Raw genomic sequence first — 71,069 nt, forward strand, 5'->3', positions numbered from 1 at the left:
CGTCTCACTACAAAGAACTCCAATCCACTTTGACCCGACCCAAATCGGAAATGGACCCCACTGATAATTGTACCACAAAATAGCCACTTAAAATGCCATTTTAATGCTATTTTTCCAACAATCCCCCACATGAATTGAAAATTGATTTTCGGGGTTTGAAATCGGAAACAACTGTGTTCAAACGGTCGATCCCTGCATAGGATAGGTAGGGAGTCACTATACCCTTTGAACCTTCCCTTGTGAAGAAATGTTTACTCTACTGGCTGTTCGGTAGAGCGCGATGTCTTTGAACCGACTGCCGTTTGTGTAGACCATGACATATCTCACATAGGAACCTCCCAACCATGCTCTGTTCTCATGAGTGTGCCCATTTTGGTCGTGGGTCACCGTTCCTGGTTCTGCGAGAGTTTCTAAAGAATTGTGTGCAACAATTCTCCTTTGAAGCGACCCTCACTTCTCTCTTACATAGGTGATTCTTTCTCGAGTATCCCTCATACTCAAGAATCATTAAAGCATCAATATGCTAGCCTCGTACGGGAGTCACTGTTTCTAACGAGGAGTGGTAGGGAGTCCGAAACCTCCACAGTGACACGCTCCGTTCCATAATTTAGTTGTCCCATTGAACATAGGTGCCAGCTAGGTTGGGTATCCACTATAGAACTCTTAGTCCAAGGGCTTTAAACCCATTCCTCGTTCCAATTTCTCCACAACCATTTGCTTACCCTCGGGTTAGCGAGTTAGCGGCCGCTACGTTATCTTTTGACATCACGCAGTCAATAGATATAACCCCCGTTGTGAGAAATTGTTTAATGGTATTATGTCAATGACTTATAAGTCTAGACTTACCATTCTACATCTAACTCTGTACTTAACCAATTTTGGCTTGACCATCGCAATGCACACAAATTGGAGGTACGAGTTTACCACTAAAAACATTCCCGAAAAATGGCATAGCCATTCGGCCTACTCGTTCGCGACACGAGTCTAAGACTCTCAGCTTAGATCCCGTCGGATCTTAGCTATCACAAATCGTTTCGAGAATTTCCATATGACCAACTGCACTGGCCTATGTAAACACGTAGCCTATAATGGACTTAGCGTCTTTTGATATCCGTGCTATACTATCCAAGTACAGTTGGATATCCCACGTAGTACAGTCCAAAGTCATGAGCATACCTTAAGTATCTCACAACTTTCACTATTGCCTTCTAGTGCGCATCACTAGGGTTACTCGGATGTCTACCAAGTTCGTTAACCGCAAAGGCAATATCTGGCCTAGTACAACCCATTTGATACAATTAAACTACCAAATAATCTGAATGTGTTCTTCACGAGAAGTACAATCTCCGTGATTATTGGCTAGTTGTACGTTAGTATCTAACGGTGTCCAAGCCACTTGATTATCATCCTTTACAAGGATTCAATCAAACTTAATGAGATTGGCTTAACATGAGACCATACGGTTTCTTCACGATTTTAATCTCAAAGATTAAATCTGCCAAACTCACACCTCTCATGTCAAATCTCAAATTTAACATGTCCCTGGTAGAATTGATCATTCGATCATTGCTACCCACGTTGAGTTTATCGTGTATAAAAAAATAGTGATATCACCGTCTATCGTACGCAATACGTAGACCCACTAGTCACCTTTATTTATACTAAACTCGTTGGTCATCATTGCATGATCAAAACCTCACATGCCAAACACTAAGGCAATTGTTCCGAATCATACCATGACCTTACCAATTACACACTTTCTTTTCACATCGTGGAACCACAGACCCTCAGGTCGTTCCATGTCTACTAAGAAAGCGAGACATCCATTTTGATGAACTTCCAAGTCTCGCTAAACGGCTATGGCAATTATCATCCTAATGGATTTCATTCTCATCACAAGAGAATACATATTGAAGTGATCGTGGCACTCGCGTTGCATGTAACCTACAATTACAAGCCCGACCATTTTACTTCAATATAACCAACCGGTTTTATCTTCCGACTAGTGATCCACTTAGGATCCCGAGGTTTTACAACCTGGAGGAAGAACAACCAGTTCCAAGTATGATTCTTTAAGATAGAATCTACTTCACTATCGATAGCCTACCTCGGGTTGGTCCACCTGTAGAAGTCAACGCTTCTACATACGTTCGAGGCTCATTTTCTAACAACCATGTCAGAAAATCCAATTTATTTTCTAGTAAACAAGTTAGATTGTGCGCATCACACTCTAACATGTACGTCAGAAAATCTGGACCAAAGGATTTTTCAATCCTAGCTCTCTTGCTACGTCTAGCTTTGAGCTCGGGTTCTCTTTCACACCCTCCAACCATAGCTACGCCGAAAAATCCTTTCAACGTGCTAGGTCCTTTATTGATCCTTCACAAAAAAACATCTTCCAAGAACGATGAATTTCTTGAATCAATCTTTCGTGCTCTTATGTACATCCAAACTCTTGGACTCGTGTACTAAGAACCAATACGCGCCTTTGGCAAGGCACCCCCACATTTCAGGCACTAGTAGGAAAACCTCCTACGTACCCACAATTCGTAAGAATTTCATGCGGGTAACCTTATTTAAAAGGTACTTACTTGTCCAAAGTATTGCCTCACCCCACATACTTTGAGGTAGACCCGAACTTATCAACGTCTTGATATTTATGTTCAGCAACAACGTTCGATTGAGGTGAATACCGTGTCGTACGCTCGAGTACGATACCAACGCTTTCGCTAGAAATCACCAATAGGTGTTTCATATTCACTACATCGATCGTTCGTAACCGCATTAATCCACGATTAATTTAGTTTTCTCTTTTATTCTTATAAAGAATAAACATGTGTTACATGCTAACACATCTCGTAGGTGCTAACAGATTAGCCCTCACGAATCCATTCGGTCTTTGACCGAGAGGCCACAAACCCGAATCAATGCTTCCGAAACTGAAGCACAAATCAGTGCTTAGTAATGAAGCACGAAACATGTTACACAAAGCACGAATCATTGCTGTCAAACTAACGCACCGATTCCAAAGCAATCTCTATTGCTTTAAATTATAAACCCACAGCAACATTCGGTTGCTTAATTTCAGTGCTACTTAGCACTAGGATTATTAGTTAATTACACAATTAACCAAACCTCCTTTCTTGCTAATCACATAACACTTTTACAACGCTAAAGTTAATTAGTCACATACGAAAGGTTTAAGCTAAATAGATTAGCATTAAGACCAATCATAATCTAGCACCTTTATTGCTATTACCAAAGCACCAAATGCTTAAGTTTTCAACACCTAAAGGTGCAGCTACCAAGTAGCCGAAAGTGCCTGATTAAGCACTCTACCTAGTGCTTAATAGCACTATAACAGTGTTTTAATTTGCACTTCAAAGTGCCAAATTAAATTGCACTTTCCATTAGTGCTACAAAAGCACTATTCACCAAAACACAATTCGTCTCAAATTAAATATACTAGTATAATTTGGAATTTTTGATCAAGTTAATTATCACACAATTAACGAGAGCAAATCAACCAAATTTTCCGACTAGTTGAATCAAAGCTTATATAATCGTTCTCAGAATATTAATTAAAATATTCAACAATTGAGCTGTGACGCTCACGATTATATAGCTATCCCAATTTTTGACAAATTGATCCTTGAAATCCTTATCGTTCTACATGAACCAGGACCGCAGTCATTTTACGGAATTTCAAACATGTAACACGCTTGTTACATTTTGTTCCGGCTGTTAAGCCATTTTAGCATTTTCCACATAATGTTATGTGATGCACTACGCACCCATGTTGAATCATTTTATACATTTGACATTATTCTAAGAAATAATTCGTATGTACCAAGATTGAACTTAATGGAACAGTTATATTTTTTTATTCAAATAAAAATATTGCAAGGATACTACAATATTTATTCCACAAATAAATAAATAGGAAAATTACATTGGAAACAAATTTCCTTTTTCCTATCTCGTAGTAATCCTTTAACCCGTGTGCCTTGTTCCATTCTCAACCGTCCACTCCACAAAGGGTGGTCCATAGTGTACATCGGGGGTACCTTGGTTGTGACCTCACTCGTCCATCCATCCACATGTTTTAAACATAGCGAAGTTGTCCTCAACCTTTTCACCAGGATGACGGTTCGCTTTGTAGTGGCATTTCTCATAATCTTCTTGAAAGCTAAGCTTCCGCTTAAGTTTCCTTTGATTACGGTTGAAGTCATTGGTCACATTGCAATAGTCCTCAGACCATGTAGTGATCACAGCATCATAGGATCCTTCGTGGCTTTTAGCCGATCCACTAGGTACCAATTGTGTGCCATTAGCCACAGGTCTACCGGTTCGTGAACCAAAGTTCTCCGGACCACTATCGTGTGATTTAGCAACTCCCATGAAAACATCATTTCCAATGTTGTTGCCATCAACTGGCATTACAGAATGCGCAACGTCGTTGCCGTTCCGACCATTTGAATGTGCACCACGAGCAACATTCACGGATCCAATACTCTTGGAATCCATCGATTTGTTCATTATCAAAAAATAAATAAGATTTTAAGATTGTTGGTGATAATGAACCAATAATCGATTTAATATCATATAATAATATTTATATATATACACACGAAGTATATAAAATATTATTCGATATATATATCCGAAATATAAATATACACACAAATAAATAAATAAATAAATAAATAAATAAATATATATATATATATATATATATATATATATATATATATATATATATATATATATATATATATATATAAATCAGACCACCATGGTTATATGCATGAATATCTACAGAAAAGATATATACATATCAACCAAATGGAATTTATAATCAACAGATTATAATTCCAACCAAACTAAATTAGAAGAGGAGGATTTTTGCTTAGAAGCATAATCCAAAACCGAAACAAGGAAAGATAATCTGTTGATTATAAATTCCATTTGGTTGATATGTATATATCTTTTCTGTAGATATTCATGCATATAACCATGGTGGTCTGATTTATATATATATATATATATATATATATATATATATATATATATATATATATATATATATAAATCAGACCACCATGGTTATATGCATGAATATCTACAGAAAAGATATATACATATCAACCAAATGGAATTTATAATCAACAGATTATAATTCCAACCAAACTAAATTAGAAGAGGAGGATTTTTGCTTAGAAGCATAATCCAAAACCGAAACAAGGAAAGATGGCTCGTGTTTGGGTAAGGGATTTTAGCATGAGTCAAGAGACCACCATTTCCTTAAAACCTTATTTGCCACCTCCCAAAAGTGCTAGGAGCACCATGGCCTAGGTTTCCCAGGATAAAACGCGCTACGGTTCGACGTTTGAGCACCCAAACGAACGAACCCGGCGAACTAGAGCAAAGGCTTGAACACAGCTAGGCAAAGAAAGGAGTAGAAGCAGAAGGTTTTGAAACTTGAAAACAAATTTTGTGTAGAGCTCTTGTACTTGTTCTTAGTGTGTAAAAGCTTCTGCCTTCTACCCCTTCTTATATAGGAAAGAAGTACTTAATAGCATTGATCATGACCATTAAACTTGGCTTTGTAACACCTGAAACCGCAAGGCATCCCATGGGATTTAAATTCAAAATTTAAATTGGAATTAATTGAAAAATTAATTCTGTAACTGTAGAATTGAATCCCATATTTGTCTGTTGGCCTTCAGGCATGGTTCGGCCCAGACGCCGAACCGTTTCGGCCCCAGACCGAAACCTGATGCTTGCTTAGTTTCGGCCATACTGGGCGGAACTTGTCACGTCTTGGCCTTACAGGCCGAGACTTTTTTCGATGGCCTCGATTCGGCCTTGTCACGTCTCGGCCTTACAGGCCGAGACTTGTTTCGGTGCAATCGTTATGCTGTGCATCCGTATGCACCATGCATGGTGCATACGGATGCCAAAACGACGTCGTTTTATTAAAAAACGCGCGTCTCCCCTTTAAAAAAAATTCAGGTTCGATTCCCAGCAACAACATTATATTGTTCATTCATTCTGGAATTTTAGTTCATAGATTATGGAATTATAGTTCATTGATTATGTAATTATAGTTCATCGATTATGGAATTGTAGTTCATCGATTCTGAAATTTTAGTTTATAGATTATGGAATTTTAGTTCATTCATTCTGGAATTTTTAGTTCATAGATTAGATTATGGAATTATAGTTCATCGATTATGGAATTATAGTCCATTGATTATGGAATTTTAGTTCATATGTTGTTGTTGGGAATCGAACCTGATTTTTTTTTTAAGGGGAGACGCGCGTTTTATTAAAACGACGTCGTTTTTGCATCCGTATGCACCATGCATGGTGCATACGGATGCACGGCATAATTTGTCGTTTCGGTGGCCTCGATTCGGCCTCACAGGCCGAACCCAAGTGGCTATTCTGTTGGAAAATTGATACCGAAAGTTGGCATAACTTAGCCCGCAATGCCAGCCAATTTCTGGACGACATTCGTGCCCGTAAGTGTCGGCGCACACGAGCTCGGGCTTGAATCAAGCCTTTCCGAAGTCATCTCTAGTTGGAATTTGATTTGCACCCCCCCCCCCCCCCCTCCGCGCGAGAGAGCCTCTATGCTATACAGTTCTACAAGATCTTAAAAAGCTCTTGTATAAAAGGGGGGTCAAATCCTCTTTCCAAACCAATGTGGGACAAAGCTCACTTTTCCCTTCATTTTTCCAACTCAATGGGTCTACTTTGAGAATTAATATCTCATTCACCCATTATCCGTTTTGAGCGTACAATATATCAATCTCTTCGTCTCACTACGAAGAACCTGAATCCACTTTGACCCGACCCAAATCGGAAGTGGACCCCACTGATAATTGTACCACAAAATAGACACTTAAAATGTCATTTTAATGCTATTCTTCCAACAATTAAAACCAAAAGTCTATTACTCGAATTGGTTGTCGTTGGAGCACCACATTGAAACCAGAAGTTCCATAATCGTATCAAGCCTGATATCGTATTTACAATGAAATTACTAGCAACATTTAGAGCTCCTTCTACCATGAAATATTGGAAAGGTATTTAACACATCATTCGGTATCTCCAGGGACGGAGCCAGAAAATTAATTGAGTGGGGGCGAAATTTAAATGGCGATAGAAATACAAAATATCAAACCGGCATAATAAGGTTAAAATAAAAAATACTTTATAAATTAAAATATAATGTTTTATAGATTACACGATAGTTAGAGTCGGAGCAAAAAATATACTTGTGTGGAGTGAAAATGTGAAAATATTTATGACAAAATATGAAACATAATTCATTAGATAAAATTTTTGAATAACACTATATTCATAAATACTTTTAAATTTTATTTTTTTTAGTTAGATCAACTTTTTCTAAATTAATTTGAATACAATGAAGTAGATCAACTAGTAAATTAATTCGAATAAATTTATATGAAGTATAATATAAACTTGTGTACTACATTAATTAAATGATTCATAAAAGTAGACTAAAAAAATATTTAATTTATCATGGAAAGGAATGAAAGAGATAAAATAAAGAAGTGTCGTTAATGAGTTTTGAACCCATGACCATATATTTTTTATTAAAATCAAATTTGGATTTCAACCAATTAAACTACTCAAACAATCAGTACATTAAACATAAATATAAAATTTATATAACATTTAATGCTATATATGTATATATATACATACACATATATAAAGGGGTGGGGTGGGGGGAGTGGGGGCAGTTGCCCCTAGGCTAGCTCCGTCCATGGGTATCTCCGAGATATAAATACTTGACATTTATGTGAGAGACCAAGATATGATTTTGGATAGGCTACTTAGGTACTAGCTATTTTGTTTGATCCCGGCGCCAAGTCCCAAACTAGTTATGCTGTGCTATCAATTACCCCAATGTTCTAAATGATGACAATAACTTGTGTTGCAATATGATAAATGGGTATGTTTATAAATATTTGACAAAGTATATGTAGTGTCAAAACTCAACTCACATGAACTCCAAAAGAGTTACAAGATTATTATACAAAATATTTACTTTAGTGACAATCTAGCATATTTGTTCACAGAGTCCCTTCCTATACTTATTTTTAGAAAGATGTCTTTACCTGTAGGATTTGAAGATTGTTATCTTTAGGGGAAGTGACATTTACATGAATCAATCTTGAAGATTGGGTCAAGACCAAGTGCTATACTCTTTTTTCCTTTGATTGAGTTTTGATGTTATTTTTTTAATTAAAAGTTTTTTAACGAGGCAGTGAAACACATGAATACACATATATCATGTACTCTTTCTCACTAGATTTTTTTCCACTGGGTTTTTCTAATGAAGTATGAGTATGATATAGTAATGTCCAAGGGGGGTGTCGTAAATAATTAGATGTGGACATAACTAGAGGCATTATACTATGATAATAAATCTTCATCTTTATTAGTATTATAATCATATTAAAACTCTGTATATCTTCTTCCAACCCTAAGGGACCCCCACACCCCGACCCGAAAAAAAAAAAAAAAAGATGAATTATTCTCCCTAAACTCTGTATATCTTGTATATATTACTGAATGGTGATTAATAAAAGATGAATTATTCTCCCTATATTTATATTTTATGTCTTTCTCTGTCTCATTACTTTACTGCAATAAAAACCATATAACTATTGCAGTAAACTACGGATGCTAAAACTTAATATGGATGCTGCGCTAAATGTTGAGGAAAATGCTATGGGCTTTGGATGGGTATTACGTGATGATGTTGGAAATTTTTTGGTTGCCAAGAATATAAGAATGCCCGGGTTATGTGCGGTTAGGGAAGCAGAGGTGCTATCTATTCGGGAGGCATTGAGTTGGCTAAGGGGTACAGGCCTGGGTGCGGTGGATGTGGAAACAGATTGTCAGGTTTTTTTAATGCAATTTCTTCAGCTTCTTTTATTTCAGTTTTTGGTTATTTAGTAGATGATGTAAAGAATTTGGCATATGAAATTGATGATGTGAAATTCTGTCATGTTAAGCGATCTGCGAATTGTGCTGCCCACACTGTTGCTAGGGAGGCCTTTTCTGTATCAGGTTGCGGTGAGTGGTTAGATGAACCACCTGCCTATCTTGTTAACATTCTTCATTCCGATTTAATGAATTAAGTTATTCTTTTCAAAAAAAAAAAAAAAAAACCATATAACTATTCACGTGAGGGTTCATCCAATTTCACAATAGATTTATTATTAGTTAGTATGCTAAATAAAGAACCTATATTACACAAATAATGAATCTTCAAAAACATTAACATTCAATATATTAAAACTGAAACTTTAGCATATTAAAAATATACCTTATGTCAGTAGTCCATCTTACAAAGTGGACCATGGTTCATGGTATAATGATTGAATTTTCAAGGGTGTTTATTTCAATCATGAATTTTGTAGAGGCTTAAAGGCTTTTAAAATAATATATTTTAAACAACTTCCTGTAGAATCTTTCTAGATTTTTTGTAAACTTTCTACGAGTCTATAAAAGTTGTATATCACAAACTCTTATAATCTTTTATTGACTTTTATGAACTTTTTTTTATATATTTTATTACATGAACTTTTATAGTCTATCGTATAGTTGTAAAGATCTTAAATAAATTTATGTAATCTAATTGAAAAAAAATATATTAAATTTGATTGTCAAAGAAAATAGAGTATACTATATATTTAAAGACACTATCAATTTTAGGGGGAAATTAAAACATATATTTTGTAAGGATAATTATCCTTGGTAAACATTGCTTTCATTGGTTTCTATTAATACTTATTATTATACTTTAATTTTCTTTAAAATATTTTATGATATATCGTATATTTTGGTAGATATTATAGAAATTCATATATTGTAATTGAATAAAAACTCAAATTTAGTTGCCACAAATTAAAAACATTGTATTATAAGTTTAAAGGCAATAGCAGTTTTCACTAAATGATATAATATTACAAAAAAAAAAAAAAAATTACTCAAAACATAATAGTCAATTGAATATTTACATATTAGTGTGCTTTGTTGGGAAGATATAAACAAAAATTAATAAAAAAAAATTGGGAAAAGGTATAAATAGACCATTGAATTATTTGGGGATAATAATTAAGCCACTAAACTCGAATAAGCTCCAAATTGATTCATGAACATGCAAAAAATGTGCAATTAGTATTTTTAGCAGGTTATCAACAAGGTTGTGATGATTAGGATGCCATGTGTATTTTTATTTTTTATTTTATTATTATTATTATTACCTTACTAAGCATTTGACCCCAAAAAAAAACTATAAAAAAAAAAAAAAAAAAAAAAAAAAAAAAAAAAAAAAAAAAAAACCTAAGCATTATGACGAAATAATACCAGAGGTAACTGAGTTAAATTATTATTAAAAAAACTCTCTACCCTGGTATCTAGGGTTTCTCTCAAATTCCTACCCTGAATTCTAGGGTTTCAACGCAATTTCAACGTAGATTTCACGTCCGGTTGGCTGTTTACGATCGGATTGGAGAGCGGAACTCGTTGCATGTTAGCATGGACATCCAAGATATCGTCGATAGCGCGGCCGACATCACGCTAGAGGAGGATCTCGGCGTCCGCTTTGAAGATGAACCAACTGGCGGCATCGATCATACTCCGGTGCAGCAAACCTGGTCCATTGTTGGCCGACTGCTAACTGATCGGAATTACAAGAGCGAGATGATGAAGCGGGTGCTAGTCTCCGCATGGCGGCAGTTGATGGGAATTGAGGTGGTGGATGTGCAGCCGAACCTGTTTCTGTTTACATTCTTTGATGAAGCGGACAGACGGCGAGTGTTGGAAGAGGGTCCCTGGGCTTATGAGAATGCTACGCTAATCTGCCAGCCGTTGATTGGTGATGAACATCCTACGCAGGTGATTCTAAACTCTATTGATTTATGGGTGCAAGTTTTCGACTTGCCAATTGGGTATCGAACGGAGAAGGTATTGGAGAAAGTTGGGGATTTCGTAGGTGTTTACCTGCGGATTGATGAGTGTAATTTTACTAGGCCATGGTCTACGTTTTATAGGGTGAGGGTGAGGCATGATGTTGCTATGCCGTTGAAACGCCGTATGAAGATGATTCTCCGGGACGGTACTTGGGCATGGGTGAATTTTAAATACGAACGCTTACATATGTTCTGTTATTTTTGTGGTAAGCTGGGACATACGGATAAGTTTTGTATTGAGGCAAGGCGTTCTCCTTTGAAACCTGAGCAGTATTTATGGCCCGACGTTGAAGATATGTGGTACTGGGAAAGGGATTTAAGGGGATGCTACTCATTTAAAAACGGCTATCAAAGGTTGAGCTTTATAAATTCGCAAGCTTCTCCTGTGTGGAATAATATCTGGAATTTACAGGTTCCCCCCAAGTGGAAGGTGTTTTTGTGGCGAGCCCTCTTGAATATTTTACCCTCGCTTGATAACTTGATAAATAGGAGGGTGGATCTAATTAATATTTGTCCATCAAGTGGTTTATATGAGGAGTGTCTTTTGCATATATTTTGCTCGTGCCCTTTTGCTGTCAATGTTTGGCATATGTCTCAAATTCAAATCCCCCCTTTTGCCAACAGGAGTTTCTTGCAATGGACAGAAGAGTGGTTCGATGGTACCACTGGGGTTAATGCAAATGTGCAAGGCCGTATTTGCGGAATTCTTCATGCTATTTGGACTGCGAGGAACTCGGCGGTGTGGGATGGTTGTTTGCCGACTCCGTGCTCCCTTCTTCGACGTTTCTCGGCCGCGTGGGTCACTTGGACTGATTGTGAGCAGCGCCGGCAGCAAGCATGTAGCCGACTCACCATCCAGCAAGCAACGCCTTCTGCTCAAACACCTCAGGCAGCCACGGCATTTCGATGTTATGTCGATGCCGGCTTTCACGGAACGCATCATGCAGCGGCTTTTGGTTTTGTAGTGTTGGATGGCGACTCCTCTTTTGTGGCGGCGGCTAATGGCCCGTTGGTGTGTCAGTATGATCATCCCTTAGTGGAAGCTATGGCGTTGTGCGAAGCCCTCTCTTGGTTGAAAGACAATGGGTACTCAGGTGGAAGTTTTTACACGGACTCATCAGTTTTGGCCTCGGGATTAAAGTGTGCTAGTTCGTTTCGCAATTATTTTGGTTTTATTTTATTGTCTTGCAATCGTTTAATTAATGCTATGCCTGGAACTCTAGTTTGTTTTGTTAACAGGGAGGCCTATCATGTGGCTCATTCCTTATCTAAACATGTATCTGCAGTAGCAGGTCGTTCAGTATGGAGGGATTTTCCTCCTGCTTTTATTCAGCCCTTGGTGGCTAATACAATCTGATTCTTTTGGCTTTCAAAAAAAAAAAGTTAAACTATTATTTTTTAAAGAAAAATAACAAAAAAAAAAAAAAAAAAAAAAAAAAAAAAAAAAAAAAAACTAAACATTGTGGGTCTGTCTGATGCATGGTCTTGCACACAAAGCAGCCATATCCTTATGCACCGTAGTGCTTCTGTAAACGAACGAGTTGGAAATTGATTCATCTATTAGATCAACTTCCCTGCTTTCAATCCATAATTGACATGCCTGAAACAGTTCCAAAAAAAAAAACTTGAATGAATAAGAATTGAAGAAAATAAATTTCATATTTGTGAAATACTGTAATATATTGTCTAAAATCATGCTTAGTTTTTTTTTCTTGGGTCAAATGCTTAGTAGGATAATAATAATAAAAAAAATAAAAAAAAAATAAAAAATACACATGACATTCTAATCATCAGAAATTTGTTGGTAACCTAATAAAAATGCCAATTGCACTTATTTTGCAGGTTCATTGATCAATTTGGAGCTTATTCGAGTTCGATAGCTTAATTGTTATCTCCCAAATAGTTCAATGGCCTATTTGTACCTTTTCCCTAAAAAATTCTATTGAATTTAGAGAAAGAAAAAAATTGTAAAGTTTATGATAGAGAAAAAGTTTGTAGAGTTTATCGATGAAGAAAATGTATGATAATGAATACATGCACAATAATTTGTTGAATTTAGGTATAAGGATGTAGAGTTTAATTAAGGAGCAAAAATATAAAGAGAGTTTAGAGAGAGAGAGAGAGAGAGAGAGAGAGAGAGTATTCTGAATTGGTTGAAAGAACGTTTAGAAATTTGGAGCTTGAGAGAGATTTCAACTATTTATATTTGAGAGGAAAAAAGTTTACAAAAGTCATAATATAAAAGAGTATATAAAAAGTCATAACTTTTTCAATCGATTAACACCAAACTTTTAAATACTCTTTAAAAATCTTAATTGAATACTACCCAACATTTAAAAATCTCCTAAAAGTTTGAATTTAATACCTCTAAATTTTAAATTTCATCAAAGTGTTTAAATGTTTATAAAAGTCGGGATTGAATAACCCTCTTAAGATTATGAATAGCAGCTAATGACCACAATTCTAATTTGCAAAAATTTTATTCAGATACCATAATAAACCCTTTCTATCAAGATCCAAGAATTCAAAAATCAAATTATCACGCTCCAACAGATATATTTGATTATCTATATAAAGGCATGAAGACTTGAAGATCAGAACAAGAGTCGAGCTAAGAAATCAACAAGTGAAATCAAAGAAATCTTTGAGTCAAAATATTTTATTGAAATATCTAGAAGAGACTAAGACTATATAAGTCTTAGAGAGTTGGAGAAAATCAAAATTACATTTATTTGTAATTGAGGGAGTGTAGTTGTGTGCGAAACACTCTTAGTTGCTAAGTGTAGCTATGTGCAAGACACTTAGTTTGTGTAGGAGTATAGCTGTTTGCGATATACTCGGGGTTGAGTGTAGTTGTGTGCAAGACACCCGGAAAGTGCTTGTGTAGCACTTGTTCACTATTGTATCTGTGTGGCTGATAGTGAATTCCTCCTTGAGTGAAAGGAGTAGGGTGGAGTAGGAAGATTACATCACTTCCGAACAACTATAAATTCTCTCTCTCTCATTTACTTACTGCACTTACATATACTGCTTTGCATGCTTATCATTTGAACTAACACAGTTACTATTCACTGCTCAATTTTATCCATTTGGGTTTAATACTTCTCACGTGTGCATGTACCTCAAATTTTCCATACATCATCTCTAAGTAATTAAAGTGTTTCTAACGTATTGCATGTGTAGTACACATTACTGAGCACTTCACATTGAGCATAACACTTCTCCGTACAATTATTTCGCTTTACACTCTAAGTTGAAAATTTGATTATTTATTATTACTTGGAGTTGAAATTACAAAGTGTTTTAAAATTTGAAATTGTTAGAAAAGTCTATTCACCCCACCCTAGACTTTTCGCACCCTACCGAGACCAACAAGTGATAGCAGTTGCCTATTTGAATCAATTTCATTGATTGCTAGGAAGATATCATTTTTCTTAACAAAGTGTTAGAAAAATCAAAGCTCATGATGAAGAGTCACTTGGCACAAAACTTGTTATTTTCTCATTAAAAAATTTGATGACTGGAAAGTTCATATGCAGGTGCACTTATCCGCATTACACAATGAAATGTGGGAAGTCATCACTGATAGACCTATCTTAATAATGAAGGTCAATACTGCCTCTGTATAAAATCCAGATGTTCCTCAATACATTCCAAAGCTTATTGCAGTATATTTCTCAAACAAATAATTACCCAGAGTATCGAGTTATCGATCCATAGGGAAGCGAGGCGTATCAAACACTTGTTACTAATTTATTCTTGTGAAGCTAATCCTAATGAAAATCATGGATGTATGATTAGTTATAAAACTAATTTAAAGAACAAAGTAGCAGGTTTGTGAAAACAATAGAGAGAGAATGAGATTTTTGGGATTCAAGTATTTAATCATCTAGTGCCAACCTTAAGAGCAATATTAAATCTGGTTTAAACAAGTGTGAGAATGCAAACAAGAGAAAGAGTTACTCCCGTAATCTCTAACCTAAAACAATACAAGTGAATATTCACTCCCGTGATATAAACACCCAACAATAAAGAACAAGCATTCAATATAAGCTCTAAACTAATATCATCTCCCGATGTGTAATAGCGAAGAATTAACTCCCTAACACATATGCACGTACTCTCCCAAGGTGTAATAATTAAGTGCAATTGTGGGTGCTTTCAATTATACCCTAACTCACGTTAAGACATAAAGATAGTTGTGAAACAAGTAATCATGACTACTAACTAGTAGCATCAACAATATGAAATCAAAATTGCAACACAAGTATAAACCCAAATATCAATATATTAGAGAATCTGACAACTAGGCACATAGGTTCATAAGCACTTTCACCCAAGAATCTCACATATAAATTAGCCACACATGGCTAGTACGTATAGAATTCATTGCAATAATATAGAGAGCTTACAAGCAATCAAAGAGAGTAAAAGAATAGACTGAGTGATTTGTTGGAAAAAATAGCTTAAAATGGCATAAAATGGCATATTAAGTGGCTATTTTGTGGTACAATTATCAGTGGGGTCCACTTCCGATTTGGGTCGGGTCATTGGATTCGGGTTCTTCGTAAAGAGACGAAGAGATTGATATATTGTACGCTCAAAACGGATAATGGGTGAATGAGATATTGATTCTCAAAGTAGACCCATTTGAGTTGGAAAATGAAGGGAAAAAGTGAGCTTTTGTCCCACATTGGTTTGGGAAGAGGATTTGCTCCACTATTTATACATGAGCTCTTTTTAAGCTTATTGAATTATATAGCATAGAGGCTCTCTCTCACACGCAGGGGGGTGCTGCAAATCAAATCCCAGAATGAGATCGAAAAGGCTTGGTTTCGTATGCGTCGGCAGGTTTTAATTCATTTACTGGATTTAATTTTAATTAATTCCAATTTTATTTTGAATTAAAACCCATGTTAATGGTTGCTGTTACAGGAGTTGTAGGGATGCCCCTAAATGCCATAATAAAGGCTATTCACTCCTCATTCCCTATAGAAGAAGGAGTTGAGCAGTAGCATTTTCAACACACAAGAAAAAATAATTTTTCCAGCCTCAAAATACTTCTGCTTCTACTCCATTCTTGAAGCTGTGTTTTGCCCGTGCTCTTGTTCGCCGGGTTCGTTCGTTTGGGTGCTCAAACATCGAACCGTTGTACGTTTTATCCTGGGAAACCTAGGCCATAACGCTCCTAGCACTTTTGGGAGGTGGCAAATAAGGTTTTAAGGAAAGAAAGGCACTCGCTAGTGCCTAACTCGTACATTTCTTTCTTCCTTCTTCTTTCTTGTTTGGATTATGCTTAAGCAAAATTCCGTTCTCCCTCTTTTGATATATTAGTTGGATTGAACTTATAATCTGAGGATTATTAGTTTCAATTTTGGTTGATATATATTGGTATATCTTTTTCGTAGATATACATGTATATATAACCTTTGGATCCGTTTTATATATATTTGTGTGTATATATATAGTTCGGATAAATATCCAATAATATTTTATATACTTATGTGTGTATATATAAATATTATTTTTGGGATATTAAATCGATTGTGGTTCATTATCACCAACATTGTAACACCCCAGAATTTTAGAACATTTAAAACTTATATAATAAAGGTAATCCTTATAAAATCCCGGAAACATAATATAAGAGTATGGGGTGCTATGCCACACCTGGGCTAGAGAACCCAAGTGCACAGGCAAACTAACTAGGATCCTCAATTATGTCAATACATAAATATGGCACGCAGGCCGAAAGGGAACTATCTACTCTACGCTTCACGTCTCTAACGCGCTCCGGTGTCTACTCATCTGTGCCTGAAAGCCAAATATATTTGTTCAACGAGAGATGCTGGTAACCCACTCCAACGTGTTGAAATACAATATGTATAGATACAGATATAGGAAAACCATTTAGAAGCAGGAAGATATACTTAGGAGAATCTAGCCTTTAAAACCGGGAATAGACTCGACAAGTAGAGGTAAGCATGTTAACAGTAATAGATAGTTAAGTAGAGATATCATCATAGAAATGCACATCAAAGGTCACAGTTCCCTTTCCGATTTCATCATATCATCATTCATAGCACATGCTCAATGATGGCGCCACGGGACCAATCGCATGCCCTGAACATGAGGGTTAATGCGTATAGCATTAACACGGCCCCGCAGCACCCTACCTCAATACCACGGTATGAGGGGAGTTGATCGCAACCAACCCTTTTAGAACCGTTGACGAACTCAACGTCGGATCACGATCCTACACACCGCTGACGCACCCAGTCGGTGGACCGCGATCCCCTTTACAAGGGGGGACATACGACCCTACACACTGTCGATGCGCACAGTCGGTGGACCATAGCGGATCTAAGCCCGGCTTACCCCTGAGCTGTACTCAGTAAGTGGGCGAAGATCCTCGGAGACTATGGCCCTACACACCGCTGTCCCATCGTTCAGTGGATCGCAGCCAGTCGTAGCCCTACACACCACTTGATTACTCAGGTCGGTGGACTACAGCCTTCCTCGGCTTATTGGCCCTACACACCGTCCTGGCGCGTTCAGGTCCGGTGGGTCATATCACCGAGGCCCATAGTTGGACCTGTAGTCCAAGAAGTAAATCAATTTGGCCTCAGCCACTTCTGAGTCTTAACCCAAGACAATCCATTGGCCTTCAGCCACTTCCGAACCTTTAGTCCGGGATCAATCCATTCGGTCTTCAACCGACTTCCGAACCTTAGTCCAGGATCAATCCATTCGGTCTTCAACCGACTTCCGAACCTTAGTCCGGGAAATATCCATTCGGTCTTCAACCGACTTCCGAACCTTAGCCCGGGAACCACCCAATTGGCCTATAACCAAAATGGGGGATCATGCAACACATAACACATAGGAGCACGTAATAACACATTGGGAGGGGAGAGACATATAAATAATCTTACGTGTGATCATTCACATACTAAGAATAGTCCTAAGGGTTCATACAACTTCCACCTAGGCCAACGGGTTACCGATTCAACTAGAATGCAATTCCTAAGACTCGTTTAACTTACGAATGGTACCCGGAATATCAAACTAGACTCGAGCACGACAAACGGGGTCCGTTGGGACACCGTGGGGGATGGGGAACATCAAACGGGGAAGTCGGAGACCCGGGGTGGGGTACGGGCCAACGGGTAGCCCGTGGGTGGGGGCCACCCGTCGGCTGCCCGCCGGAATTCACTGTTCCGGCAGCGGGTTGCCGACGGGCAGGCGACTGCCCGGCGGCTACCCGCTGCCCGGCGGTGATTCTGGGCAGCGGGTAGGTGGCGGGTTCCCCTACCCCCCACTGACTCATTTACCATAATTTCGTCCCGGGGACCTTTGTGGAACCCGAAACCATGCTTGGGCACTTTCAAACGCAATTAACGACACTACGTAGTCAAATAACGGATCAAAAGCAAGAATCACATACGACTCATCCTATCACGACTTCTAAACATAAACAACACCCGAACATGCGAATTCCCACCCAAATATAAATCAAGAACATCATAATGCAAATTCCCAATTCATCCTAGGGCTCTAATCCCGCCCAAACCATCCAGAACATACTTTATCTTTAACATCAAGAAATATCAAGATTCGTCAAGAATCATTATATCAAAATCAAGAACTTCCTTTCAACATCAAAATCATCAAGATCATCAAGAAGGCATATAAATCATCTTATCAATCAACAAGATCATAACACAACTATCATAGAAGAATTCATCAAGACACGAGAATATAGAGGGAGGCCTAAGAAGGAGATCATAGCTAAGAAAGTAGGTTTTTTTGAGACATGGGTTACCTCTTAGCCTTAATTAATTTCCTTGGCTATGAAGGGTCTTTCTTTAAGCTTTCTTCTTTCTTGATTTCTCCTAAAGGGGATTCTTGGAACTCCTTGTGTGGTGAGATTTTATTGTGGTGTAAGATCTAGGTGCCTCCTATGACCCTATATTTATATATATTCCTAAGAGTCCCAATTGGGGTCTAAACACTATGGACTTGCTAATTCTATTCCTTATAGAACTAAGGGGTTGGTTATAGGGATGTGGGCCCATGGACTATGGTGGGCCTTCCTTAGTTGATTAATGGGTTTTTAATTCTCCTTTTAGGGCAAGTGATTAAATACTTCGTTAGGGTTAGGGGTCGTAACACGGGGTGTTACAAACATGATTCTCCCAAATCTCCCTAGCTTTTCTTCTTTCTTCCCAAGTCAACTTGTAGCTCTTAATTATCTTCTTTCTTGTCTCCAAAACGCAGCATAATGCCCTAGGGTTGAACAAAGATGGGCTTTTATTAGCAGGAGGCAAGCGGGGGCAAAACGGGAAATTTTGCGCAAAACTAATCTCGGCCTAGCCCGACTGCTTGACGCGTCGAGTGGTGACCTTCAACTCTCGCCTAGCATTCTGGAACTTCTCGACACGTCGAGAAGTGGTTCGACGCGTCGAGAAGTTGGCGTCTTTTTTCCGCACAGCTACTGTAACGACTCGACGCGTCGAGTCCTTGACTAGACTTCTCAGACTCGGTTCTGGAAATTTTGGACACGTCGAGTTTGATTCTCAACGCCTCCAATCCTCTGTTTCAGCATCTTCACTTCATTTTGGCTCCAAACTTGTCCCACGACTTCCCCTTGTCTCACGACTTCCCCTTGTCTTTGCAATTGACCTACAATGGTTCCAACACTAACAAAAACCATAAAACATTCAAATCAAGTGTAAAACCATATCTTAATGAGAAAAACAAGGGAATATGCAATTAAAGTATCAATTTAAAGAACTTAAGCTCACCACTAGATTCAAACTAATACGAGAAACATGTACAATTAAGCTCACATCAAAAGTCAAAACTTGAGTGGACTCCTGATGATCGAACGTGAAGCAATTTAGACAACATTGCTAAAAATATTTTATTCAAGGCAGTGGATGACACCATATTCCTAAAGATACGTAAGTGCACTACCGCAAATGCATATGAGAAATACTCATCAATATTGGAGAAGACGATGTAAAAGAAAAAGATTACGAGCTAACCATTGCTATGAAAAAGTTCGAAGATTTCAAAATGCTTTCCAACAAAAGTATTGCCGACATGGAAGCGAGGATGATCAATATACTAGGCAAAATAGATGATTTGGGTAAAGACATCAGCCAAATGGAAATTTCGCTCAAAGTATTACGTGGACTACCTTCTAGTTGGGATATGAAGGTGACTGCAATGAGAGATCATCGAGATCTTAGAACTCTCACAACTAAATGATAAATTATTTAGTGATCTCAAAGCGTATGAATTTGAAATGAAAGAAAAAATCAAGGAAGAACGTGATGAAAAAAGTGTAGCTCTTGTAGCCGATCAACCATCAACCTCAAGGATAGTGCAAAATAATGAATTATTTTCTAACGAACAGTTTGCCTTTTTTTTTTAAATCAAGAAATTTAGAAAATTTATGAAGAAAAACAACTACAAGAAATTTCCACAAGGAAACCAATGGAGCACGGCGAAAAACCCAAGAAAAGAAGTAGCTGGAGATGACTACAAATTATGTTACAATTGTAGAAAGCCTGGAGATTTTGCTGCAAGTTATCCATATCCCAAGGTAAGTAAAAATCAATATACAAATAATTCTAACTCTCAACAGGAAGAGCTTAACGCAAAGGACAAAAGAGTTAAGAAAGATAGAAGAAAAGCACTTGTTAGTGATCCACTAGAAACAAGTGAGTCTAAAGATACATCATCAAGTGACGAAAGTAATACCTCCGAAGAAGAAACGATGTTACTATGTCTAGTGAGCAAAATATTCGAATCAGACTATGAAGAAGAATGCTTAATGACTCACGAAACCGACGAAGAGGTAAGCTCGAACTCTTTCGACTCTATTGACTCATCCTTCATGACTAAAGAATCACTTCTAAGTCTAATGAAAGATTGTCAAGAAATTTTGACCACTCATTCTCAGATCAAAGATTGCAATAATTTGTTAATCCTTGAAATGGAAGAAATGGCACAAAAATTACAAAATGCTCTAACTGAAATGGGAAACTTGAAAGCCGAAAACATTTGACTTCAAGAAGAGTGCAAGCAAGAGAGGTTAGAGAACATGACCTCAGGGAAGTAATTACAACATTTACACATTCATCCAAAATAATGGATAAAATGGAAAACATGCAAAAACTCTCAGGAGATAAGACGACACTTGGCTATGATCCAACATTTTCTCAAACCTTGTAAAACTGACCAATTCTACTACTACTACTTTAATCAATAAAGTTCCAGTAGTTAAATTCATTAAGGGCCAGGGAAGCATAGTGAGACAAGGAAGTGGATATCACATTAATGCTCAAAAGTCATATGCTAAGCCGAGACATCACAATCCTATCACGGATAAAAAGCAAAATTTTGTTTCTCAAAAGAGAACCAATGAGTCTAGTGCAATAAAACCTCATAGGAATATGGGAAGAATTCCAAGAATTGGGAATAGGAGACTATATCCCACTAATGATGATTGGTTGCTTGAAAACAAACCATAGACCAAGTCCAAATTTGCTACATTTCATAGAATCCAGCAACTTTCAGCTTCCTAGGTGCAAAACAATTTTCAAAACCGCACCAAGAAATTATTCTCAATTTTATTATGATTATCAAATCTCAAATGGTTACATATAACCTAATCTTAATCTAATGAGATCTAGGTGGATTGGATGCCAAAAATCACTAACGAAAAAGGAACAAAACAGATCTGGGTACCTAAAAGAAATTAATTTTATTGCAGGGAATTTGGTACTTTGATAGTAGATGTTCTCGACACATGACTGGTAATAAAACTAGTCTGATTGAGTTCAAAAATATCAAAAGACCAAAACTAGTATTTGGTGGAAATGAAAAATACGGTGAAACAAAAGGAGTAGGATAGGTACACTCATCAAAAACGGTTTGAGAATTGAAGATGTATATATCCTACGTAGAAGGATTAAACTTCAATCTACTGAGCACAAGTTAATTTTTCTACGTAGAAGGATTAAACTTCAATCTACTGAGCACAAGTTAATTTTGTGACAAAGGATATCAAGTAGAATTCTTCAAAAATAAATGTAAAATCAAAGAAGAATCCACATGAGAAACAGTACTTGAAGGAACCAGAAAAAGAAATATGAACGTAGTTGACTGGAGCACAACCAAGGAGTCAGTATGCATGATGGCAAATAATTCAAATAATGCAACAAGTTGGGAATGACACAGAAGATTGAACCATTTAAATTTCAAAATCATAAATAAGCTATCAAGGAACAAGCTAGTTGACGGTCTACCAAACATCGTCTATAAGAAAGACCAAATCTGTGACGCGTGTCAGAAAGGAAAAGAAATTAAATCGTCATTCAAATCCAAAACACAAGAGTCTAGAACAAGACCATTAAGTCGCCTACACATGGATCTCTTTGGTCCAGTAGACCTAGTAAGTATAAGTGGTAAGAAATATACACTTGTTATTGTGGATGATTTTTCTAGATACACGCGGTCGATAATTCTCAAGAAGAAAAATGAAGTGAAAGAAAAGTTACCAGAACTCCTAAAGCTACTACAAAATGAGGACTTGAAAATTGCCAAAATTCGAACCCATTGCCGAACCGAGTTCGTAAATCAAGTTATTCAAGCCTATTGCAATTCTCAAGGAATTCTGCATCAACTATCTGCCGCACGAACACCTCAACAAAATGGTGTAGCAGAAAGAATGAATAGAACATTAAAAAAAAGTCGCACGAGTGATGATTATTTTAGCAGGGGTACCCAAAAGATGTTGGGTTGAAGCAATCAATACTGCATGCTACACGCAAAATCAAAGCTTGGTTCACAAGCAATATAACAAAACTCTGTATGAGTTATGGAAAAGGAGAAAACCTAAACTTGACTATTTTCATACTTTTGGTATCAAATGTTTTGTGTTAATAACGGTAAATCATATCTAAAGACATTTGATTAGCGTGCATATGAAGGAATATTTGTGGGCTATTCAACCACCAGCAAAGCATTCAGAATATTGAACAAAAGAACGATGGTGGTAGAAGAATCAATTCACGTTGTATTTGATGAATCTTGCAAAGCGCAAACAAGAAACGAAAATAATGATCAGGGAAGTAATCAAACTGAAAAGTTATTTAGTGATACTGATAATTTTCTTGAGGATGATATCTTACAAGGACAAGAATTAGAGATTGATCCCTTACACACAGAAGAAAGTTGCAACAATGAAACATTAATGGAACCACACGTGGGGCCACACTTGGAAACTCAAGATGGAACACAACTTGAAACCCAATCTCAAGCAAAAGCACGAGTTGGGGAAATTGAAGACCAAATTGAATCTATCTCCAACTTACCTTCAAAGCAAGGAAACACTGAGAATCCATGCAATTTTCAACCTGATTTGAGATGGCTAAAAAATCACCCTATTGAATTAGTGATTGCGATCCAAGAGAGGGCGTGAAAACTAGATCTACAACTAGAGATGTTTTATTTTCATGCTTTCTTTCTCAGGTAGAACCCACAAATATCGAAGAAGCATTAAGTGATCCAAATTGGATTAATGCAATGCAAGAGGAACTAGAACAATTCAAAAGAAACGAAGTGTGGGAATTAGTTCCAAGACTCAAAAATCACAATGTGATTGGTACGAAATGGGTCTTCCGGAACAAAGCAAATGAAGTCGGAATCGTTGTAAGAAATAAAGCGAGATTAGTGGCAAAAGGATATTCACAAGAATAGGCTTCCCGTGTGGTTGTGTAGTTGACGCACCTTAAACATTAAAAATGGCGCACCTTAAGTACACAAACCGCGCACCTAAGGTTTTAAAATGGTTCACCTTAAGTTTCACACAACTGACGCACCTTAAGTTTCACACGACTGACACACCTTAAGCGTACAAATCACGCACCATAAGAAGGAAAACAACGCACCTTAAGTTTCAACAACTACTCACATTAAGCACAAAACCCACGCACCTTAAGCACAAAACTCGCGCACCTTAAGCACAAAAACCACGCACCTTAAGAAGGAAAACCACATATCTTAAGTTTCAACAACTACTCACATTAAGCACACAATCCACACACCTTAAGCACAAAACCCACGCACCTTAAGCACAAAAACCACACACCTTAAGAAGGAAAATCATGCACCTTAAATTTGACCTAGATGCAAAAATTACCTAATTACCACCGTGTTTTTTTTTTTTTAATTTTTTTAATCCTGGGCGTTGATTTAAGCAAGATCAATGACTCAGATTTAACCGCACAATCGCATAGGATACACTTAACCGCACGTGAACTGAAATACACACACACACAATTAACAAACTACGCAAAGTAGGTTATTCAATTTTAACTTACCAATCACTCATTTTAATTGTTTGACCAAGTCAAACAATTAAAGTTGATTAAACAAGTTAAACTTTGTTTGATAAGTCATTTTCTAAACACCCCATAAATGTACAAATCTATAAAAGCAATTGGTGCAAATTCATAACAAACAAAAGTTAATTTATTTGCTTCACCCTATATATAGAAACTATAAGGATGTATTATCATTTTTACTTAGCTATTAATATTAGATTTCATCATATAATAACAGAGTATTAACATGGCAGTTTTGTTTAACAAAAATGTAATGTATAATATTTGAAGTACAATACATTTATTAGCATACAAAGATTGAATAAAAATCAAAAACATAATTTGAATATACATACATAATGATTTTAGATACTTGAACTGTTTACTAAAAGTGAGGAGGAGTCTTTATTGGCTCATTTTATACCAAATTTGGAAATGATCTAAAATATCAACAAAAATCTTTAAAGTGGATATACAATTCTAAGAATTTTTCTTCAAAAATTATAAGAATTTAAAATTTAAGTTATATTACAACTAGTCGCTTTTGATTTTTATTTTTTTATTTATTTTTTTTGAGAAGTGATTTTTTTATTTTGTTATTGGACTTAAATACACAATGACATTTGATGAGTTTTGAAATAACACATCAAATATTAGGGGCCACAATAAAATTCAGGGGTTATGGTGAAATCACTAAATTTTTTTTGAAAAAAAAAAAGGAAATATTTTTAGTCTCAGATTTCTGTTTATTGTTAACAGGAAAACGTTGGAAATTAATTGCTGAAAAATATAAAAAGTTGGCGGTTTTCATTTGATGTATTTAGCAGTTGGGTGGCAAGCTAGTATCCTATTCCAGATGGAAGAAGACTGTTTCATCTTCAGATAATAAACTCCCCAAAATAGAATATTTTTGGAGCCAAGAGATATTTATTTGAGTGTTTCCTATTAAATTTGTCATCGTTGTTAAGATTAGCATGATTTGCACGGCTTGAATTCAACTCCTATTTCAACGCTTTCTCTTTCTCCCCCTTTAAGATTCTAAATAACTAACATAATAATAGCTATTAGTTATTATTATTATTATTAATTACTAATTCCCAAAGATTGAAGCTTCATTTCTGATTCGTTTTTTCAAAAAAAACTCAGCTAAAAGGACCCAGGAAATAGGAAATAGGAAATAGGAAATACATCCATCTACAGAAGACCTCAGCTTTATTTATGCATGTGTTGATCACAAGTATATTGTTATGAAAATGTTATAAAGGTTTGAATTTGAGTGTGCATTTCTGAGATTTTTTTTTTTTTTTTCCTGGGTGGGAAGTTTTGGGTTGTTTGATTGGGGAAAAGTGGGAATCAAGATGAGGGGAAATGTGGGTATTGTAGTGTGTGTATGGTTTCTTGTTTGGGGTTCGTGTTTTGGTAGATTTGTAGTGGAGAAGAATAGTTTGAGGGTGACTTCCCCAGCCGCCATCAAAGGCGTATATGAGTGTGCGATTGGGAATTTCGGTGTCCCACAGTACGGAGGAAACATGATCGGCGTTGTGATGTACCCAAATGCTAACCAGAAAGCGTGCAGAAGCTTCGACGATGTCGATGCTTCCTTGAAATCCAAACCTGGTCACATGCCTGTCTTTGTTCTTGTCGATCGAGGAGGTGAATTTCCTAAATTTCCCAAATTTAATGTTCTTTTCATTTTCAGTGTTTGCTATGTATTTGATGTGTTCTCTGGAATTTGTTTTTTTGTTCATAATGATTTGTGATCACACATGCAGATGATGATCAGCCTGAATATCGATTAGATTCTCAATTATCTATGCAGATTAAGGAATGAATGATAGATACTTGAATAGGCATATCTAGATATGTTTATGTTTCGACATTGTTGCTGTCCTTTTAGTTTTGAATTTAAAGTGTGTATACTTCTCATTGTGAATCCTGTTCATGTGAGTTATGGCCGTGGGAAAGAATAATTTCATTATGGTGTTGTGAATGGTGACAGTGTCATATATAGTCTCAAAAGAGTGGCTTTCGATATTTTGGGGGTAACCAGGCCAAGATGGCAAGAGATCCACGCTTGTAACCATAAGGTCACGAGTTCGAGTCCTTGCCCCCTTGGTTTGAGCTGGTCAACTATGGATAACCTAGGCTGGTTTAGTTCCTTGTGGTCCTTTGTCGGCTAGGGTCACAAGGTGGGGTTTGCTCATACTCGAAAGGGTTGTGAGGTTTCCCTCGTCATCCAAAAAAAAAAAAAAAAGGTCACGAGTTCGAATCTTTGCTCCCTTGGTTTGAGCTGGTCAACTATGGATAACCTAGGCTGGTTTAGTTCCTTGTCACGAGTTCGAATCTTTGCTCCCTTGGTTTGAGCTGGTCAACTATGGATAACCTAGGCTGGTTTAGTTCCTTGTGGTCCTTTGTCGGCTAGGGTCACAAGGTGGGGTTTGCTCACACTCGAAAGGGTTGTGAGGTTTCCCTCGTCATCCAAAAAAAAAGAAAATGGTCACGAGTTCGAATCTTTGCCCCCTTGGTTTGAGCTGGTCAACTATGGATAACCTAGGCCGGCTTACTTTTTGTGGTCCCTTGCCGGCTAGGGTCACAAGGCAGGTTTACTCACACTCGAAAGGGTTGTGAGGTTTCCCTCGTCATCCAAAAAAAAGAAAATGAATTGAAATAAAAATGAAAAGTGCACTTGTAATTGCGACTCCAATTCTCATGAGTAAGCCCCCCAGCATTGGATGCCTCTGCTTATGTTGAATGCTGATAAATTTTGCACTGACCTAGTTGATATTTATAACATATTTTGTTTGGGTCATTGTTAGTCCTAGCTTGTATGGAAGGTGTATGCATCTCATTCTTTTATTTATTTCTCAATTCTAAAAGAAATTCTTTTTACTGTGGTTTGTGACCCTTTCTGGCAGAATGCTATTTTACCGTAAAGGCTTGGCAAGCTCAGAAAGCCGGAGCTGCTGCCATTTTAGTTGCTGATGACAGGGTGGAACCTTTGATCACCATGGATACCCCAGAGGAAGGAAATGCACCGGTAGATTATCTACAGAATATAACAATTCCTTCAGCACTTATTGGCAAGTTGCTCGGGGATAAAATCAAGAAACAATTAACAAAAGGAGAAATGGTCGTCATAAATCTTGATTGGAGGGAGGCTCTTCCACATCCTGATGACCGGGTGGAATACGAGTTCTGGACAAACAGTAATGATGAGTGCGGCCCCAAGTGTGATAGTCAGATAGAGTTTGTCAAAAGCTTCAAAGGCGTAGCACAGATACTTGAGAAGAAAGGCTATACCCAATTCACTCCGCATTACATTACTTGGTATTGCCCAGAGGCTTTTACTCTGAGCACACAATGCAAATCTCAGTGCATCAACCATGGGAGATACTGTGCTCCGGACCCTGAACAAGACTTCAGCCGAGGATATGATGGGAAGGACGTTGTTTTGCAGAATTTACACCAAATTTGTTTCTTTAGGGTGGCAAACGAAAGTGGAAAACCTTGGCTCTGGTGGGACTATGTCACAGATTTTTCAATCCGCTGCCCAATGAAAGATAAGAAGTACACAAAAGAGTGTGCAGATCAAGTGATCCAATCACTTGGTAGGTTGGAGTTCATTTTGGACTGTTCATTTTCCAATCCTTTCGCTTTATACTGCCTGCTTCCTTTATATGTTATTTTGTTGAACTCTTCTACTGTGTTTTTTTGAGTTAATACCATTTGAGATCCCCCGAGTATAGTGGTTTTGCCACGTTTAGTCCTAAATTTTCAAATTGACCATCTGTGGTCCTTCGACTTTCAAATTTAACCATCCGTGGTCTAAGTTAACCACCCATGGTCCTTCAAGTTTCGAAATTTAACCAGTCGTGGTCCTCTTGAAAGGACCATGGTTGGTTAAAATTTAATAGTTGAAGGACCAAGGGTGGTTAACTTGGACCCGGAATGGTTAAATTTGAAAGTCGAAGGATCACAAATGGTCAATTTGAAAGTTTAGGACTAAACGTGGCAAAACCACTATTTCGGAGGACCTTAGATGGTATTAACTCGTGTTTTTTTCTTTCATTATATCACTCTTGAGTATATAACTCTGATTCTGTTAGTTCAGTTATTTAGTTTTCAATCTTTTTTGGGTTGTTACTTTTGTCTTAGATGATTAGAGATGTGAAAGTATAACTATTGCATTTGGTGCTATAGGCTTTGACGTTAAACAGATTAACAAGTGTGTTGGGGATGAAGAGGCAGATGCCGAGAACCCTGTTCTAAAGGCTGAACAGGAAGCACAGGTATGTGTTTAAGGGAAATAGTTCGGCTGCTTTCGTCCACTATATCATCTCGACCACTTTTGATGTAGTTCACGGACTGATTTTGCATTTCTCTAATTTCAGATAGGCCAAGGTTATCGTGGAGATGTGACTATCTTGCCAACTCTTGTTATAAACAATAGACAGTATAGAGGTACAAATGCTAAACCAAATATGAGGATTTCCTCACTTCCTTCAGACTTGTGAATTGAAAATTGCAATATTATTGATCACTGTGTAATCTGTAGGCAAGCTGGACAGAGGAGCAGTTCTCAAGGCTATTTGCTCAGGATTTGAGGAGACAACAGAACCCGCAATTTGCTTAACTGCAGGTTAATTTTCTTACTTTTGGCTTTTTGTCTTGTAAATTTTCAGTTTAAGCAAGCTTATCTTACTACTGTTCTTCTAAGTAGCCAGGAGGGAACACCAACCAACCTCCCTCCCCCCTCCCCTCTTCTCCGCTGCCCGTTTGGTTCGCGGTAAATATTTGAGGGGAAATGGAATTGGAATTCCATGTTAAAAGCAACTATTAGGAAGATTGATTCTATTGTTTGGTTGGTGGAAAAGAAATTACTGGGAATATTGATTCCATTGTTTGGTTGGATTTGGAATTGTAAGGAATAATGAGTATGAAGACGTATATGCCCCTACACAATAATAATGATAATAAAAGTAAGAATGAATCACAAGGGCAAAATAGTCATGTCAGCTCACTTTTTTGTTCCCTAGTTCTATGGAAAACAAAATACCACCCCCTCCCCGGTGAATTTTTTTCTCATAACTAAGGAAAATGTGGAAAAAGTCTTCCATGAACCAAATGGAGGAAAATCCCATTTTCCTCAAATTTATGGAAAATGTTTTCCTTGGAAAATGTTTTTCCATCCTACCAAACTCTTAAGTGAAAAAGCACATCTTCAACCAGTATAGATCAGAGTTCCTAGAATTGTAGTGTATATCCTGAAAACATTTTTTTCATTCAATGTATAATGCTCATGAATATATTAATATCTTTAATTAATAAACGTGCATATCAGCAAATACCTAAACTAATCCCTGCCTTTGTGCTTCAATTGAAGGTCCTATATTTTAGCATTTTGTGGATGTTTTTATCAGCTAATAGTGTTATCTGTTGGTGTCCCATCAAGGTATATTATCAAGATGTTTTTTTTTTTTTTTTTTTTAAATCTTGCAGATATAGAAACAAATGAGTGTTTACGGAACAATGGCGGGTGCTGGCAGGATAAGTCTTCTAACATTACTGCATGCAGGGTACTCCTCTAGCTAAAGACAAATGATTAATTGGGTGCTCTTCTTTGCATTTACAAACTTGATACGTACTTGCAAACTGTTCTATTATTCATAAAACTCTTTTGCAGGACACTTTCCGTGGGAGGGTATGTCAGTGTCCCAGTGTGCAAGGAGTGAAATTTGTTGGTGATGGTTATACTCACTGTGAAGGTAAAAGTTAATGCATAATTTTATGTATCTCTAATCGTATAATACGTGTTAAAACAAACCCGCTGATGTTGCATGAATATTATCACTTCTCTGACTTTGTGGAATTGATAGCATCTGGAGTATTGCGATGCGGGCTTAATAATGGAGGCTGCTGGAAGCAAACAAAGGATAGCCGGACATATTCTGCTTGCGTTGTGAGTGGCTCTGTTTATTCTTCTGCGATTGTCTTTTGAAATTTTCTTATTTCTTCTAAAGGGAAGTGGCAGTTCGATCAGTTGATCCCTTGGGAGTTCTTGGTAAATATTTTGCCGTTTATATTTTCAGGATGCACACGGTAAGGGTTGTGAATGCCCACGTGGATTCAAGGGTGATGGTGTCAATCATTGTGAAGGTACAGGTTTTTCTTTATTTGTGATCTATGGTTTGAAAGAACTTAGGTTTGGCCAAAGCATCGAGGATGTTTTAGAGTTTCTTGTGCTTATTAATTATACAACCTTATGAATTACCAAGAGATTCGAATTAAGGTTAGCATAAAATTCCCAACATGGTCTATAAGGAGCTAATTCCATTTTTGGTTCTAGGTTTATAGGTGTCAGTCTACTTTTAGTCCTTTTTTTTTCAAAACATTCCGGTTTGGTCCTAGTATTATTGTCGCATGACCATTTTTGGTCTTCCATCAACAAAACCGTTCAAATGGCCTTAAATAAAAGGGTATTTTGGTCTATTCAGTTCTGTGTTAAATCTTTTTCCTTTTTATGGTCCTAGATTTATATGTTTCATTCCATTTTTATTCCTTTTTTTTTTCAAAACATCCCTGTTGGTCTTAACATTATTGTGGCATGACTATTTTTGGTCCTCCGCCAACAAATATGTTTAAATGACATAAAAAAATGACGTTATTAACCACTCAAAGTCCTCCTTATTTTCTGATTGAAACGAACTTTTTTGTGAATGCTGCTGATTTACTCGGTGCCCAGAGAAAATTATGGCCACCACTTAGCTACTGCCTAGAATTTTTAAAAAGACAATTGGTTGCTTCATTTGATATAACTTAACATCTTTCAACTCTGGCCATTCTTCAGATATTGATGAATGCAAGGAGAAGGTAGCTTGCCAATGTCCAGACTGCAAATGCAAGAACACGTGGGGCAGTTTTGAATGCAGTTGTCATGACAATTTGTTATACATGTTTGAACATGATACGTGTATAGGTAAGTAAGAAAAAGCTTGTTATTTGATGGAAATATAGTTTACTTTTAAAGAGAAGATTAGTTAAATGAGTGTAATCGGTGGTATCCGGTTAAATGGTTATTTATTTAGTTAGAAGTGCGAATTGGTTGGTTTGGCAAGTTAGTCATCACCCCTTGACTTATAAACATGGTTGAACCCCCTCTCATATGGAAAAACCAATCTGGCCAGCACTTTGCCCTGCCCCTTAATTGGGCCCGCCCGGTGCGAACAGGGATTAGTCTGAGTATGGTACGAGCTTAAAGGTGCCTCCTACAGTTAGTACCTGCTCAGGACACCTCGTGGTCTGATCCAAAAAAAAAAAAAAAAACTTGGTTGTACTCAGCTACAACACCCTGAAGTTTCTTTGTATTGATTGGCTTATCGGGTTTACCTGTTTGATGTCAATCTATTGCTATTTGTGAAATGCAGCTGCAGGTAAAGAGGTTAAAACTGGCTTTGGGTGGGGTACTTTTTGGGTCGTCGCCCTTGCATTGGCTGCTGTAGGAATTGGAGGATATGCAGTGTACAAGTATCGAATCAGGGTAATTCTCGTTCATTTTTAACCATATCTCCATTAGAAATGATATCAACCCATAACACGCATAGAAAAACCGAAAAGACATGCCAATCTCAACCTTCTAAAGCTATCCCAGCCGCACCTTTGGTCTTACATGTGCATTTTGGTTATGATATGATGCAGAGATACATGGATTCCGAGATCCGGGCTATCATGGCTCAGTACATGCCTTTGGATAACCAAGGTGAAGTCCCTAACCACGGGGTTTCTCAGGGAAATGTGTGATTAACACGCTCGCCAGGTGCCGCGATAGAAGGTTGGCATCAGAAACCTGGAATGGATGAGTCTTAGCAAAAACGTAACGATTAGGAGGGGTTATATTTATGTATATGTAGGAAGGAGGCTTAGAATGTGCATAAACTCCCGGTGGGTGCCACGGGAAATTTTTCAGGATGTGCAGCTTTTGCATCATGCTTTTAATTATAATTTTTACTTATCACCTATATGGTTTTGGGTTATGGGCAGATGGCAACTTTTCTCACATACCCAAACTAGAGCGTTTTTGTTTTAACTAAGTAAATCTATAAATAAACACAAGTTTTTTACTAACCAACCTGCTTAACCTTGTATGTTCACAAAACTGAATAATATACAGATCCTCATGGCACTCTCCATCAAGAGCGTTACAGCACAAATTGACTAGCACCTACATCGTCTTTGCCTCTCTACACCCCTCTCGACACCCGTGTTGCCCATTTGTACAACAACCCCTTACATGCAAAACGACACGCTTAAACCAAATGCAAGAGACTACAAAACGACACGCTTAAACCCACGACTTAGCCAACCGACCAACCAAGTCGACTAGCTCCTAAGTGATGCTACCTTCACGATTTAGCCACGACAAGCCCTTGCCATGCCAAAAACCAACAGAATTTAGGGGTGTTACATTTTTTCACTTCTATTGCTAACCAAACACTAGTTAAGAAGAGATTGGCATTTGACAGTGCAAAACAACAAAAGGGAGGAGAACACGAAATAATATAATGTGCAAGCTTTAATTTGAGAAATGAAATAAAAATTAAATAATTGGATTAAACATTAACCAACGCAAGTACATACAAAATTAGGGGAGTGAGGAGAACATGAAATAATGTGTTTTAATTTGCACGCAAAATTTGGGAGAATACAAAATAACGGGCGTTTTACACAATTTGGTGGAACCCAACTGGGTTGGCAAAATCTACACCAACGATTATAAATAAAGGGGCGTTCCGAGAATCGAACTCGGGACCTCTTGCACCCAAAGCAAGAATCATACCACTAGACCAAACGCCCAACTTTAGTTGCTTTCTGAACTTAAAACTATACTTCGTTTGGCTTTGCATATTTTCTAATTTAAATTATTTCTTTTCCAATATTAATGATCATTTGAAAGATTGGCAGATTAAAGAAGTATACATCTTTCACCTTTTGCATTTTATGGCCAACCGCTCTCTCTAATGTGCAGCTTGAAATATATCAAAGTACGTTATTTCTTCTCCCACAGTCCCACAAAGTACATTATTTGGTCACAGAAGATGATGTTGACGATATTAATAATTTCTTTCAAATCTCATACAGTGGGAGTTTTAAAAAATTTTAATCCCAAGCACCCTTAACAAGGCATTTGATTGTAATGAGAAAATTATGGGGAAAATAAATTGTGATTTCGTGAGAAAAAAAAAAAAAAAAGGTGAGAATGAAATATGAATTCAAATTTCATTATGCAGTGGACACGAAGAGAATTAACGAGGATTAAAGAGAAAGAAATGAAAAATACTAAAATACCCATTGTAATAATAATAATAATAATAATAATAATAATAATAATAATAATAATAATAATAATAATAATAATAATAATAATAGTAATAGTAATAGTAATAATAATAATAATATGAATAATAATAGTAGTAGTAATAATAACAAAGCAAAGTGTACGGAGCGGTTTTTAAGTGGTTCGTCCAAACCTAGCCTACGTCCACTCTACGAGTGCGCCTTGCACAAAAAAGTGCTAGTTCACCAACTCAGAACTTCTACAACCACGAATGCCTCGCACAAAGCTACACTCCTCAGGGTCACCAGTAGAGATTTCTTTACAAGAAAATAAAAGTTTATTCTCTCCAACTCTTAGATACTTTTAAGACTTATGGCCCGTTTGATTCACGGAATCAATTTGGAGGGAATAAGAATACTATTCCATAAGTAATGGAATAGGTATGGAATAGAATAAGAATTGTATTCTGTTGTTTGGTTCGCTGAAGGAATAGACATTGGGAACTGTATTACAATGTTTGGTTGGTTAAGAAATAGGAATAGAATATATGTTTAAAAGACATAAATGCCCTTGTACAAAATATATTATTATTATTATTATTATTATTATTATTATTATTATTATTATTATTATTATTATTATTAGGCATCAATTAATCATCATTCCATAATCAACTAGTAATTAATATATTTAGACTACCGCTTTAAGACTAAGTATTTAGACTAGCGTTATTACAAAGTTGCAAACATTTATTTTAGTGACAATTATAATCAATCTCTCATATATTATCTTGAATTTATATACTTTAAATTTACCGATTTAAATAAACAAATTCAACATTTATTTACCTATGCATAAACATCCCCTATATAATATTGCATTTATATACTTTGAAATACTTATTTAAAAATAATCATTGGGCATTATCCCATTCGTCCAAAGCGCGTAAAAAAAACTAGTTATTATTATTATTATTATTATTAAGATAAATCTTACACACGGATCATATATATTAAAAATAATATAATATGTGAATTTTACATCATTAAACTCGAACAGATTATTTGTAGGCCATTCTTGTTCAACTGTACAAGTATATGGCTATACGTATGTTGTGCCGAAAATTTCTCTAATTTTGTATTTGATGATATAATGTCGTGCTTGAATCCAAATTTCCCTTCAACTTCTAATATAGAGTTTTCGACTATGAGACTTGCAGTGCAACTACTCTCCGATCAGCGGTGTTTGCACCGGCAGTGAAGAAACAGAGGCAAAATTCGAAAAAGGGACGATCTCCAGCCTCTAATGGCAGAATCGAAGGAAGAGCAGAATAGTTTATGCGACGCAATCGAACGATCTGTTCAGCCGTCTCAAGTGGTTCCGGGGTGGGTCACCCACCTCCACCGAGCCACAGCAATATATTTGATAGAAATGGCGGAAGAGATGCAAAGATAGAGAGGAAGAGAGAAAGATAACCTAAAAGGTTTAGGCTAAACAAAAGGGTAAAATAGAGAATAAAATAAAAAAGCTATTTGGTGAGCTGTCGTAGGCTCCCAAATTAAAACCTTACAAACGTAGTAGCGGGAGTAAGGATCGATCCCACGATGAGTAACTAGTTTAATTTTTGTGCTCAAATTAAAGGTAGGGGGTTTGGAATATATCGAGAATAAAGATAAAATAAAAGTGAATTTAAATAAACAAGAAATTTAATTGAACGAATAAAGCAATGAAAATAATATATTGAAACACTTATAATAGAAAACCTTAGTTAGTAAAGATCCACCACCGGAATTTAACACTGATCATTGATTCATAAAGTAATTAATATGCAATTGAATATTTGTCGTGAAATTATTTCATTTCCGTTTTCTCTTAGTTGTAGGTAACTAAAGCACACGCAGTTTAATTACCCCTAACCACTAAATAACCTAAGACAAGCGCTATAGATTTAATTTAATAGCAACAATAGGAACTAGGAAAATCGACAAACTAAATAACACAAGCGCAAGCAGTTGCATTTAATTTAGGAAAATATTCTACCCGAGACCAATTATCACTAAGCCGTCAATAATTAACCTCAGTTGCTACTGAATATTAGAATAATTTGTAGCACAACATTAACTAATATAGCAAATATTTATATCAAGTAAATAACTAGTAGGCCTCCCTAGCAATTAAATAATACAACTATTCAAATAACTTAGAAGAATATTTAATACCCAAATGCATAAAAATTATATAATAAAAATAAATAAATAATTGATACGGGTAATTCCCCGTGGACGTAGGTTGCATGTATGTATGTAAGTGTATGAATAATGTAGGGGTAGATAAGAAGTAGCTCAAATGAATCTCTTTTATTATAATTGATGTGTTTGTAGAGAGAAGGGAGAGGAATGACTCTCTAGAGAGAGAGTAGAGCTAGTGGAAAGAGGAGAATAAGGTCCCTAAAATGAAGGGTTAAAAGCCTTTATATAGGTCAACCCAAGTCGGGTTTGACCTTGACCCGAACTGTTTGACCCGACCCAAATAGGAGCATGGAGCGTACGGGGAGCTTGAACCCGGGGTATATTCCCCATCATGAAGCCCCCCCAGTCCGTGCCCTAACGATGAGTTAGCGAGGAAGGATTCGGGCTGGAAAACTAATCACATGGTCCGTGACTTGCGCCGGTTGCCTCGTTAAAAACCTTAAGCTAATAAAAAACCCAATGGGAAAAACTTTAGCTAAGGAAAAAAGAGCACAACGCTAAACGCAGTCTGGTGGACTAAAAAAAAGGGAGTTACCCGACCTAGGGGTCGGTTTTGCAACATGATTCGAGAGGTCAAACCTTTACCGGACGAATGACCGGGAAGCTAGCTAAGATCTGGAAATCGGGTTAGCTGCGATCTAGAGGTCTACTTTACCGGTGTGCCGACCGGGTTTCTAGGTACGACCGAGAGGTCGGATTGATTTGCGATTTGGGGATCGAACTTTCTAGGACTTATCACTAGGAGACCGGGAAGGTCGATCTACGCGGGAGCGCGACGAGCTACTACCGGTAACGCCCTTCACTCCCTTATTTGCGAGAATCATCAACATAAGATAGCAGATACGATAATTTCCCGAGTTTGCTTTGCAACTTTAATTGCGACCGGGCGTAGAGCGCCGGTGGTGGCTATGCCAACCTATCCGGTCGTAGAGCGCCGACGGTGGCAATGATGCCGACCGGGCGTAGAGCGCCGGTGGTAGCAAAGATACCGACCGGGCGTAGAGCGCCGGTGGTGGCTATGCAAACCTAACCGTGCGTAGGACGCCGGCGGTGGCAATGATGCCGACCGGGCGTAGAGCGCCGGTGGTGGCTATGCCAACTTATCCGGTCGTAGAGCGCCGACGGTGGCAATGATGCCGACCGGGCGTAGAGCGCCGGCGGTGGCAATGATGCCGACTGGGCGTAGAGCGCCGGTGGTGGCTATGCCAACTTAACCGGGCGTAGAGCGCCGGTGGTAGCAAAGATACCGACAGGGCGTAGAGCACCGGTGGTGGCTATGCCAACCTATCCGATCATAGAGCGCCGACGGTGGCAATGATGCCGACCGGGCGTAGAGCGCCGGTGGTGGCTATGCCAACCTATCCGGTCGTAGAGCGTCGACGGTGGCAATGATGCCGACCGGGCGTAGAGCGCCGGTGGTGGCTATGCCAACCTATCCGGTTGTAGAGCGCCGACGGTGGCAATGATGCCGACCGGGCGTAGAGCGCCGGTGGTGGCTATGTCAACCTATCCGGTCGTAGAGCGCCGACGGTGGCAATGATACCGACCGGGCGTAGAGCGCCGGTGGTAGCAAAGATACTGACCGGGCGTAGAGCGCCGGTGGTGGCTATGCAAACCTAACCGGGCGTAGAGCGCCGGTGGTGGCTATGCAAACCTAACTGGGCGTAGGACGCCGGCGGTGGCAATGATGTCGACCGGGCGCAGAGCGCCGGTGGTGGCTATGCCAACCTATCCGGTCATGCCGACCGGGCGTAGAGCGTCGGCGGTGGCAATGATGCCGACCGGGCGTAGAGCGCAGGTGATGGCTATGGCTAGCCCCCCGAGTCCGAGCGGCTATGACGGTCGGTCAATTGCTGGTCGGACTAAAAGAGGAGAGGGGAACGCGAAAGAACGCGTGTTTAGCCCCCCGAGTCCGAGCGGCTATGACGGTCGGTCAATTGCCGGTCGGACTAAAAGAGGAGTGGGGAACGCGAAAGAACGCGTGTTTAGCCCCCCGAGTCCGAGCGGCTATGACGGTCAGTCAAGTGCCGGTCGGACTAAAAGAGGAGAGGGGCTACGCGAAAGAACGCGTGTTTAGCCCCCCGAGTCCGAGCGGCTATGACGATCGGTCAATTGCCGGTCGGACTAAAAGAGGATAGGGGAACGCGAAAGAACGCCTGTATAGCCCCCCGAGTCCGAGCGGCTATGACGGTCGGTCAATTGCCGGTCGGACTGCAAGAAGAAGACGACATTGTGGTCGTTCGGGCAACAAGGTCGTAAGTTTAAGCGACATTGTGGTCGTTCGGGCAACAAAGGCCGTAAGTTTAAGTGACATTGTGGTCGTTTGGGCAACAAAGGCCGGAAGTTTAAGCGACTTTGCGGTCGTTACAAGTTTAAGCGACTTTGCGGTCGGTGTTAGCTCTGACGATTAGGTGGCAAGTTGCGGTCAGGCTCTTGTCTTCGCGAGTCGGGAGACCAGAATTGCCTATTTAGTAGAACTTGGTGTCGGAAATTTTCGCGGGCTTAACAGTACCGGTGGTGGTGTGACCAACCCGACCGGGCTTTTTAGTGCCGGTGGGGAAAATACCAACCTAACCGGGTTTAATTTACATATGGCTTCCTATTACAATTTTCTAAGTATAAGTCTATAACTTATACTAATTACAATTTAATTTGTGGTCAAATAACTAATACAATCTACAATTTAAAATTACATTAAAAAAGAAATTTATGAATTCTAGAAATTCTAAACAGGACCCCCACAATTGGCTTACCTTGAATTTGTGGTCGGGACCATACTTATTATTTTAGAATATTGGCCTTGTAGATTTCTGGAGTGGCGATGCCAATTCTCATTCTTGTCGACCGGGATCCGGTCACCAACTTGGCTCGCAGCGCTCGGGATTATTTGATCGGGAAACGCCAGCTTACTGAAATTGAGGGACCGATCACCACTACGCTCGTTTCCCGTAAAAGTGGTGTCCACTCGGGAAGCTTGGGGAAGATCGCGGAGTACTCGTTCCTCTGCTCGGGAAGTTTTGAACAATAATGGGAGACTGGCGATCGGGAAGGCTTGTGATGCTCGGGCAACAAGAAAGATGACTAGATGTAGATTTCAGCAATGAGTAGTGTAGCCGATCAACACTACTGAAGGAAGAGATAGGAGACGTCGAGTTCGTCAACGAAGGCCGAAAATATGTTTAGACACTGCAATCGGCAAAGTTACAATGAGTGATGACAGTTCTGACAATACGCTTGTCTCTGATCATATGCAATATCGCATGTTCCTGAGAATCTGCTGTACTATGGCCAACCCGATCGGTAATGGTCGGGGAGCTTTTGAATGCACAGGGTACACTGATTGGTAGGCTGAGATAGATACACGACCTCAAACACTCGGGGGTACTAACTTTGCTGAAATCGGAATGCAACTGTACGCTCGGGCATTTGCTGATTTGAACGGAGGGCTCGGCAAGTCATTGCAGTCACTTTTACCCCTGACCCGATCATAAGGAAGACAAATGTTTTCATACATTTGCATAATAATAAAATACTTCGACTAGGCTTGGTCGACTTCAGTGCTCGGGAAATTGGCCACCATTCCTGAACTGTGATTATCCCGCTTCTGGCTACATCTCTGACCAAGACCGAGCTTGCCCACGGCCGGGGAGAGGCTCGGACAGAGAATAAATGCAAAAGCGATCAAGTTTGACGCTGATGGAATGATGATCGGGCTTATCCAAGAACTGTGAACACTAGCCGCACTTGATTCTGCAAAAAATCTGGTTGTTCAACGAGGTGCTCGGTACTTATTCATGTTTGTAATTTATCCGTTTAAACAACGCCAAGATCTTGCTACGACGGAAACATATTCTCGTGTTTCTTTAGATGACCGATCACGGGGCCCTATTGCGATGCATTCGCTCTGCGGATTGGAACAGAGTCGGCTTGATTCAAGCGATGATAAAGCAAAGGGCTCTCAGTCACCAGCTGTGTTCGCTGCTCGGGGAGGTCAGGAGTTTTAGTCCGCAGGGATGAAGCTTTCAACGCCTTCTAGTGCGCACAACCTAAGGCTGATCGGGAAGTTTAATCAAAGTGACGTCCTCGCAATCTGCTCGGCATCGGTCGTTTGCCACGGAGAGGCCTGGAGCTGCTCGGTTGCATTAGCTTAGGAAAACATGAGTAGTGACTGGAGAACTGGCCCGTCCGTGAGAATTTGGCTAGTGACTAATTGAGCTATGGACGCTCGAACAGCTAGAACAATTATTACGTAGTTACCAATGCATGTGGTTGGGACCCCGATCGAAACGAGTGGCGTATACATACTGTTGAATCGCCAAGGGCCTGCGTTTGTTCTTTTTACTGCTCGGGAAAAAGTGATTTGGATCATCACAGCTGCTACCCACCAGGCGCCCCGAGTAATTATAATCTCAAGGACGGTGATGGGGTACATAAGTTTATTCTAACTACTCCTAATACAAACTAAGAACAAAATTTCTTATGAATTGAAATTACATTTGTAACAATAATCCAGAATTTCGGGAATTACTAACAACATTCTCAATTGCAGGTTCAACCGGGTCTCTACTCTGCTGCAGGCAAGCTACTCTGGTCAGCGGAGATTTCGGTCGATTGATCACTCTCTTCGCACAGGAATGCTTGCTAATTCGTTAACTTCAACCGGCAACTACTCCACCATATTCCGTTCTAGCTTTCGTCTGGCCTGAGTTGGGACGATAGCGTGAATTGCCAAAAAACAATGGTGGGGTACGGCTCTGGCTCGGGAATCTGATCGCGCCTTGGCTGACGATCAGGATCTTTGCTCATGGTTACAAGGAAGATGAACAAACATAGATGACTACATGTGGAGCTGTTCGGGAGGTTAGCCATTATTCTCGGATCAATCGGCCGGCTTCTCATTGTGCCACCGGTCGTTCGTTCAGGATAATGGTAAGTCGTTGCTTGGTTGTGATGACACATTCAGCCATGCTTTCGACCAATCTCCATCTAACTGACACAGGCCACCCTAGGTTCATGCCTCCAAAGAAAACTGAACCGTCCACGGAAGGCTCAATTAAACTTTAAACATTTTACAAATTGAGAGTCTACGGCTAATTCTAATACATTTAGCTGTATATAATTAATACAACTCGCAACTTAGGAATGACATTTATGATCTTCCTAACTCAAAAGCTTTCAGAAATCTGCTCTCAGCTTCAAATATAATTCGTACTGGGTTGCATGAGTATGTACGGGGTAGCTAGAAGTCAATATATTTAAGCACGAGCACATGCAATTGGGCAAACCTCTGGTGATGGGCTTTAATGGAGATGATGTTCGGAAAATTGCACTTGGTTCAGAAAGCACACATAGAACCATGACCGTGAAGCAGGGAACCGTCGGTCACCACTTTGGAAAATGATGCGAGGCTCGAGGCGAGCCGATACAGTCGGGTGAACGGACTACGGTCGACGATCGGAACCGGACTGGAACGTTGTACCCCGAGAGCATGAACACATTTTTCCTTTTTCCACATCTTACTTTTCCTTTTTCTCTTTCCTTTTTCCCTCCACTCTCTTGGCTTTCACGCTCCACCGCCATCAACCTCCAATAAAATTGGATGCAACATTAAACTTTCTTTTGTCTTTTTAATATTATGCTTTTAGGACTGCTACTGCCTCGCTATCTATCCTCTACCCCCACCTTCAACTTGTGTGTTCTTCATGAAAAAGAGGAAGAACTACACAAGGATTGGTAATGCAGGAGATCGCTGCATAGCTCCTCCCCGGAATACTGCGATGGTGATGATGAAGATGAGTAGCGCCGGCAAGTGAGCCCAGAGGGCTTCTGATATGTTTGTTTCCTTGATTTCCTTTTCTGTGGGGGCGGCCCTTGGCCACTTGGGGCGATTTCCGGCCAAAAAAAAAAAAAAAAATGGAGGGACGGCCAAAGCATATTGGTCGCGAACGTCGGGAACACGTCTGGTGTTGCATGTGTTGCTGCTGTGTCCTCTTCGAATAAGAAACGGATACCCAGGATCTCTTTAAGCTTCAATATCCATAAAATGCAGCGAGTGAAATAACAGCTGAAGTGCTTCAATGGTTGGGGTGTCAATTTAACAATCTAAGCGCCTGGGTTCGAATCTTCCTCCCCTGCTTTTAACCTCGTCGTTTTTCTGCTTCTATATCTTCCAAGGAGCAATAAACAGAGAACACAATAAAACAAGATCAATGGTGTAGTGGTTGGGGCAGTGGCATTGTAGTGTGAGTGCTTGGGTTCAAATCCTTCCACATTTTCAGATTTTAGATCTCCACAAATTGTTTTTTTTTTTTTTATGGTAGGAACGTAACTCTTCGTCACGATCCCTACGGACGGCGCCAAAATGATACGGGTAATTCCCCGTGGACGTAGGTTGCATGTATGTATGTAAGTGTATGAATAATGTAGGGGTAGATAAGAAGTAGCTCAAATGAATCTCTTTTATTATAATTGATGTGTTTGTAGAGAGAAGGGAGAGGAATGACTCTCTAGAGAGAGAGTAGAGCTAGTGGAAAGAGGAGAAGAATGTCCCTAAAATGAAGGGTTAAAAGCCTTTATATAGGTCAACCCAAGTCGGGTTTGACCTTGACCCGAACCGTTTGACCCGACCCAAATAGGAGCACGGAGCGTACGGGGAGCCTGAACCCGGGGTATATTCCCCATCAATAATCTTACAGCATAATCAATTCCGGGGCTTCAATTCACTAAACCAAGCTAAAGAAATTAGCAATGAATGGACATTGATAACAGCTTTACAGAATAATCGAGAGGGGAAGAATGAACGTTTTACAATAAAACACTTATACTATTTATACACTTTCTAAAATAACCTAAACTATTTCCTACCACCCATTCCCTATTTTCTTGCGCCGCACAAAGTAGTCTTCCCAAAACAAGTCCGTTGGAATAGCTCTCAAAGTTGACAAAGTTATTTTCTTGCTGCTTTCGTAAGTGCTGCGCCAAATACAAGAATTAAGAAAAGCAATAGAATGTTTTATTTGTTTAGGCTAAGAATTGGGTGGTTGAACACATAATTATAAAAACACATTATTAACTAAATGAATTAACCAGGACTATGTGGTCTAATGGTACCCGGGTTGGACTTCCATTTGGAAGATTATGAGTTCAAGCCTCAGAAAGTATATGAACAGATACTACAATGTAATAGAGTCAATAACTTTCAAAAAAAAGAAAAAAAAAACTAAATGAATTAAAATGAAATTAAGGAATTAAGCTCAAAACACATTATTAATTAAATATTACTATAAAACACTAATTAATTAATTAAATCCTAAAATGGAATAATTATAAATAACTAATGCAAAAATATTATAAAGATGTACCTAAAATATGAGGGTAAAATATGCCTATCACTATTCCTGAGAACTCAGGAATAGGTTAATACCAGGGGGGCCCAAGTAATAGTTATTCCACATCTAAGGGGAATAGATTATTCCCAGGAACAATATTACTAGGAATAGAATGTTTTACCAAACAAAAGAATAGACCTATTACTGGGAATGTTATGCCATTCCAGGCCTATTCCGCGAACCAAACGTGCCATTAGTATCTTTTCTAGATATTTCTATGAAGAATAAAGAAACTTGAAGTTTTTCCAATGTGCTTTGTGCTCTCAGAATTGCTCTCTTGATCATTTTTGCTACTATTAATTTTCAAGTCTTCGTGCCTTTTATAGATGATCAAATGTATCCGTTGGAGCGGGATAATTTGATTTTTGAAATCTTGGAACTTGTAGCCTAATCTGAATGTTGACAAATTGATCTTTTCTTTCGGCTTGATTCTGACAAATTGAATCTCTCGTTGCAACTTGCCATATATGTATCTCCAGACTTTGTTGACTTTGTAGTTCCTTCCACATTTGGCATGTATTCTTCTTGTAATTTTCATAGAAATATTTTATTGTAATAGATGATCATCTTTGAAAGACTACTTCGTGAGTTTCTTGGTTTTGTGATCTTGTTGATGCTTGAGTTCTTGATCTCCAAAAATCACAACTTAATGTATATTGGTCTTCTACTGTGTTTAGTTTTGAAATTAAACACATTCTGATGTCTTCTACTAGTTATATTCTTAAAATCTTCTTGACTTTAGTTGATATGATCTTCTTGATTGTTCTCTTCCGTCATTCTCCTTTTGTTCTCCTTGCTTGTTTGTTCTCTTAATTATTCTCCTTGCTTTGATTGTTCTCTTAGCTTCGTGTCTTTGATTATGTCTTCAATAGGATTCGAACCGTGCCCTTCCATTTGTTTTATTGTTCTCCTTATTTCTCCGGATTGTTCTCCTTCCCGTTCTCTTACTTATTGTTCTCCTTCTTGTTTTCTTCCTTGTTGTTCTCCTTCTTATTATCTCCGATTGTTTTCATTCTCATTCTCATTCTTATTGTTCTCATCCTTGTTGTTTCCTTGTTATTCTCTTCGATTGTTTTCCTTCTCGTTCTCCCCCTTATTGTTCTCATTGTTATTCTCTTCGACTGTTCTCCTCCTTATTGTTCAGTTGTTCTCCTTCTCGTTCTCCTCCTTATTGTTCTCCTTCTTTTTCTCCTCGTTGTTCTCCTTGTTATTTAATAAGTGCCAAAAGATGTTACTTTTAGGGTCAATTTGAGGGCATTTTGTACTTAATTTGGATCACTTGTGCTTGATTTATGAGTAATAAGCAATGAAATGTTGATTATGCATTGCAAAGCCTTCTAACTTGTACATTATAGTGTTTTTGATGAATTTTGGGCAAAAAGAGTGGCAGAGGAGCTTAAAACGTGACATTTTTGGAAGAGCACGGGAGAAGGAAGAAGCAAGCCTTGAATCACGATCGTGGTGTGAGCATTGCCAGAAACTTGGGACCACCACGATCGTGATCACCGCCCTGGAAAATAAGTGGCACCAGCCACGGTCGTGGCAACCATCGTGTCTGGGGGTGCGACAAACTTTGACGCAGAAATTGTCTTACAATATTAGATTTTCAAATTTTTAGGAGACTTTTTTTTTTTTTTCTAGAATTTGAGATTCCACATTTTGCACTTTTTCTCTCTAGACTTTTAGCTCTCAGAATTCAATTCATTTCAAGTTCAAGGAGAAGGAGGAGAATCTAGTCCAAAAGGAGTGACAAACCTTGAAGATTAGATCTTTGTCTTCTACAATTTCTAATTGTAACTCTCTTGATTTGGAGTTTGGTAACACATTCTCTCTTGATCTTTCAATTTCAATCAATTCATAATGCTATTCTTGAATTTGAGATTCTTGCAATCAAAGATCATGTGTAGCTAAATCTCTAGAGCTAGAATTGTTTCTTAGTTGCAATGTGTTTGATTAGTGTGCTTTGATCTTAATTGTTGGAGTGTGTTTGATGAAGATTGTGTGTGATTCATGTTGTGGTGGATGACTTGTCTTGTGTTCTTGGAGTACAGCCCGACTTCATGAATGTTCTAGGATTGTATAGCCTTGTAGTCTTACCACAATGCCCGTCCTAGATCCGAGAGGGTATGGCCCGGGAATGATTGTAGGCTATGTGTTCGATGAATTGCCTCATAGAGATTATTGATCTATGATAGGCCGTAGAGACCAAAATTGGCTATGAAATTTACCACAATGCCCGTCCTAGATCCGAGAGGGTATGGCCCAGGAATGATTGTAGGCTATGTGTTTGATGAATTGCCTCATAGAGATTATTGATCTATGATAGGCCGTAGAGACCAAAATTGGCTATGAAATTTACCACAACGCCCGTCCTAGATCCGAGAGGGTATGGCCCGGGAATGATTGTAGGCTATGTGTTTGATCTATGATAGGCCGTAGAGACCAAAATTGGCTATGCCCGTCCTAGAGGGTATGGCCAGGGAATGATTGTAGGCTATGTGTTTGATCTATGTTAGGCCGTTGGTGATCTATGTTACTCTATTATAATGTAATATTGTCTTCACTGTGGCTCGAACTCACAACCTCCCATATGGGAGTCTAACCCGAGTGCCATCTGAGCACAAAGTGCTTGTCAATTATTTTGTTTAATTAAATTTTAATCTCACTGCAAATTTAGATATTGTCATAAAACGCTGAAAATTCTGCAATAATGCCTCGATTTCTTCTCTTCGTCACCTTCCTCTTCTTCCTCGTCGTCTCTGCCACCGCCTCCCCGGCATCAGTGTCACCTTCCTACTCACCGACCACATTCACGCCCGCCTAAAGCATATCACCAATCTCCAATTGCGTCTCCAAAAATACCTCGGCTTCCGAATCAAAACCATCTCCGATGGCCTTCCGCCGAATCAAAACCATCTTCTTAGTCCTACTTGTCTCTGCATCTTCTTTTGTCTCCCTAAACTCGTTCAATCCAGCGAGCTACCATTTCACGATCAGTCTACTTCATATATAACCCATTAAATTCTTGATTTTATTAATTTTATAACCACAAAATACAAATTTGAGTCCATTAAACAATCTGTTAGACTTATTAATTTGAATCAATAATGGACAATCCGGATTCTTTTATTGGTACTTTACAAGTTAGAGTGACAGTAGAATGACCGTGAAACGAGGGGTTCTTGGTGTTGGGAACACAGTTCGTCGGCGGCCTGTTTTTGGGGACCGCGATGGTTTCCGTTAGTGAGAGAGAAGAGGCGTGAGGTGAGTGAGGGTAGAGAACTTGGAAAATGACTTCCCAAAAAAAAAGGGGGGGAGTCATTTTCCGGAATAGAGTAGCTATTTACATTGACTTCAACTTATTTTCCTTTGACTTCTATTTTTTCCCCTAGCCAAACACTTGAAACTCGCAAAATGATTTTCAGAAATCATTATCTGGGTTTCCAAACACACCCTAAATTGAAATTGAAATAATTTTCAGTAAAATTATTAAAATTTTAAGCTAAAGGAGATATTTTTTACCGTCATTGGGAGAATTTTTTTGGTTGGTAACTAGGGTTACCATGATATAAATTGCGACACAATAACCAAAGGTAGAGGAGAAAGGAATATGCGGAAAAGGTCGGTTGGCAAAAAAATTAAAAGGGTGGAGTTCAGTTGAGGCAAAGGAGGTCAGCAAAACAAAGGAAGAGATCAAAAGAGATTAAGGCTCTGTTTGGCAAACCTAGCTGAAAAGCTATAAGCTAGGAGCTGATAGCTGAAAAGGAGCTGAAAGCTGAAAAGCTATAAGCTCGGAGCTGAAAATTGAAGAGCTGTTAAGCTAGCTGTTATGATTGAAAGTGTTTGGTAAATTTAGCTTTTTGATAAGCTGATAAATGTAAAAAGACTAAAAAGGACATCTTCATAAAATTTAAATTAGTTTGTTTACATATTAAAATTTAACATTTCGTCTTCCAAAAAAAGTAAACACTTTTTAAAATAAAACTATTAGCATGATCATGATCTAGCATCACATAATGAAGTAGCAATATTGTTGCGAATCTCCTTCATCTCCATAGAGGTGTGACTTAAATTTTCGTTGATGGAGATATTACTACTTGAATCTTGAAGTTCACCGGGCGGTATGTTATTTGGATGTTACTCAAGCACATTAAACATCATGTCATCTTGTGAATTCTTCTGAATATAATTATGTAGTGCAAATGTGGCCATAATAACATCAATTTGGGGCTCCTTACTAAACTGCGGCATTTTAACAAGTATCTTCCATCTCTTATTCAATACTTCAAACGATCTCTCAATAATAATAATAATAATAATAATAATAATAATAAGAAGAAGAAGAAGAAGAAGAAGAAGAATAATAATAATAATAATAATAATAATAATAATAATAATAATAATAATAATAAGGAGGAGGAGGAAGAGAAGAAGAAGAACGAGGGCGAGGGGGAGGAGGAGGAGGGGTTTTAATTCAACATAATTGTTTAGCAGGAAACAAAACTAAGGAAGGGATTGACGTGAAAGTTGGGATAGGGGAAGAGAAAGGGTTTTAATTCATAAGGTTAAAATATGTCATTACTTTAAAATAATAAGGGTAAAGATGGAAAAAAAGTTGAGAAGCTAGTAGCTTATTTTGAAAAGCTACCTAAAGTAGCGTTCCAAAATAAGCTCTTATTTTAAGCTAGGAGCTTATTTTGGGAACATTACCAAACAGAGCTTATAGCTTGTTAGTAGCTTAAAATAAGCTATAAGCTCCTAGCTTAGCGTTGCCAAACAGAGTCTAAGGAAAAGATCGAAAGAGGCAGTTGAGACGCTCAAACAAGGCAAAGGAGGTAGAAGAGGACGATGAAGATGGTCAGAGGAAATGACGATGTCATAGCATGAAAGTTAAAAAATGAGGGGTTAGAAAACATGTGAGTTTGAATATTAAACATGTGTTTGACCTATTTTTATTAAATTCAACCCGCCTCACGTATTGTAATTCATGAAACAAACGGTCTCACAAGAGAGCAGCCCATACATTACGGTATGATATTAAATTGATTTTTTGTAACTAAAAGTCCACCCAAGACCCGCAAATTTTCCACAGCACAAAACCAAAAAAGTGACAGGCCACCTTTTAAGTGAGACTTGGGAACAATAGACGTATTGCTGTCACAGCAAATCATAGTGTGAAATGTGAATAGACACAGGAAGACTAGCATTTGCCTGCGCAAGAAATCAATGAGCAACTGCAATATCCTGCCGTATAGATAGAAAGCATCTTCAAACACATTTTCCTACCTTCAAAATGGAAATCATTGCCTACCCTACCACTATGGATACGATGTGTTCTTCTCTAGGTGGAAAAACCTTCTCCTTGTCCCACACACAAGCCAGGACAGGGATTTATTTCTTGACAAAAACTTTTGCATCCCATGGGAACCTAAGGCAAAGAATCCCTATGACTCTCCAGCATCATCACTTGACTGGCCATTAATTCCTTTTCTTGGAAGATGGACGATGGATCATGTTTAAGCTCTTCGTCTTCAAAAGAAACTAATACCGCCAAAGTTGCCTGAACAATACAATGTATTGAGAAGATTATGCTTGAGCCTTGAGGTATAAAGAATCTTACACACTGCACGCAATGAAAGCATGGTGGATATTCTCTACAATTTAAGAACAGCAGCTTACATTCATCTAACTAATTTTCTGTCAAAGTTGAACCCTTGGTCTGCTCACGATCTCTTATGATCCTGTAGGCAAAGAATGCTGCCATTGAACCACTGCACAGAAAGAAAAAACAAAAAACAAAAAAACAAACAGTTTAATCATCCAGCAAATAATGGCTAAGATACCATAGGATTTAGTGATTTACAGGCCAACCCTCTCATCATTTGCATAAACATTCCTCAATAAGGCAACAACTAGACAAACTTCATTTATATTACATAACCAATCTAGATTAGCATATAGTACATAATAATCATACAAGAAAATAGAATCTATACCTCACAAGGGATATAAAAATATTTCCAATACATGGTCTCTGAAAAACAAGGGTAAAGTATAAAAAGTTAGTTACTGAGGGGAGTGTGAAATGCGGTCAAAGCTTTATTCACTTTGTATGTGAAGAAAGGAGGAGAGAGAAAAGAAAGCATTTACCTGAAACAGCAATCGAAACTGTCTGAGAAATAATATGGTAGCAATTGCTGCAAAAGTAATTCAAGAATTACACAAATGCAACTTTTTCACATATGGTATGATTCATGTAAGTGAAATAAAATTCAGTGTTTTAAAAAGGCTCTGCAATGTGAAGATTGAAAATGTGTGTACAACTTTTAAAAAGTTTGCATAATATATTTGAGAATGATTCCCACTTCTCTTTCCCCCATCCTCTGAGGTCCTGCACCTACTCCCTATAGGTGAGCCCATTGTTAGCTGCCTAACTCCTTGAAGTCTGCATGCAATTCTATACCTAGGCTAAAATCCTTTAATAACATTATGACTCAAGATAGACATGTCTCTTGACCCACATCAAACATATCCACAGAAAGAAAAGCATTCCATTCTGAATAATTTAACAATTAGAAATATACCTGACTGCCCTTTTAAGGCTAGAGAAGATGACTCTCCTTTCCTCCATGATCTTAAACTTGCGATACTGAAGGCCAAAAGGGCACCACCAAGAATAACTCCAAACCTAATGGCAGGGATACTACCCGTCACCATGAATGACATAAAGCCACCAACAGAGAGAATAGCCCCTGCAAAACATAGCATTACAAAAAAGATCATTGGCTCTGTGTAGCATAATCCTCCTCCAAGTGGAGCACAATCTCCATTATGAGGGGAATATATATGGGTAAGATCATGGTGGCTTTATTTACACAGAAAATCTCCATTATTAGTGAAATATATAAGAATGAGTATTCTAGAAATCAATTTTCCATGATGACAGTTCATCCATGAGCATACCATATGGTATTCCAAGGTAAAAGTCTAGCACTTTGGAGATGTCATTAAATTCATCAGATGAGGAAGCAAATGTTTCCACAATGTCCTTTACGGGTTCAGGAGAGTTCTCAGCGGCAGTGGCTAAATATTCTTTACTCTCCTCACTGATTTCCTTTGCAATCACACTTAAATCATGCCTTGTCTTCTCAGATTGAAGTTTCAGTTTCTCAGAAGTTTCTTCCAAAACAATCATAGCTTTCTTGGAATATACTTCATATGCTTCTTTTGAAATGCTTTGCATCTTCAAGGCTTGTTCTTTGACGGAATCTAGAGTCTGTTTCCATGCTTCTTGCGATTCATCACTGGCCTTCTCAAGATCATTCTTCTCAAACTCCACTTCAGCTTTAGAGCTCTGAAATGCAGAGAATAACTTGAAAGCTTAATACTTGAAATGAAAGCATCATTACACATACAAGTTTATTGGCCATATAGAAATATATAACGACACTCCAGATTTTAGTTTTCTTTTTCCCCCAACACAAATTGAACATCTAAATTCAGCAAAAATATACATAAAAAATTCTTAGAAATAAATTAAAATCGAATATAATTTCACCGGTTCTTCACGAGAAGCTGCAAATGAGAGAACTGATCTCCTGCCGAGACTGGTTTTACACAATGTGGCGGAGGCAAGGCCTTGTGGATGAACAGGCGGAGTCAGAGAAAAGGCCTTGTAGCAGCGAGAATTTCTGAATCGGAGAGCAGATTCGAACCCTAGCGACGCCGGCGAATAAGAGTGAGCAGTGAATGGAGCTTGCTTTAAGCAGCGATTCAAGGCAGGGTTAGGGTTCCCGATTCCAAAAAGCTCCGCTGTTATGCTCATTGTAGAAGAACGAAGAGAAAAGAGAGAATGGATTTTTGGAAGGGGTGAAGTCTACAATGGTCTCCGTGGATTTGAGGGAGCACTGGTTTCAGTTTCGGTGAATTCAGACTTCAGAGGTTTTCCTCATTTTCCGTATCGTATTTGTTGGAAGCAAAAAGCCGGCGGACCGCCGGTTCGACATTCTAGATGGAACAACTTTATCATTTATTAGGGGCGTTTGGATCACGGAATGTTAGATTAACTTATCGAATGTTAGATTGGTGGGAATGTTTGATTATTGAGGATGTTAGATTCATGTGTTTGGTTTAAAACTAAGATAGGTAAATAAGACAACGGTAAAAAGATAAATTGATTAAAACATCCAAAGCCCAACATTAGTAATAAGACAAAGGAATGTGAGATTACCTAAGAAATTGGAGGGCATCTCTTAATGTGGAGACTATTTGATATTTCCTAGGAAAGTTACATAACCTGAACCAAACGCCCCCTTAGTCTATTTGTTGAGGAATGGGTTTTAATCTATTAATTATTATCTACTATACTAATAAGAGCCCAAGCGAGTTAGGCCTATAATGGGTAGAAAAAATGGCGGTCAAATTTTTTAATCAAATGAATGGCTCAGATTGATCAGATTTTAATTTTTTCTTAAGATTTCCTAATTTATCCTTAATGAATGTGATTTTCTGTTAACTTTTCCGTTAAATATTATCTTTTCCGTTAATTTCTGTTAGTTCACCGTTAACTTACTCGTTGATTTTAATAAGAATTTAAAGGTCTTAGGTTCGAACCTCATCCCAATCAAAGTTGGCATAATTAGTACTCTATTTTACTCTTATTAAATTATATAATTAAAATAATAATTTAGTAGCTACAACAAAAAATAATACATATCATTTTTTAATTTAGAATTATGTGTCTACAATGCCTTTATTCAAAAAAAAATTATTCATTATCAATAAATTAAATAAGAGAAATAATTTCATTAGTTATATTGTATTTATTTTTCTCCAATATAAAAATTCTTTATATTCAAATTCGTCAATTGATTATATTTGCTACATTGTCCTTACAATATCTTTATTAAAAAAATAATTCATTATTAATAAATTAATTAAAAGAAATAATTTTATTAGTTATATTGTCTTTATATTTCTCCAATGTAAAAATTCTTTACATTCAAATTCATCAATTGATTATATTCACACATTGTCTATTACTTTTTTTTGTGCACTATTTTTTTTAATTAAATATCAAAGTTATAATACAAAATAATGATATATATTTATTTATCAAGTATTTTATTAATACCATGAAAAATTTTTAAAAATATAATTAATAAAGCTAATCATATTAATTACTTGAAAGATTTGTTGACAAAGAGACTATTCAAGTCACACAACAATTGAAGTGAGAACAACTTCGCAATATCCTTGTTTGACAATCAGCAGTTAGCGGTTAGCGTTAGCGGATTATATTAGTGAATTTGACCAGCGAATTATATCAATGGTTGGTAAAAAGATATTTGAAAAAAATTAGTTGTTTAGATTAACATGTAAGATGACCTAAGGGTATGATGATATAATAATAATAATAATAATAATAATAATAATAATAATAATAATAATAATAATAATAATAATAATAATAATAATAATAATAATAATAATAATAATAATAATAATTGTTTTAAAAAAATAAAAATATAAAAAATATAATTAAGTCAATCATATTAACTACTTGGGAGATTTATTGACAAAAAGAGTATTCAAATCACACAATAAATTGAAGTGGGAAACTATCTCGCAATGTCATTGTTTGGCAATCAGTAGTTAGCTCTTCAATATTAGTATATACGGAGTATTTAATAATTTATGCCCTAATTTTTATTTTCTCTCCCTTATGTCTTGTATTTGGTTTCAACCATACCTATACAATTATTTTATTGACAACTATAATCAATCTTGACTATATTATCTTGCATTTGTAAACTTAAAATTGCCTATTTAAATACACAAATTTAACATTCAATTATCTATGCATGAACAATTACAATATAATCTTGCACTGATATACTTTAAAATACTTATTTAAAAAAATATTGGGCATTATCTCAATCGCGCAATGCGCGTAAAAAACTAGTTAATTATATAAATATTGTAGACTCAGTTCATGAATTATTACTAAATACATTTTTTTTTCTTTAATTATGTGTAAAGTTTTTTTCTCGAAAGGCATATGCAGCTCGAGCGGCCTCCTGGAAAGCGAGCTTACAAGGATCGTGAGAAATGGAAGGGATACTAGGTTTTGGATGGACAAGTGGGTGCATGGTCAGAGACTATACGATCATATACAACGACCGGTGAGTCTGCCGGAGTTGTATGCGACTGTGGAGAAGTACTGGATCGAGGGACTGACTGGAATTGGGAGATGATTGATGGAGTTCTGGGAAACGAGTGGAAATCCAAGCTCCATGCATACATCCTTCTTGAAGACGATGGAGCAGGCGATGATTGGGGCTGGGGCTTGGAGATGGACGGAAGATTTTCCATTCGCTCGGCATATAACTCCCTGTGCGAAAATAATGCTTTGGCGTGTGATAAAGACTGGATGCGTATTTGGAGGCTTAAACTCCCTAACAAGATGAACCACTTTATGTGGCTTGTTAAGCCGGGGAAGTTAATGTCCAATGTTGAACGTGTTAAACGTGGATTTGCAACTGATTCGTTTTGCCCGTCTTGTGCAGGTGAACAGGAATCCTTGGACCACATTTTCAGATCATGCAAGGAAGTCGAAGGCTTCTGGGAGATGTTGTTGCCCAGGAACGTCGAGCAAGGTCTTTGCTGTAACGTTTTCCAATTATATTATTATTATAACATTAGGATAAGTTATGATAATATTCAGTATTTGATATGTGGTGCAACACTAATAACCTAATAGCTAGACTACCATTATGATGAGAGACAAAATACTCGTGTTATCTATGTAGCAGTCCGGATCGTTCAACCGTCATCGACTCAAGAACTATGACTAGAGGTTAGTACGATCATGTATCACATATTATGATTCATGTGATATACATTTTAGTCTAACAGTTGGTATCAGTTGCCTAAATAATCTCTGCCTAGTTTTTTTTTTTAATTGCTAAATATTTACATATGTTATATACTTTGTTGTATAATTGAGATACATATGTGAATATTCTTGAGTTTGCAATTAAATTGTCTGGGCTGTTGGAAAGTTGGTTTATTCCGCATTAAGAAATTATAAATAAATAAAAGCAATTTTGGATATTTGGTTTTTTGCTCACCTACGCCATTCTTTATTAATTCCGTTTGCCAATTTTATGATGAAGATGACTTAAAGTTATTGGGTCGGGTCTGGCCATTTGGGCCATACCTGGGTTCATATAAATAAATAAATAAATTATTATTCAAATTGGGCCTGTTTTGGTTTTGGGCCAAATCTGAATTGATATTTGGGCTACATCAATTCATTCAGTTTAATATCTTCATCATATTTGGATTTCTTCAAATCAAATTATCTAATTAATTTTTTTTAATTAAGTCTATTATTAAATTATTATTCAACTTTGAATAATTATTCAGTTTTAATTTTCAGTTGAATTTTAGTTTAATAATGTTTTCAGATTAAATTGTTTAAGTATTGCAATTTAATTGTGGAGTATTTATGAGTAATATGCATAATATGAGCATGCTATATATCTCTTTATTGCAATAATTATTTGACTGTAATAATTATGCCTGTAGAAAAGCGTGTTCATTAAGAATAAATTTAGAGCTTTTAGGTCTGAATAATATGCTTTGCATGATATAGTGCCTTTTAGGTGAATTAGTGTCTTTCAGGTTAGATTACGCATATTATTACTCCACTCATGCTTTTATAAAGTTTCTAAAGCACATAAAGTACATAAACAATTCGTAGTTTACTCTATTTAAAACCTTATCCATAGGTGAAACTACACTCTTTCTCTCAAACGATTTTACTTCAAAAATGAGAACGCATGAATTAGGGAAATTTCTTGAGGAAGAATACTAGTTCTATGGCCCTGGCTTAAAAGCCTTGTTGCTACTAGTCCCCTTGCGACACTACTCTGTCTAAGGAGTTGGTTTTAACCGAGCATCGTCTCGACCAACTTTCCTGAGATTATACCTAAGGATTGTCTATCATATTTTGGTTTAATCTGTTTGTTTATTAGGTTTTCTTGCTAATGTGATTATGTTCTTTGGTTAATTAAAGAGTAGCCACAATATCTTTAATTTATCAAAATTACATATTAAGTTTTACTCACATAAAGTTAAGGCAAGAATATTGTAGTTATCAAAATTTAGCGCACGGGTAATTTTGTTATATTTGTAGGGTTAATTAGGATGAAGTACCATACTATGATCATAATTTGCCTACAAGGATTATGTATCGACATATAGTTTTGGTAGTTTTGTCATTAAGGGTGGAAAAAACTAAAATCGCACCCATTCCGTTTCCACCATTCATTTTTGATAAATTCATTATGAGTAAAAATTTAGCCCACAGGCAATTTTTATGGCATCCGAATTCATTTTTGCATAATTTTACATTGGTAATATTATGTACTTCAGTGTCTCTCTCCATTTTGTGCCTCAAAAAATACCAACCAATCATTCAATATTATTCTTTACAACAACTCTTTCTGTCACCCAAAACCAAACTATTAATGTTCTTATCTTAACTACGATAATCACAAGGAGTAGAAAGATGTTATTCTCCTGCAATTAAGATTATTAGAGTTGGATTACGCTGTTCTCAATGAGGAACCCCCTGAGGTTATTGAAGAAAGCACTGGCGAAGCCAAGCAGCTTCACGCACGATGGGAGAAATCCAATGGATTATGTGTGCTCTTCATTAAGTCAAGAATTTCCACTAAAATTTGTTATTGCATTGAGGACATTAAGAAAGCTAAACATTTGCTCAAAGCTATCGATGATAACTTCATTGAATCAAAGAAAGTTTTGGCAATAACTCTCTTAAAACAGTGAGAAGCATACCTCTGTGTAGCTCTCTTTCTTTCTGTGTGTCTTTAGGGTTAGTCAACCACACCTTAAATACAAGCTGGTTCTAAACTAATATGGTATGCCGATATTTAGTTTCCTAAAATATGGGATACTCAATCACACAGAATATTCTATAACACTCCCCCTCAAGTTGGAGCAAAGATATTGATCATGCCCAACTTGTTACACAAATAACTGACTCGGGTTCTAGTAAGGGCCTTTGTGAATAAGTCCCCGAGTTGTTCTCCTGTCTTCACAAATCTTGTGGAGATTATCCCTTGTTGTATCTTCTCACGTACAAAGTGACAGTCAATCTCTATGTGCCTAGTTCGTTCATGGAACACCGGGTTTGATGCAATATGAAGAGCAACTTGGTTATCACACCATATCTTTGCAGGAATTGGAGCTTTGAAACCAGACTCATACAAAAGGTTGTGTATCCACATCACTTCACTTGTTGATTGTGCCATTGCTCTATATTCAGACTCTACACTCGAACGAGATACTACATTCTGCTTCTTACTCTTCCAGGAAACCAGATTACCTCCAAAGAAAACACAATATCCAGTTGTTGATCTACGATCCTCTTTGGAACCTGTCCAATCTGAATCCGTAAAACACTCAATCCGAGTGTGACCATGATTCTTATACAAGATTCCGTGTCCCGGGGCTCCCTTTAAGTAACTCAAGATGTGCTCTACAGCTGCCCAGTGATCAATAGTTGGAGATGACATGTACTGACTCAAAACGCTAACTGGGTATGCAATATCTGGACGGGTTATGGTCAAGTTGTTTAGCTTCCCAACCAATCTCCTATACCTCTCAAGATCTTCAAACAATTCCTCCTTTTTGACAATTGCAAGTTCAGTATCATGGGAATATTGCATGGTTTAGTACCTAGTTTTCCCGTTTCAGAGAGTAAGTCAATAACATATTTTCGTTGAGATAGTAATATACCTGTTTTGTTCCTCATAACTTCGATACCCAGTAAATACTTCAGTGGTCCCAAATCTTTTGTTTGGAATTGACTATGAAGAAATCACTTGAGAGACAAAATCCCTTCGGTGTCGTTCCCTGTAATGACAATGTCATCTACATAAACCACCAACCAGATGATACCTGTTTTGGACCACTTGTAGAACATGGAATGATCCGATTTGCCTTTCACCATCCCAAAATTTTCAACAACTTGACTAAATTTTTCAAACCATGCACGTGGACTTTGTTTCAGCCCATACAACGATCGCCGAAGACGACATACTTTCCCAGACTCCCCCTGAGCAACAAACCCAGGAGGCTGCTCCATGTACACCTCTTCATGAAGATCCCCATGCAAAAAGGCGTTCTTGATACCAAGCTGATGCAAAGGCCAATCATGAATGGCAGCCATTGAGATGAGTAACCTGACAGAAGTAAGCTTAGCCACAGGTGAAAAAGTATCAGAATAATCAACTCTATAAGTTTGGGCATATCGCTTAGCCACAATACGAGCTTTCAATCGAGCCACAAACCCATCAGAATTAACTTTGACAGTAAACACCCATTTACAACCAATAGGTCTTTTACCTGCAGGCATAGTGACCAACTCCCAAGTACCGTTGTGATCCAAAGCGTTCATCTCCTCAATCATGGCATTTCGCCACCCAGGATGGGACAAGGCGTCCCTAACAGTCTTAGGAATGGAAATAGAATTAAGGGAAGCAATGAAAGAACACGATGCAGGTGACAGCCTATCATATGATGCAATAGAGGATATAGGATAAGTACAACTACAACTACGTTTACCTTTCCGGGTAGCAATCGGACGTTCATCAACTAAGACTGGATTAGATGACACAGAGGTGGTTTCAGGGCATGGAGTTGGTACCGAATCTGGAAGGGGAGCGGGAGGCGGTGCCGGTACGAGTGTGTCAGGCCGAGGTCGACGAGAATACACATGTAAGACAGGAGGGGTAGGAACAGGGGAAGGAATAGAGGAAGGAATATACGCCGTGACCGCATACATCAATATATCATCCTCCTCTCCCTTACGAACAGCATATGGGGGTGAAGGAAAGAAAGGGACGTCCACATGAAAGGCAACATCAATGGAAACAAGATACCTTCCAAGCTCAGGAAAGTAACACCTATACCCTTTTTGCACGTGGGAATATCCAAGAAGCACACACTTCAAAGACTTGGATCTAACTTGGTGATATGGGGACGGACATCCCGAACAAAGCATGCACAGCCAAATATACACGGGTCAACATGGAACAAAGGCTTTGAAGGAAACAAAGTGTGGAAAGGTGTTTTCCCACCCAAGACCGCAGAGGGTATCCGATTGATCAAGAAACAGTATGTGGAAACGGCATCAGCCCAAAACTGCTTGGGGACCCCTATTTGAAACATCAAGGCTCTTGCAGTTTCAAGCAGATGCCGATTTTTGCGCTCAGCGACCCCATTCTAGGAAGGTGTATCAACATAAGAGGACTGATGTAACATCCCCTTCTTACGCATATAAGAGACAAAAGGGAACGAAAAATATTCTTTAGCATTGTCACTACGTAAAATTTTGACAGGAACACCAAATTGAGTCTGAATTTCAACGCAGAATCCACAAAACACTTCAAAAAGTTCAGAACGAGACTTCATTAGATATAACCATGTCATTCGAGAAAAATCATCAACAAACGTAACAAAATACTTAAAACCAAGTTTGGAGGTCACAGAACACGGACCCCAAATATCAGAATGCACTAACTCAAAAGGAGCACACACTCGTTTGTAAATTCAAAGACTCAAAGGCACATGATGGTGCTTGGACAACTGACACAACTCACAATGTAAAGAAGACAAACTTGAAAACTGCGGACACAATTTCTTCAACAAGGGTAGGAAAGGATGCCCCAAACGACAATGAGCTTCTACTAGAGTGACAACACTCGAACAAGCAATAGGCTCCCACCTCGTGGTGTCAAGAATGTAGAGGCCCCCAGACTCGCGCCCCTTACCAATAACCCTCTTCGTCAAAAGATCCTGAAACAGACAATAATCAGGGAAGAACGTAACAGAACAGTTTAAAGTACGGGTAAGTTGGCTGACCGAAATTAAGTTGAACGAAAAGTTAGGTAGATGCAAGACAGAAGACAAGGGGAGCGAAGGGATGGACGTAATGGTACCGGACCCAAGAACATGGGAGGTAGAACCATCTGCTAAGGTGACGGGGGAACTATGTGGGCGAGAAGAAAGCATGGAAAATATACTAGAGTTACCTGTCATATGATCCATGGCACCCAAGTCTATAACCCACTTAGAGGAGGATGAGAGAAGGCACGTAGTTGCATTACCTGAGTCAGCAACAGCAGTGACTGAAGAGGATGAACGCTTTAAAGATTCTTGATACTGAGAGAACTTGGCAAACTCGTCAGCAGATAAAGTGATCATCTTGGAAGACGCCTCAATTGTGGATGCAGCATTAGCAATCGGATTTCCTCGCTCCCTCAACCATCTCCTACAGTCCCTTTTTATGTGGCTAGGCTTATGGAAATAATGATACACAATACCACCAGAAGTGTATCCCTGGGAATTTTTCCCATTCCCACTGCGAGGATGACAGCCAACGAGAGCATTGTTTGATGGGATGGTAGCCTCAGGCATACTTGGTTGTGATTGCACTGATCGACTTAGACGTGGGAAAACATTAGCAAGAGAAGGGATTGCAGAGCTACTAAGAATTGCAGACCTCGCTGTGTCAAACTCAGAAGGGAGACCTGCCAAAAAACTCATAACAACCAATTGTTCACGTTGGTTTTGCTGATCTTTAATGTCAGCAATGAATGGCATAAGCTAATTAAGTGCCTCATAAGTCTTCTTAAATTCCATAAAGTATGCAGGGAGAGACAAATCATGTTTTTCGGCACGGAAAAAGGACTTACAAACATCATAAACACGAGTGATATTCCCCTTCCCAGCGTATAAGTATTCCAAATACTCCATCAACTCCTTAACAGAGGTACAATGACTAATGAACCCAACAATACCCTCATCAATGGAATTACGGATTTGCAGGAACAAACGTGCATCATCTCGTACCCAAGTAGCATCTTGGTCAGCCAAAGGTTTGGATAGGTAGTCACTCTTATCCAAACTAGTAAGATAAAGTTTAATGACACGAATCCATTCCAAGTAATTAGAGTCATTAAGTTTACAATCCGTGATTTTATAATTAATAGGAACTATATCAGTGACAACCACAGACTTATTTTCAGCCATACCCACAAATATATGACCGCAAATAGATCAGAAATCACACAAAAAATGGAGCCGAAGGGTTACGAAACAACCTGACCTTTGAACCGAAAATACCGACGCGAAACTGGTCCAAACTGAGCCCAGAACCGAGACCCCCGAACTCAGGCGACCCTGGGAATACTGACCGGAAAAAATTACGGTCGCCGGAGACTCCTCACGAGCCGACGCGTGGCGGCGGTGGCAGCGAATGACGGTGGCGCGTGAAGCTCACGGTGCAGGTCGGATCGGCCTGAAATTTTCCAGGCAAGGTCGCCGGACGACGGCGAGTGGCGGTGGACTGGCGGTGACGACAAGAGACGCCGGAAAAAAAAAAAAAAAAAAACTATTGCCCTGGCTTTGTTACCATGTTAAAACAGTGAGAAGCATACCTCTGTGTAGCTCTCTCTCTTTCTGTATGTCTTTAGAATTAGTCAACCACACCTTAAATACAAGGTGGTTCTAAACTGATATGGTATGCCAATATTTAGTTTCCTAAAATATGGGATACTCAATCACACAAAATATTCTATAACAAACTCTAATAATGAAGTTTAGAAATTTGCGTCTTTCCACTGTCAAGGGAACGCGTGAGCACATCGTGCAAGTAAGGGACATTGCGGCTCAATTAAAGAAGTTGGAAATCATTGTACCGGATGCTTTTTTGGTGCGTTTTGCACTTGGTACCAAGGCCGTCCCTGGGCAAGTCTGCCCAGGGTAGGCACACAGGGCCCCTTAATTAAAAAAAAAAAAAAAAAAAACATAGTATGATAGTGTATATATATGTAGTTTAGGCTTCAAGGCCTTCAACGCGGAAAACTACAAATTAAACAAAGTCCAAAGCTGATGAAGACTACAAATTAAACAAAGCCCAAAGCTAATGAACCTTTTTTCAAAAAAAATTAAGCCGACATACACAATAACGGCAAATTATGGTCCACACAATGTTACGTGGACCATAAAAAAGTACATTTTTAATACACTAAATGTACATTATTTTTGTACTGAATGTACATTATACAATATAATATATACTCAGAACAAAAATAATGTACATTCCCTGAATACAATGTACATTATTTTACAGTAGACAAAATATGGTCCACACAATAATGATTGCACAATAACAAATACCTATTAAATATTACTATATTAGCCTAAATGCCTAAGAGGGATGAACAAATACCTTTTTTCTTGCATTTGTTTAGAAGCAGTTCTTAAGAAAGATGAACAGCGTGGTGATATTGACGGAAATGAATTGTATATTGAGCTAAAATTGCTTAGAGAGATTTTATCAAAAGAAAATATAGGAGCAGTGAGTATATTGAATTCATTGAAACAGTTGGGTTGTTTTTCAAATGCTTCTATTGCATATCGAATATTATTGACTATCCCAATTACTGTTGCCTCTGTAGAAAGGAGTTTTTCAAAGTTGAAATTGTTGAAATCGTACTTACGATCAAGTATGTTGCAAGAGAGACTTAATGGATTAGCTTTAATCTCTATTGAAAATGACAATTTGGAAGAAGTTGATATCAAAAGTTTGGTGGATGATTTTGCGTCTAAATGTGCACGACGCATGTCACTTTTTAAATGAAATTTTAGATGTATTTTTTTATACAATATTTATATTTTAAATTTTTTAAAACAACTTATTGAACAACTATTATTTATATATAAAAATTAGTTGAAAAAGGGGGCCAAATCAAAATATTGTACAGGACCCCAATTTTTATTGGAACGGCCCTGCTTGATACCCTCCCCCAGGAGTACAATCCTTTTAAGATTTCCTACATCACACATAAAGTGGACTGGCCTATCAATGAGTTGATAACCAGGTGTGTAATGGAGGGACGGAGGCTTGTGGCTAAGCTTGGGTATGTTCCATCTTCTTTTGTATGTTTCAAATCTAATATGTCAGAAGTTAATACTAATTCTTGGTGGGTTGACTCTGGTTCAACAATCCACATTGCAAACTCTTTGTATGATATGACAAAACTGAGACAGCCGATGGGAACTAAGTGTAACATCTTCTCTGGAAACAAGATTGCATCACCAGTAGAAGCTGTCGGAGTTTGCACTTTAGTTTTGGACAATGGTTTTGTATTGACGTTAGAAAAGACATTTTATGTTCCTAGTTTTTCTAGGAACTTAGTTTCAGTTTCTAGACTTGTACCCTTCGGATATTCATTTGAATTTAATACCAATGACTTCAAGTTATTTTGTAATTCTACTTGTGTTGGTACTGGTACATTGTCTGATGGTCTTTTCCGTCTTAACTTAAAGAATGATTCAGTTTACAATTCTTTACATGTTCAAAATGGCACCAAACGGTGCATAATGAAAATTCCTCAATGTTGTGGCATCGGAGATTAGGACATATCTCCCTTGAGCGTATTAAAAGGTTGGTAAAGGATGGAGTACTTTCTACTCTAGGCTATACTGACTTTGAGACTTGCATTGACTGCATTAAGGGTAAGCAGACAAACAAGTCAAAGAGAGGTGCCTATAAAAGTTCAACGTTGTTGGAAATTATTCATACTGACATATGTTGTCTTGATATGACAATACCTGGTCAGAAATATTTCATCACCTTCATTGATGACTTTTTAAGATTTTCCTATGTGTATTTACTTCATCATAAACATGAAGCATTGGATGCCTTTAAATCATTTAAAGCTGAAGTTGAAAACCAATGTAACAAGAAAATACACATAGTTAGGTCTGATAGAGGTGGTGAATACTATGGTAGTTATACTGAGAATGGACAAGCACCTGGTCCATTTGCTAAGTTTCTTCAGTAGCATGGGATTGTTGCCCAATAGACCATGCCTGGTTCTCCGGACCAAAATGGTGTAGCTGAAAGAAGAAACTGGACCCTTCTGGATATGGTGCGGAGCATACTTAGCAACTCTAAACTTCCGAAGTCATTGTGGGATGAAGCACTTAAGACGGCAACATATATAATAAACCGTGTTCCAACCAAGGCTGTCCCTAAGACACCGTTTGAGTTATTCAAAGGTTGAAAACTGAGTTTGCAACATATGCGTGTTTGGGGATGTCCGTCTATGGTGAGGATATATAACCCACACGGGAAGAAACTTGACCCAAGGATGATTAATGCTTTCTTTATTAGGTATGCACAATCTTCTAAGGGTTATAGGTTCTATTGTCCATCTCATACTACTAGGATAGTGGAATCAAGGAATGCTAAATTTATTGAAGATGACTCGATTAGTGGGAGTGATCGGTTTAAGGACTTAGTTCCTTCCTTCGATCATACTAACTCTCAACCTTCTACGTCATCTGGTGGGGTTGTACTTATTTGCAGTGCTCCTTCAGTTCTGCCTGCAGATATACCACCTACTGTTGATATTCCACAAACTGTTGAGACTCAGCCTTTAGAAAAACCAGTTCAGCACTTACAACAACCGCCTGAACTAGATTTCGAACCAATGGTTGAACCAACTCAGGATATACAGCAAAGTTCTGAGCCGATGCAGACTGAACCAATTCAAGAACTGCCACCAATTCCTGAAGAGGTAGTTGCCCCGCAGACTGTACAAGGCGATGGGGGTCCAACCTTAAGACGGTATGCTCAGATAAGGTGATCAGCAGTTCCTAGTTATTATGTTTCGTATCTACAAAAATCTAAATCTGACATAGGGACCGAAAATGATCCTGAAACATTTTCTCAAGTCACAAATTGTGCACAGTCTGACTTATGGTTAGAAGCCATGAAGGATGAAATGAATTCCAGGAAAGACAATGGAGTTTGGGATCTTGTTGAGTTGCCTAATGGGCCAAGGCCATTGGTTGTAAATGGGTCTTTAAGGCTAAAAGAAACTCATTAGGCAACATTGAGAGATACAAGACCCGACTTTTTGCCAAGGGATTTACACAAAAAAATAAGGAATCGATTAAAAGGAGACCTTTTCTCTTGTATCAAAGAAAGATTCACTTGGGATCATTCTAGCATTAGTTGCACATTTGTAATCTTGAGTTGCAACAAAGGGATGTGAAAACCGTTTTCCTTAATGGTGATCTAGAAGAGGAGGTTTATATGAAACAACTAGAAGGTTTCTCTTCTAGGGGTGGTGAGCATTTAGTATATAAGCTTAAGAAATTCATATACTGTTTAAAACAAACATCCCGTCAATGGTATATCAAGTTCGATGGGGTAGTTTCTTCATTTGGTTTTGTTGAAAATCCCTCAAATAACTGTATATACCAGAAGGTGAGTGGGAGTAAAATTTTCTTTCTTGTTTTATATGTGGATGACATCTTACTTGCCACAAATGATAAGGGGATGCTTCGTGATGTGAAACAGTTTCTTTTTAAGAACTTTGATATGAAAGATATGGGTGATGCCTCTTATGTTATTGGCATTAAAATCCATAGAGATAGGTCTTGGGATATATTGGGTTTATCTCAAGAAACCTATATAAACAAAGTTTTAGAGAGATTTCATATGCAAAATTGTTCACCTAACGTTGCTCCCATAGTTAAGGGGGATAAATTCAGTTTGGACCAATGTTCGAAAAATGACTTGGAGAAAGAATCCATGGAGAACATCCCATATGCTACAGCGGTTGGATGTCTTGAATATATTCAAGTCTGTACGAGGCTGGATATTGCTTTTGCGGTTGGAATGCTTGGGCGTTACCAACACAATCCGGGGTTAGACCATTAGAGAGCTGTAAAGAGGCTTCTAAGGTATCTAAGAGGAACCAAAGGTTACAAGCTTGGGTTTAGGCATACGGACAATTTAGATGTTGTCAGTTATTCAGACGCAGACTTCGATGGCTGTGTTGATTCTCGAAAATCAACTTCAGGGTGCGTCTTTATCATGGCTGGTGGGGCTATCTCATGGAGAAGTGTTTAACAGTCCTAAATAGCTACTTCTACCATGGAAGCCGAGTTCGAGGCTACTTCACAGGGTGTTTGGCTAAAGAATTTTATCTCTAGGCTTAAAATTATGATTATATATCTAAGCCATTGAAAGTCTACTGTGACAACTTAGCTGCAATCTTCATGGCTAAGAATGACAAAAGTGGGAGTCAAATTAAACACCTCGACATCAGGTTCTTAATCATTACTACTGAGTTGGTGTTAGCGAACCCCTTGACTAAATGCAAGCCTTCAGTTAAATTCAAGGATCTGGTTCAGAAAATGAAACTTTCATCCACTTTTTGATTTGTATATACATTCAGTTTCAATAAAATTCTTTGGCATTCAGACATTTTCTTAATTGAGTGTGTACACCTTCATTTGCTTTATATTGATTAGAAAATGTACTTCAGGGACTCCGAATAAATATAGGGTTTGTTTCATTAGGTTTTGTTCCTAATTAAGTGCTTAAGGGCAGTTTGCATTTGATCATAATGGATACTACTCGCGCTAATGAGAACATATCATTATGGTTGGTTTTTTTCTGTTATTGAGTGGTGGTGTTTGCACCAAGTGGGAGAATGTAACGTTTTCCAGTTATATCATTATTATAACATTAGGATAAATTATGATAATATTCAGTATTTGATATGTGGTGCAACACTAATAACCTAATAGCTAGACTACCTTGATTAGGGTTTAGGAAACCTAAAGACATACAACCACAATGATGGCCAGTGGTTATATAAGGTCACTAGTCCTCTCACTGCTCACATTACATACCTCATACACCATCTAGAGAGAGCTGAGTAAAGTGAGAGACAAAATACTCGTGTTATCTCTGCAGTAGTCCGGATCGTTCAACCGTCATTGACTCAAGAACTATAGCTGTAGGTTAGTACGATCCTGTATCACATATTATGATGCACGTGATATATATTTTAGTCTAACATTCACCGTTTGGACTGGAAGGGATGGCTGTCCGCGAACCTAGGTGCAGATGTTAGGCTAGGGTTCGTGGACGGCTGGCGGGATCTATTCGGGCTCTGCATGTGGTGGTGCTGGAGATGGAAGAACGCGGGGATCTTTGAAGGCACATGTATGAGCCTTGTACAACGAAAGGATTGGATTCTATCCCATTACAATAGGATTAAGGAGGCTTTCAAGAAGAAATGGGCACCAAAACCATGTGCCCCAGCCAATGAAGAGGCGACTGGATGGACGAAACCGCTAGTCGGATGGTGGAAGCTCAATACCGATGGGTGCTGCAAGGGGACTAGAATGCAGGCAGGCTGTGGAGGAGTTTTGCACGACCAAGATGGGAGATGGATCCAAGGGTTTACGCACAATATTGGAGTTTGCCTAGTGGATGATGCTGAAACATGGGTTGTATCCATTGGATTGTGGATGGTGCTAATGTCAGTAGTAACTAGGTATTTCACAAATATTTTCCGTACTAACAACACTAGCGAAGGGCAGCCCGACGTTACAATTGACCCTTGAATCTCACCAGAACAGAATGTTTCTTTGTTAGCCTCTTTTAGCATAGAAGAAGTTAGGGAAGCGTTATTATATTCTCCATGCACCGTGACAAATCCCTGAGCCCCGATGGAATGAACCCTAGTTTCTACCAACACTTTTGGGGGATGGTGGGGAGTGATGTCTCAAAATTCATACTTCATTGTGCCAGCAACTGCTCCTTTCCCCAAGGCTAAATGACATAAATATAGTGCTGATCCCTAAAAAGTTGACACCCAAATCTCCAGTAGACCTCAGACCAATCACTTTATGCAATGTTCTCTACAAAGTGATCGCCAAAATGATGGCTAATAGAATGAAGGGTTCCAAAGACATGCTTCCAATTCTTGAATAGGTTCTAGTACCTCCTCATGGTTCTGGGTTGGCACTATTATTCCAAACCCATCTATTTTGAAACAATTTTTTTTGCTTGCTTCCTTCACAAACGCATAAAACAAAATTGGATAATAATTTGGTTTATTTTGTTGTACTAATTTTTTTATTTTTTATACCGCTCTTGAATCTTGAAAGTAAATTAAAGCATCCAATTTCATTATAACGACATGATATACTAATACATGACATGATATAGTACATACTTTGAAACAATTGTTTGTTCCCGTGCATTTGAAGCTTCTAGATGGAGATAAGATTTTCATCAAATGTGATAGTTGCTCTCATATAAAAGCATCCCCTATGGGATTTTTGAGATTTTTTTTGGGTCTCAAAAACCTCCATCGGAGATTTGCACCATTGAGAATAGATAGATGGCATGACAAAATTAGAATAAAAAATAGATAACTAGTTGCATTAGTTTCCTAAAAAAATTTAAAAAAAAAAAAGTTTCAATTAAGAAGTGTGCGCGCTTAGCGTGTTCACCGGGTGATTGGAGTGACTGGTAGTTTGCCAACCACTCCAATATGCGACCAGGAAATTGTGTGCTTAGCTCATATTAAACATATAGTTTCCTCCTATTATTAAATGAATAAAACAGCTACCAACAATAAAGCAATTTTTCTGGGCTCAGCTCACATTTTATGCACAATAGCTAGCCCACTAATGCCCCTATGAGACCAATAATTTTACTTATTAAATTTCATCATGCTTAGTAAGCGATGACAAAATACACTTTTTAAGGTTTCATTATGTTATTTATGCATTTGGGGATTCCAACGCCAATAGTTTGGAATGATGATCACCAGTTCATTCCAAAGGCATGCTTCCAATTCTCGTATAGTTTCTACCATCTCCTCATGGTTTTGGGTTGGCACTATTATCCCAATCCCATCTATTTTGTAACCAATTTTTTGCTTGCTTCCTTCACAAAGGCATAAACCAAAATTGGATAATAATTTTGTTTATTTTGTTGTACTAATCCTTCTTTTTTATGAAAAGAAAACCCTTTTTTTCGTTTGCATATATGGATATAATTAATATTTTATTTTTCAAAAAAGAAAAATATTTTATTCAAAAACAATTTTGAAATAGATTTCTATTCATTTTTCAAAATATAATGAATCAAATAAAAATTGCAAATTTATGATTTTCAGCAAAATAAGAAAAGACAATTTAAAAAAAAATATTAGTCAAATACATTAAAAAAAAAAAGAGTCATTTTCTTAAAATATTTGCTTTTAGTTTCCAAACAAACCCTTAGGGCTGCTTTGGTTTGCGGAAAATATTTTAAGGGAAGTGGAATTGAAATTCCATGGAAAAATAATTACTAGGAAGATGAATTTCATTATTTGGTTGGTGAAAATGAATTACTGGGAATACTAATTCTATTGTTTAGTTAGATTTGGAATGGTAAGGAATAACGAGTATAGAGACATATATGCCCCTACAAATTAATAAGAGTAATATAATTAAGAAAGAAAACAAGGGTAAAATAATCAAATCATATCACTTTTTCTTCACATCTTTCATGGAAAACAAAATCCTTGGTCGAACCAAGGATTTTGTTTTCCTCAAATTTGAGGGATTCATTTTCCAATGGAAAATGAATTCCATGAGCCAAACACCAAAAAATAACATTTTTCTCTACTTTAAGAAAAATATTTTTCTTTGGAAAACATTTTCCATGAACCAAACATCCTTAATGAATTGAACTTTTTAAGGGAATTGAGAAAATGGGTATTATGTTTCAACAAAAGTATGATCTGATGTAAAAACAAAAATGCAAGTTGCCTAGGAATGAAGAAACATGTTAAAAAGCTTTATGCAAATTCCTTAATTAAGCTGCTTTTGTGTTACATAAGACTGCTAAAAGCAAATAAAACAGAAAGGAAGGAAACATAATTTTAATGGAGCAAGAAAGCATAAAGTGCTCATAAGAACACCCAAACTTCTATATGGCTCTAGCTGAACACCTACACACTATAATAATATGGAGTAATCAATCTGCTAAAAGTGCTCATGCATGTGGAGCTTGAATATGACATATTGACTTCTTTTCTTCTTCTTCTTCTTCTTTTTTTTTTTTCTAATATATTATTTGTGCTAAATTTTTCTTTACTTAATGTGACTAAATTAAATTTCACAAATTTTTATATTTATTGTCTTTTCTTTGTCATTTAATTTGTTTTTTTAATTAATAATCGTTTCAATTCTATTAATTTGTGATTTTTAAATCATCCAATTCTTAAATAAGTAATGAAAATAAAGAGTTTTCATTTGTCAAAATTTTATTTAAAGGCTTATAGATAGGGACTAGGGAGCTAGCTACTATAACATTGTATCCTAACAATATCAAGTACTCCCTCTATATATATTGTTTTACCTGCAATATTTCTTAGAGTTAATACCATTTTTGGCTCTAAATTTATAGGTGAGAGTCTATTTTTAGTTCTCTTTTTTTTTAAAACATCCACTTTTGATCCTAGTATTATTGTGGCATGACTATTTTTTGTCTCACATCAACAAAACAATTTAAATTTCATCAAATACAATAGCATTTCAGTCTTCAATTTTGATTTTTTTTCAAAAAAAAAAATAAACATAAAAAATATAGCGGGTCAACCTACTTTGTATAAAAAATAATAATAATAAAGATCGAAATGTCCTTGTATTTAATGGTATTTTAGTGATTTTCTTGACGAAGGACCAAAAATTGTCATGCCACAATAATACTAGGACCAAATGAGTATGTTCTGATAAAAAAAAAAAAAAAAAAAAAAAAAAAAAAAACTAAAAGTGGACTACCACCTATAGATCTAGGACAAATTAAAAATGGAATTAACTCTATTTATTATTAATTGGTTAAAGAAAATCATTCTTCATATCTTATTTTCTTTAAATGTTTCTTATATTTTTAAATTAAAATAATTTTTTTGTGTTAAGTAATAATTTTTTTATGTAATCTCAAAATATATAAATGTGATATACTAGTTGTAAACTAAATATGTGAAAAATTCAATTGTAAATAATTTCGAGTCAAGCTTTAATCGACTTGGATGCATAAAATGAGGCAGAAGAAGCTATTGAGAAATCAAGACAAAAATAAAGATCAATGCTAGAAGTGAGAAACAAGAACACAAGATTTATGTAGTTCTCCATGCGTCTACATCCATGATACTGAAACGGGATTTTTTTTAATTAATTTTAATGATATACATTCCTAGAGTCACATCAACAATATTTATATGTAACCATATAATCATATAGTATATTTACAACATTGCTCATGTATCATACTCGAAGGTAAATATTCCAGCATGCCCGCTTTCTTGTATGTATGAGCTACATGCGATAGAAGTATATCAAAAAAAAAATAGTAAGAGATAGTAGTATATTTCATAATTAATTAAAAGCATACAATTGGTTCCTCGTCTGTCTTTGATTTATGGGAGTCTTACTCTCTCGGTTGTATATTGCAATCACACCTTCTTGAATAATGCATTTCTCTTTTGGTTTAAAAAAATAAAAATAAAAGCATGCTACTTAAATAAATAAATAATGAAATAAAAACAGAGAAGAAAGTTGAATTTATTATATATTTGTAGTTATTATCCCCCAACAGCAACAATACCATGAAGTTAATTAACACATGGCAGAAAGTGCATTAAAGGAAATATACATAATGCAGTTACATTAAATACTGCTTGCAATTTGAAATCAAATTTCAAATGAAA

The 71,069-nt window shown here is 37.5% G+C and overlaps 3 protein-coding genes and 1 non-coding gene across 5 annotated transcripts; 1 reads left to right on the plus strand and 3 right to left on the minus strand.

The window, feature by feature from the left end:
• The first annotated feature begins 25,284 nt into the window (after positions 1 to 25,284).
• LOC109179218 (vacuolar-sorting receptor 1-like) lies at positions 25,285 to 32,436 on the plus strand. Its single transcript, XM_019328779.1, has 12 exons — positions 25,285 to 26,074; positions 27,337 to 28,029; positions 28,622 to 28,710; positions 28,813 to 28,882; positions 28,977 to 29,060; positions 29,921 to 29,997; positions 30,105 to 30,186; positions 30,298 to 30,380; positions 30,511 to 30,577; positions 31,269 to 31,397; positions 31,846 to 31,958; positions 32,117 to 32,436. Exons 1-12 carry the CDS (start codon positions 25,780 to 25,782, stop codon positions 32,216 to 32,218), a joined length of 1,884 nt encoding a protein of 627 aa, XP_019184324.1. The 5' UTR covers positions 25,285 to 25,779; the 3' UTR covers positions 32,219 to 32,436.
• A 763-nt stretch (positions 32,437 to 33,199) lies between these two features.
• TRNAP-UGG lies at positions 33,200 to 33,271 on the minus strand. Its single transcript has one exon. It is a non-coding gene; the product is annotated as a tRNA-Pro (tRNA).
• A 15,251-nt stretch (positions 33,272 to 48,522) lies between these two features.
• Positions 48,523 to 51,351, minus strand: LOC109179217 (protein FATTY ACID EXPORT 3, chloroplastic-like). Of its 2 annotated transcripts, XM_019328777.1 has the most exons (7): positions 50,948 to 51,347; positions 50,353 to 50,743; positions 49,974 to 50,141; positions 49,540 to 49,586; positions 49,386 to 49,423; positions 49,069 to 49,160; positions 48,523 to 48,949 (listed from the first exon to the last, which is right to left on the minus strand). In XM_019328777.1, exons 1-6 carry the CDS (start codon positions 51,212 to 51,214, stop codon positions 49,079 to 49,081), a joined length of 993 nt encoding a protein of 330 aa, XP_019184322.1. In that variant the 5' UTR covers positions 51,215 to 51,347; the 3' UTR covers positions 48,523 to 48,949; positions 49,069 to 49,078. The 2 variants fall into 2 exon arrangements, with proteins under 2 accessions (XP_019184322.1, XP_019184323.1); XM_019328778.1 differs by lacking the exon at positions 49,386 to 49,423 and having other exon boundaries at positions 50,948 to 51,351.
• A 5,950-nt stretch (positions 51,352 to 57,301) lies between these two features.
• On the minus strand, positions 57,302 to 60,516 carry LOC109179154. The gene is made up of 7 exons (XM_019328718.1): positions 60,180 to 60,516; positions 59,386 to 60,014; positions 59,085 to 59,280; positions 58,758 to 58,868; positions 58,503 to 58,640; positions 57,788 to 58,395; positions 57,302 to 57,679 (listed from the first exon to the last, which is right to left on the minus strand). Exons 1-7 carry the CDS (start codon positions 60,514 to 60,516, stop codon positions 57,302 to 57,304), a joined length of 2,397 nt encoding a protein of 798 aa, XP_019184263.1.
• Positions 60,517 to 71,069: the final 10,553 nt, after the last annotated feature.

Source organism: Ipomoea nil, unplaced genomic scaffold (assembly GCF_001879475.1).
Source record: "Ipomoea nil cultivar Tokyo-kokei standard unplaced genomic scaffold, Asagao_1.1 scaffold0878, whole genome shotgun sequence".
In the NCBI taxonomy this organism is placed as follows: Eukaryota; Viridiplantae; Streptophyta; class Magnoliopsida; order Solanales; family Convolvulaceae; genus Ipomoea; species Ipomoea nil.

Excerpts from the sequence above, each read along its gene's own strand:
- LOC109179218 (XM_019328779.1), top strand. The coding sequence starts at position 25,780 with ATGAGGGGAAATGTGGGTATTGTAGTGTGTGTATGGTTTCTTGTTTGG. Across the intron at positions 29,061-29,920 it reads CGCAATTTGCTTAACTGCAG|ATATAGAAACAAATGAGTGT; the intron begins GTTAATTTTCTT and ends TAAATCTTGCAG. Across the intron at positions 30,187-30,297 it reads TGGTTATACTCACTGTGAAG|CATCTGGAGTATTGCGATGC; the intron begins GTAAAAGTTAAT and ends TGGAATTGATAG.
- LOC109179217 (XM_019328777.1), bottom strand. The coding sequence starts at position 51,214 with ATGAGCATAACAGCGGAGCTTTTTGGAATCGGGAACCCTAACCCTGCC. Across the intron at positions 50,744-50,947 it reads CAGCTTCTCGTGAAGAACCG|AGCTCTAAAGCTGAAGTGGA; the intron begins GTGAAATTATAT and ends TCTGCATTTCAG. Across the intron at positions 49,424-49,539 it reads AGTTTCGATTGCTGTTTCAG|AGACCATGTATTGGAAATAT; the intron begins GTAAATGCTTTC and ends CTTGTTTTTCAG.
- LOC109179154 (XM_019328718.1), bottom strand. The coding sequence starts at position 60,516 with ATGGCTGAAAATAAGTCTGTGGTTGTCACTGATATAGTTCCTATTAAT. Across the intron at positions 60,015-60,179 it reads CACTCGTGTTTATGATGTTT|GTCTCCCTTCTGAGTTTGAC; the intron begins GTAAGTCCTTTT and ends GTTTTTTGGCAG. Across the intron at positions 59,281-59,385 it reads CTTCGCTCCCCTTGTCTTCT|GATCTTTTGACGAAGAGGGT; the intron begins GTCTTGCATCTA and ends TGTCTGTTTCAG.